Source organism: Channa argus, chromosome 9, assembly GCF_033026475.1.
Source record: "Channa argus isolate prfri chromosome 9, Channa argus male v1.0, whole genome shotgun sequence".
NCBI lineage: Eukaryota > Metazoa > Chordata > Actinopteri > Anabantiformes > Channidae > Channa > Channa argus.
Genome location: NC_090205.1, coordinates 203,631 through 260,097, shown reverse-complemented (window position 1 = coordinate 260,097; position 56,467 = coordinate 203,631). Strand labels below are relative to the sequence as shown.

Below are 56,467 nucleotides of genomic sequence, written 5' to 3'. Positions count from 1 at the left end.
AAGAAAGCAGTGTGTTCTGTACATACAGCACCTGCTGCAGTATTTCACTCAGTAGAATCAGCTGTAGAAGTTAATCATATTTACTCATCTTACTGCTGCAGCAAGGGAGTTTTTGTGTAATTGTACGTAATCTTTGCATTGTAATTGTACTTGTGTTTAAGTTTCCGTTACTTGTTTGCAAGGATTGACTGTTTTACAAACCATATTTACAAAACAATAGGAGTATATCGTGGTGCTAGCTATCCATGAGAACAAAATTTGGAGAGAAAGTGCAAAATTTGTGTTTACTGTTCACCATGTTGTGACGATCCCCTACGTCTTTCTTGGTGGTAGGTCAGTATGTTACCATTAAACACAGTAGTAGTGGTTAGTACCATTGGGTAGAAGTGAATGTGAATGTGAAGGTGGACACGCTGTGTTAACTGTTGGGGGACGGGATGCCATCTTGTGAGGTATGTATTCAGTGTGCTGCGGTGGTTACAATAGATTAATGTTTTGTTTCGATGCAGATGGGGCCAACAAAAATCAGTACTCCTCTACTGACCATCTGTAGAGATGCTTTTCAAACTCATGAAAGGAAGTCAGGGAGTAGGAGTAATAAGACAGTAGCAGTAACATACTGAGGTAGTGTGTCAGCTTTCAAACGCTTACATTAGCATCTATCCAATGCTGTTTATTAGCATTACAAAGAGAAAAAAGGTTTTTTGTTCAGCCTGAAACATCGGACAAAGTAAATTAAGTTGCAACCTTTTTGAGCACTAGCAGCAGCAGCAATGCTAAATGAGAAAGCCTTATAAGAAGAATAACACAGCTTTATTAAAATTTAATTTGGCTACATTTATTCGAGCATGGTCATTTGCAAGAGAAATTCAAAATTCAATAATAATACTTCAGATATTTCAGGAATTCCTTCAATCATCATCAGTCCTCCGTCACCTCTTCAGTGGGATGAATAAAGTGGATTATTTTAAGTCTAAAAAATACAGTGTTTTCACAATAATCATTGTATCAAAAGTTCCCCAAATTTAGAATTTCCAGTAGTTTCAAAGAAAAAAAAAACAAAAAGAAAATATAGTGAAAATTTTCAAATACCACAGACCCTCTTCATATTTTTTGCTCCAATACTCAATGACAAAATCAGTCTTACTAAAATATATCTATTTGTGAGGAACTATAATACTGTACACTACAGTATGAAATAAATAAAATTAGGAAATATAAAATGAGTCACATAAATAAAGTGGTAAATTCTCAAAAAAAATTGTGTTGGAAAATTCAACAAAAACAAAGTAATACTGACAATAATAATGTTGTGGATCAAAAAAAAACACAATTGCACAAACATATGTAAACTAACAAACTTCTGTCTATCTATGCTAATACTGACAAATCAAAACAAGATGAAATATTTATTTTAATACTGAAGCAGAGCCAAGAGGACACAGGTGATGTACACTGTACAGGGATGGCACTTTGCAGACAGGTGAAAAGGTTTGCATATAATAAGGCTTTCTCTGGAGAAAAACACAAAAAAAGGCTCTTTCCTTTTTTATTTTGATCTTTTTGAGCCCTTTCATTTTCCGCTTCTTCCTGTCCTTTTTTAAGACTTACATCAACATTTTATTTTTAAAATCACACAGGTTTAATTGTTCCTTCACATAAAGAAAAAAAACTGAGGCCCAAAATTGTGTGGTTAGTTGGCAAAAATAAACAGGATAAAAAACAAAAGTCACAGTAAATAAAAGGAGACAAAAGTACAACAACAACACTGACAGAAAGTGTTTGAGGCTTTCCCCCTCTTTTTTTAATCATTTTTTTTATTTTGTAGTGATTCAGGGATTTGAGTGCAATTTCCTGATGTGGGATTTTGAGCACGAGACACAGGAAGTTAAAAATATTATAGCACCACACAGCTTTTAGGCCTTTATAATACTGTACATTAAAAACAGCTTTACTTTATTTCAATTTCATTATAGTGATAATCATTATTACTTCCTTTATTTAATTTTTTTGCATAATGTGGATTTTTAAACAATCCAACCCAGCTTCATGACATGGATGTCTAAGACATCGTGTTGGAGCTCCTGTCAGAGGCTGTACGACAATGATCTGGGAGTGAAGAGACAAAAGTGACCCCCCTCAGGCGTGGGAATAATCACATGTGTAATGTGACCATGGATTTCTCTGGTTCTCACTGTGATCTCATGGATAGTAAACATGAATACTTTACATATCTTTGTGAACAACACTGGTCCCATTTATTAACGGGAAAACCATGAGGTCCTGAGTGGTGGCAGACTGGATGACTGATCCAAATAAAGGTTTCAGTTCTAGCTTATTAATGCATATTGAAAACTTAGACTGGTTCCAGATCTGCTCTGTTCCAAATGATAAAGTCAATAAAAGCTTAAAGGACAATTGGGTCTTTGTATTTGGCCATTTCCACTGAACTTTAGCTTTTGCTCCACATCCAAAACCTTTCTGAGATAATTTGAGTAATTTGTACTAGTCTAAAATTTGGACATTTTAGACTTTCTGATGTTTTAATGCAGACTGAAAAAGTGTGTTCCCTGTAAATGACTATGCAGGATATGGACTATGGCAGTTAGGCTTATAGCCCCAAGCTACGAATGACTTGAATTGGTTTTATACTAAAGACTTCTTAGAGACCCCACAGACAAAACCCGACACATTAGAGGTCACAGCTCGATGTTTCTGTAGTTTGGATTTTGGCTGTGCAGTCACTCCCTGTAATCCAATAGGAGGAGACTGGAAAGAGTAATGTCCTGACAGAGGTAATATTTCTGTTATCAGGTTAAAAACACTTATGGCCCTTTTAAAGTAACTATTTGCACTGTTTAGACTTTTTTTTGGCAATCAATAAACCAATAATTTTCCAATAGATCCTTCCCCAGGCTGACAACCCCCCAGCTCTGATTGCCCCGACGCCCTGATAACTTCTGTACAGTCCTTTAAACAGGAGATCCCGAATTGAACCAATGTGTCCAATGTTCCAAAGCTTTTTCTTATTTTCTGGATCAGTCCCCCTGGTCCGACTTGGCTTCTGTCTTTCTTTCATGTGAAATTTCTTCCATCATCACGTCCTTATCCTCCTTGTCCCTTGTCAATTCCATCTGGCTCCTGCTGTCACGTTCCTCCTCTTCCTCTGCCTCCTCTCCTTCCCTGAAACTTGCCTCCTTTCTGTCTGTCACCTCCTCGTACGTCTTATTATCTAATCTCCTCTTCTCCTGTCCTCCTCCCTCGCTGCTGTCCTTTAGGATTGTACCCCCACCCTCCTGCTGGTCCCCGGGGTTGGAATATTCGATTGGCCCTAGACCCTGCAGGTAGGCCCTCCTCATCAGCAGCTCGGTGGGCTCCAGACCTCCCAAGACCACCCCTCCTCCCCCTCCCTTGTCCCGTGCCTCCCTCTCAGCTGCCTCACGCTCCTCTGCCTCTCTCTTGCAGTAGGAGTAGCGGTGGTTCATGTGCTGCGAATAGGAGCCCGAGTGTGAGAAGCGTTTGCCGCACTTGTCGCACTGGTAGGGCTTCTCTCCAGAGTGTAGTCGCGAGTGTTCGATTAGGTGGTGTTTGTGTTTGAAGGCCTTCTTACAGATCTGACACTGGTGAGGACGTTTCCCTGCAGAGACAACACACAGGAGAGACGGGCAGTCAGAACAAGAACAGGGAGAAATTATTAGGTACAAACAACGTGCATGATCAGTATAAACCAGATCCTGTTGTTCCAGAAGGGGAAATGGACTGAACAGGAAGTTTACAGGGAGCTTCATGTGTTATAAAAGATCCTTCTCTATATGTAGAGAACAGCACTACCTACAACAGTTTTTCTCTCATTTCTATAGACAACTGAAGGACACTGGTTTGTTAAAGATTATAACAGATTATAATAGATTATAATTTATCAAGATGATCTTCTAGTCTGTTGGAGAATTCCCAGTTAGGCAGTGTTGGTCTAACATCGTGTCTGCATTTGTTTCCACTCTGGAAGCCTTTACTATACAGAGAGTACAGAAAGGAGATAAAAAGGAAACATGCTTCAAAAAAGTGAGCGAACATAGGAAACACTGGTTATTATTTGATTTCTGCAGAAAAACCAAGTGAAAAACTGCACCCCCTTAGTTAAGTTCCATCACCGGGTTTATACAGGTTATGGTAAATAATGACAATTATGCAAAGTTTGTGTCCCCCTTTATAAAAAGTTCTCTAATGCTTCGTTTGTCCTCTCTTTGCCTTTATTACCTCCTCTAGTCTCTTTGGGTTCCCTCTGAGCAGCATTTGTTTCCTTTTTAATTTGAGCCTATTCTTCATGGAACAATGGTTCTAAGTCTACTAGATTGGTGGTTGCCTGCCATGTACAACCTTCTTTAAATATATCCACAGGATTTTAGTGATGTTTTAGTCTGAAGATTGGGAAGGTCAAAGAAAAACCTTCAGTTTATTCTTTTTAACCCTTAGGACTCAATAATCACACCAGTGAGATTGAGTCACATGGTTAGTTTAATGGGAAACATTTTTTGATGTGGTACAAATTGTAAAATCAACCATTTTCAAAAACAAATGCAGACTCCTAAGGGTTAAACCATTCTGAGTAGACTTTTCTTTGTGCTTTGGATCATTGTCTTGTTAAAGGATCCATGTCTCTTCATTTTTAGCTTTTTGATTGATGGTATTCACTCCTCCTACAGATAATGGATGGCTTTAACTGTTCTCATAGAACCTTGTACCTTGTTTTGTGGCTCTGACTGGAGAGTTGTTGTGTGTAGACCCCCCTAAAAAAGCTTTGATGTGTTTGGGTTTGTGGGTTTTTTGGGTTACGTTTATACATGTGTCTAGCAGGAGTATTATAGCTGGACTAATAAAAAGACAGACAGAGCTGTAAAGTTAGATCCTGGTTCAATACCGTACCCTGGCATCTGGTTGGGATAGGTGAAAAATAGTGCTTGCCCCTCCCTCATCAACACCATGGTGCCTTTACCAAAGCTCCAGTGTGAATGTGATCAGGATGTTCCTTAATGACTATACATGTGAATGGTTCCTGTTGAACCTGGACCATGTTTGAGGAGAGACGAGTTTTCTAACATTACCAACACATCTAACCTGTACAAAAATCCTTCTCTGTCTTGTCTTGTTACGTAACTGTGTGTGTCAAAATTAGAAATAACTCTGTGGTCAGTGATAATAATACCAGATCCCCCTCCCTCCTGACACACAGTAACTCACTAATACACAATCACACTAACACACTGTTGTGGATTTACTATGACACGTACGAGCAGACATTTCTTCCATCTGACTGAACAGGATGCTCCAGTCTGCTGCCAGCAGGCCGACTGAAAGCCATCCAAATGCATCCCACGCACACATGAACCAAAAACACCATGACCATGCCAACATAAACACACATATAAATGCACACGTCCTCACTAACACACATGCAGGCAGATCGTAGCCACAAATAGACCTGGAATGGCTGTAACATCCACCACAGCTGGCATACTTTGCTGCAACGCACACAAGCACACGAGTGGTGTGGCAAAAATAACAGAGACGGAGAATCCCTGCTCTGAGTGGGGGGATGGACATGAACGAGGGATGATGCAACTGAATGAAAGAGATGAAGGTAGAACAGGTCAAAGCTTTAAAAAAGATGGTGCTCAGGTAGCATTTGTGGTTCCTGCCATACTCCATGTAAAAACACAAAACAAAAACATAACATAGGTTTAACATTTAAAGCTCCTTTACGTAGATCATACCAGTTGTTTTGTTTCATGGACAGAATAAAGGAGACATGCTGCAAAATGATTAAACTGCAGGAGGACCAAAAAATCCAGACAAAAAAAGAAGTCTGATTTCTAGTGAACCTGGGTGAAAGATACAAATGGTTTTAAAGACTGAACAACAGTTTTTTAAATGATGCTGCAAAAACCAGACCTACAAAGGACAAAATAGACTTTTTCATTTTGATAAATATCTCATAAAGATTTTGTGTGGATTCATTGTGATGGACCGTATCACATATATCTGACGTGTGATTATTTTATTCATCAACATTCATGACAACTCAGTTTTATGTTGATCTGAGCACAATATGTCCTCTTTAAAATCTTTGGTATGTTCATACCAAACGTCAGAGGAAAACAAAACAGATTTCAGCTTTAGTGGTGCCCAGACAGATCAGAAGAGACAAGTGTATTAGAGCCTTTGACAGAAACCTTAAATCTATGTTGTTAACATGTTTATTACACCACATGATCATCCTGGTATGGTGCTTACTCTGAGGTCCCCAAAGTCAGCTTGATCTCTCTCTAAAACAATAGATGTCAGTTGTAAACTCAAATACACCTGTGTGATGACAGGTCAGAATGTCTCTGCAGGTCTGTAAAAACCCTACAGACTAACTACAAATTCATAAGGAAGATATGGCTTATATTCCATTTTCCCAAGTTTCATCCTGATGTTTAAAATCTAGAATAAAAATAGAATAAAACCAAAAAATAAAAACCTCTGTTTAGACAGACTTACTGCTTGTGGGACAGTGTTATAATTACTATGCGTTATTGTCCATTAAATGTTTTTATGGCGCATTTCTATCAGCTGCTGTGACATAATCCCATTTACAATTTTTTTCTAGTGAAGAAGAAATATTTCTGGACAAACACCAACATGCACACACCTTCACCTTCTTACTTCTATACAAACATCACAGCATGAAAATGTTGCTTATGTTTCTGATATAAGCAACATTAAGTAAGCCTCTCCATTTGAAATGATCCCTACCCCCTCCTGAAAAGAAAGGAACATGTTAACGGATTACAGAGAACATCAGAACATAACGGAAGAGAAAAAGAAAAAGCCGGGGAGCTACGTGACTAAAATCAAGGGGAGAAAATGAAAATCTGAGGACATCATTTATAAAGGAGAGGGCAAAAAGCATCGGGGTGGGGTGAGAAAGAAGTGTCCAAGTGATGTATATACCTGTGTGCTCATATTTGTGTCTTAGGAGGGAACTGGTCTTCTGGAATGTTTTGTCGCACAAGTCACACGCGTACATACCACTTTCAGTCTTCTTAATCTTCTTCCTGGAGAGAACCGGATCGTTGTCTGCCAGGTCATCCAGGCCTGACAGATAGTCTGCCGTCCCGTCCAGCAGCTCCCCCTGGGACACAAAGACACATCGTTTCAGCACGTCTCATAATCCCACACCTGTCGCCTTTACAATTAGAGACACCTTCTGCTCCACCCCCCCCCCCCCCCCCCCCCCCCCCCCCCGCCTCCATGATCCCAAGTCTGGACAGAGCTTAGCAACCCGACCTGGGTAAGTCCCATTCATCCAGGGGACACTTACAAAAGAGGGGGACATATGGGAAGGGGAGGCTTGGTAATGAAGGGACAATGTTGACAGATAAAGACACTAAGTGAACTGAAGTGAAACAGTTTTCTTGATACCAAATTAAACTCAGAGAAAGATTTTCACCTTTTATCAGCACAAACTGGGACAAAATTGTTAATTGACCGGCTTTTTATAACAAAAACTGAAGTAACCGTTGAAAATAAGAACTATGATAAAATGTTTTGAAAAATTTTTCATCAACAAATAAAAATATTAAAATGCTCATATGAAAGTCAGACGTCTTAAAGTAAAGTTGTCCCAATCAACCTTCAGCATGTGTGGATTCAAACTAAATCTGCTCAACTGTTAACAAGAAGCTTCTTACATTCAGTAACGTTCTGTCAAGGTTTATGAACTAAATTTATGTACAATCTATATAGAGTTATAAAAAAGAAGGACAAAGATGTTTCTGAAAAGACCATTTAAAATGAAGAAATGTTAACGTTAGTTATAGTTGGATCTGTTCAGGAAGTTCAGGATTATGGTGACTAAGAGCGTAGTCACACTAGGCAGGGATACCTTGTTCCCTGCCCGAGTACCGTTGTCCCCCCTCCCCTCTCTCCTGCTGGGTGGCACTCAGACTGGGTTATAGCAATCCCAGCATGCTTACATGCCTGCCATGAGACTCTGTGTTTTGTAAAGAAGTGCTACCTCTCATAATCACAGACTTGGAGTTCTGTTTTACGATAACAGTAGTGATATATACCAAGATGACAGCAGCCCTAGCTGGTCCACCTCTGCCGCTCCCAACCAACACAGTATTTTGCACGCGACTCCCAACTGGACTCCCAGGGAGCTCTGCGAACTCTGTTTTGTGGATTTGGATATTTCTGTAAAGAATTGTAAATATAACTCACTGTACAATATTGAGCAACAGGTAGCCACAGTAGGAGTGAGAAGCCCTTTTTTTTGTTACTACCTTTTCACCTGTTTTGGGTTAGGAGTTCAGGTTAGGCACCCTGTCATTTGTTTTGTATTCATTTGGTTGTTTAGGTAAGACAGGGATGGTGTTAGAGTTTTTGTTTGTTGTTTTGGGCACTGCTCACGTCCGAAGTAAATAAAGTAGCTACCGTTTACAACACTTGGTCTGGTTTTGCTTGGGAATGGAAGCAGTGGTGGGGCACATCATGTTATGTCTAGGTTCGCCTAGACAAGGGGCATAACAGTACTGTGGCCAAGTCCAATGAACCATGCTTTCAATAGTCAAATGAACTGGGGTCAAGCGTGTTCGGGCATGGTATAGACTGCCTTAAATCTACTTCTACACGTTAACTAAAGAAATGTTACTGTCACATTTGACTGATTCAAACTACATCAGTCACTGGCAGAATAGATCACAGAAAAAATCATCAGCCTTATTAACTCTGCGGGTTCTACTCCTAATCTTAAGCTTCCAGTCATATCACACTATCTTTTTCAGTACAAGGACGGGGCTGACTGTCATAGTTTTATCTGTGCTCAAAGTTTCTCTGAGCACTCGACTGACCTCCTGTCTATGCTGGCTTTCTATTTTTAAAGAAGTCATCGAGGTGAATCCAGTATGTGCTACAGTCATTGAATGTTAAGAGGAAGAACCAAACCTGACCAAACACTGACCCGACTCCAGTTTGATACCATTAAAAATATTGTCTCGCTCTCAGCTCCACAAGTGTCTGTATATTCATTAGCTGACTCTAACAGATTTTTGAATTTCTTTGACAGTAAAGTACAGGAAATTAGAGACAATATTTCTTCCTCACACACCTATACTAGAGGTTCTCCTCTCCACACTTGGTACTGTTTTTCCCTGTCAGCCTCGGGACAAAAAAGATGAAACCTTCTTCTAGCCCTGTTGGCACGGTACCAACCACTTCACTATTAAACGCTATTGATTCACTTGGTCTGGTAAATATGATAAATTTGTCTCTTTCTACTGGCACGGTCCCCTCCTTTTTTAAACAAGCTATAGTGAATCCCATTCGTAAAAAGCCAATCCTGAATGCTTCTGACCCTATAAACTACAGGCCCATATCTAAACTGCCTTTCATGTCCAAAATTTTAGAAAAAGTGATAGCCCAACAACTTTCCACTTATCTGCATCATCATCATCAAATCTTGGACAAGTTTCAATCAGGTTTCCGCAAAATGCCCTCATCAAAGACAGCCCTCCTTAAAGTGTCAAGTGACATTCTGATGGCGGTGGACTGAGGCCAGTAAACAGTGTTGGTTTTAATGGTTCTAACCTCAGCATTTGATATAGTTGACCATAAAATTTTGCTAAATTGTCTCCAAAATGTTATTGGTTTGTCTGGCTCTATACTTTCTTCATATCTTACTGATAGAACTTTTTCTGTTGCGATAAACCAGATCATGTTTGACTCTATGCCTTTTCCATGTGGAGTACCACAGGGATCAGTTTTAGGTCCCTTGCTGTTTTCATTGTATATAACACCTCTAGCTCGGATATTTTTTAGAGATGATCATACATGATTTAATCTCAACTCGCTTGGATTATTGTAATTCACTCTTCACTTGTCGTAACAAAAGTGTTATAAATCGTCTTCAGATTGTTCACAACTCAGCAGCAAGGCTTTTAACAGGAATAAGAGTAGAAGATCCCACATCACACTGGTTTTATATTCTCTTCACTGGTTACCAATCTAGGCTCCTAGGCTGTGGAACACTCTCTCTGCGTGTGGCTAATTCTGCTGATTCAGAATCAGAAGACACTCTTCTTCAGACGAGCTTTTAGCTGACTTGGCTCTTATGGTTGCATCTTTGTTGTAGTTGTGTTTTAATTTATATTTAATGTTTTATTGTCTGTATTATTTTCTCTTTTTTACATTTTGTAAAGCACTTTGTGATTTTATATATGAAAGCTGCTATACCAATAAACTCTTACTAAAACTCTATGTTGGTTTATTTTGACAATTATGAACCATTAAACTGCAAAAATCAGGCTTGTCCAACCATCAGCCATGGAGTACAGACAGATTTTTATTCCAAACATTTGCAAAATGTACATCATTAACTTGCCCATATTATTCAATATTCTTACCTGGAAACCTGTTTTCTGCTGGTACTTTCTCCTCTGCTGCATTTCAGCAAATGTTGTTGCTCCGGTGGCAAAGGTGTAGGCCATGTGAGGGAGGAAGCTCATGGGATCGAGACCTGGGTAAGGTCTGAGGCCTGGGATGGTGGCCTGGGCAGGAGACATAAAGGTGGGTGGAGGAAAGGCTCCGTGAGGTGGCAGGGAAGTGTAGACAGGTCCTCCAGCAAAGTGATTAATGCCAAAGAGAGGACTGTGGCTTTTCTCTAGGTTGTAAACAGACTTTCCTCCACTTTCAGAACCCAGGATCTCCTTCTTGATGTTGACCAAGTCTAAAGGTCCAGACCCCTGCTGTTGTCCTTGCAGCTCTCCATTGTGCTCAACGATAAAACCATTAGGTCTCAGTCGCTTCTCTCCTACAGAGACCTGCTTCTGTGCCATGTCTTTGGGCAGTGACAGATCCAGTGGTATATCCCCATGGGCATCCTCAGAAGCTAGGCTGTTTGGAGTATAAGAGCTACTCATAGAGTTTTTGGAGGAAGTAGAGGAAAGGTTGAGGGGGGATGGAGTGTTGCTCCTTAAGTGGTCCAAGGGGTCTAGTGGTTTGTCCCCTGTTGTCTGCCTACTGGCTGTAAACTGATTGGCTTTTGTGAGTCTGTGGGAGGCATCACCATTAGTGATGGTGCCTTGTAAATCTATGGCATGAAGTGAATTCGGTGACCGGCTCAAACTGTCCGGTGCACCATGTTCATGAGAAGGTGACTTTTTTCTCATACTGCCTCTGTGGTTGTTTTGGCTCTTCCACTGGGCAAACCACTCCTTGACAAACTCTTGTGGAAGGCCTACTGCTATTGAAATCTTAAGTAGTTCTTCAGAATTTGGCTCAGTGTTCATGGCAAAGTAGGTCTTAAGCACTGACATATGGTATTTAAAAGTGTTGGTGGGGCTACTGGCACCCTCATTGCTGGGAAGCTCAGAGGGCATGACCCCCTTGTGGCTGACAGGACTACTCTCAGCTGGCTGCAGGACCGCTTTGATCTCCTCATTCATTTTGCACATGTAGCGCTCATGTTGGTGTAGCGGGATGGGCCCAGGGAAAGTCTCCTTGCAGTACTGGCAGGAATATGGCAGGAATTGGTTCTGGCCACTTAGATCCACTGAGGGGTTTGGCTTTTCATCATTCACTTTGATCTGTCTCTTGGAGTCATCGATCAGGCTCTTCGCCTCATTGACTTTCTCCAGCGTGTAGTCAATGATGCTCTTTGTGGGGCTGCTTGAGCTCACTACCTGAAAGTCAGCCTGACCCAGCTTCTGTTCCTCCATCTGAGCACCCAGCTCCTTCATGTAGGCCCTAAGCTTGGAGACCTCTTCTGGGTTCTCATCCATCTTCTGCCTGTACACCGTGTTGTCCACAATCTGAAGTACCTTCTGCACTTCACTCAGGTTGTTTCCTAGAGGTCCTGTAAAGCCCATCAAGGGGATGTCTAGCCCCATACCTCCCAGGTGTTGAAGGGGGCTCTGGGAGGAGCTGTGAAGGCCTAGGGGGCTTCCACCATGGCCGTTTAGATAAATCCCAGTTCCCCCAAACCCGGGCTGAGAGGCCAATAGCAGTCGGAAATCATTGAAGTCAATGGGCTCAGGCTTGATGTTGAGGTGACCCTGTGGGTCTTGAGCGCCAAGTAGTCGCCCATTCTGCCCATTCTCGAGTTTGTGTCGGAGCTGGGCGAGGGCAGGGCTTCCCGGCGATGAGGTTGTGGAGTTGGGGGAAGAACCAGGCTTGCTGTTGTTTCCATTGCGTACTCGTCCGTTGACAGCGATCAGACCGATGCATTTCTTGCTGCTGATGTGGGAGCTGTAGGAGCCAGAGTGGGAAAACCTCTTCTTACAGTTGGAGCACTCGTATGGCTTCTCACCTGCAACACAACATTAAAACATATGGATTGTTATTTTTTAAAATATTTTCTATTCTTTCGACAGATTTGAGATAGTACTGACACTTTAAAAAAAAAATCTGCGTTCCAATTTGGTATCTGCTCATGTTATTGTTGTTTGATACAAAGCAGAGTGATACACATGTTAGAATAATTGGTGACAGTAAATTGCCTGTAGGTGTGAGTGTGAGTGTGAGTAGTTGTCTGTCTGTGTTGGCCCTAAGACAGACTGGAGTCCTGTTCAGAATGGACCTAGCCTCTCGCCCAATGACAGCTGAGATAGGCTCCAGCCCACCCATGACCCTAAACAGAATGAGCTGGTGTAGATAATGGATGGATGGATGAATTTGATTGTATTATTAGCCAGTAATAAAGTTTCTGGGCAGAAGGTGGTACATTTTTGTACCATGCAGGCAGTTTACAATGATTTGAAAACTACATTTTAGAAGATCGGCCCTAAATTACTACATTTAGTGACCACAGTTTGGTTTTCTTGGACCAAATAGTTTTGTTGTTTTATTTTGTATGTTCATTATTGTTGGTGACATTTTATTAATGCAGATTTTTAAAAAACTTTTTTCTGAAATTCCACCAAAAGGTCAAGTTAGTGACAAAGAGGGAAAACACCCTGACGTTTCAGCAAAGGTATTGCTGCTATTCTGAAAGTTTATTCTCTGATTTTATGACCAAATACCTTTTGTATTGTTCAGTATTCATATTTAATCATTATACAGTTGAATGCAACAGTTTTCAATGAAATGCCACATCACATGCATGTTCAAGATAGTGTCCTACACATATGTGTAAGGTTTAATTTAAGTCAGTCATTGGATTAGCTTAAAAAAAAATCGGAAAAGTTGCAGTTCCGCGAATGTCGCGCGTGGAAGGATTAAATGCATTGAACGATATAGAAGTGAAAAAGTTACAAAAATTACAAAATGAGTTCTACAATTGGCCACATGGTGGTGTTCACATACCGTAATATGTGACACATTTCATCATGGGGCAGCTGTACACAAAGTGTCCTAACACTATCACGTGATATGCAAGGAGACTTTTCAAGATATAGCTGTGTGAAAATAGCTCCCGTAGGAGGCCATGCAAAAAAAAAAAATTCATACAACTATTCATAACAAGTATTGTACATTAGCTGTCATCACACAAACTAATAGCTCACCTCTCCTAACTGTACTTAACATGTTAGAGTTGGAACCATGTTTCTAGCTGTCAGCATGTAGGAGTAGTAGCATGTGAAAAAACGTCTATAGGACTGCTTAATACTGGCCAGGTGGTGGCACTATAGAGCCCACGCCGTAACATGTGAAGCACTTCACAAAGTTTCATCATGCTACCACGTGTAGTTTTTGAGATATTGCAGTTTAAACATTTCTCCTATAGACTTTCCATTAAAAACAAATAATTATATTAATATTCATAACAATTATGGTACATTAGCTGTCAGCACACAAAGATTTCATCAATCACACTAATAAATACTGGAAACAACAAATGTGTAGCTGAAAGCAATCACATTAATTAAAGTTAATTTGCAATTAATTTAAGAGCGGGAAAACTTTTGCACCAATCTAATTGTGATTATTCAATTCATTTTTATTTATATAGTGCAAATCAAAACAAAGTCATCTCAAGGCATTTTATAGAATAAAGTCAGGGGCAGCATAGTTGTGACTGTAACCTAACCTAAGTTATTTTACTGTAACTTTTATTTACACCCTCCTTGACCATTTGTGTTAGTTCTGATGATGAAGCAACATTTATACAAGCTGAATGTGGACTGTTGTTATATTAGGTTTAGGTTCATATCAGATTTGCTTCACCTTACATTAAAATGGCATGTAGAGGGATGCATATATACCTAATATCCATACTTAAAATACTTATTCAGCAGGATGCACAAGTTCTTTCTTTTATGTGTGCTGAGATAAAAAAATAAAACCCCTCGATGTCAACTGTGTTCAAATAAAAGTCTGCAGCTGTGTTTAGCTTCGATGTGGTCCTTGTGGGAAATTAGTCAGATATGAATGTGGTCGAATAACTTCAGAAAACCTGACTCATCAAAGCTGAAGATGATCAAATGTAAGCTATAAATCAAATAGGGTGTTGGGCTGAGGGAGACTCACCGCTGTGGATACGAAGATGCTCCTTCAGGTGATGTTTGTATTTGAAGGCTTTTCCGCACTCGGTGCATTTGAATTTGCGGTTTCCAGCTCCTTCGTTGAGCAGCGGTGGCTGCAGAGAGAAAAAACACAGTTTTCATGTGATGGAGGAAGAGTAGGAGTTGGTGAGTAGATTACAAAGCTGTGGAACCAAAGCTAACAGGGGAATTTAATAGTATTTAGTAAAGCAGATCTGATAGTGACAGATTCTCTTTTTATGTGAAGCCATTCTGAGAAACAGTGTGGGCTGACTTTGTTCAGAGGTAACAGTTTCTTGTGTAGGTGCATTCCCACCATGCCAAATGTAAATGCAGAGATAAACAAACATAAACACATTCGATGGGAGTTTTCATTCCCCTCGGCATAAGCAGTAACAAGTTGATGTCGGAGCTGAAATCCAGATGTTAGTTGAAGAGAACTCCACAGATCGAGTGATGAGGAGTCATTTAGTCCTGTTTGGTTTGAGCTAATAGATGAAATCAAATGCATCATACAAACAACAAGAACGGAAATGGATGAAGAAAAGTGTCAGAAAGCGCTGATTTGATATTCTACCTAAAACTACAGTGCTACAGCATCATACTGAGTCATACTGAACGTCTGAGTTTGACAGAAAATAAAATGTGAACTGATCAATGTACGTAAAGCTATGGGGGGGTTATTAATCCACATTAATGCATTTAGGTATCTTTAAGGTGGATGAACCTTTGAGCTATTCCCATGTAAGGACATCATCCAAAACTCTAAAGTTATTAAAACTGTTCCACAGGACCAGACTGCGGCTTCAGATAAGATATGGAGGCCTAGGCAGTGAAGCAAATTAAAGCCATGGACCATGCTGAAACAGCAGACATCCAGAGCCCATGAACAAAAATATTTTAGACTGTGCTTGGTTAATTATTGAAACTCTAATTAGCTCTTTTGGAAATTCACCAAAGGATACTGTGACAGATTTTAGCTTTAAATTCTCATAATACTGTTATTTTTTACTAACTTAAAGATTATATAAATATTAATATTATATAAATATTAAATATTATATTAGAATGAGTATTTTAAGTGTTTTTGTGCATGTAGAAAAACAAGATCATAGTTAAATAAACTATATTTTTATATTCCCATGTCTAAAACACAGTGACCATGAAAAAAGCAATAAAAGTTCAAATGAGTTGGTTGAAACATCTGAACTGAGCTGTTCTGTGGTGCTTCTCGTTCGTAATGACTTTTATTGAACTGAAAAGCCTAATTATACCAGGATTCTTCATGTAGGAAAAACTGACTGTAACATGATAATAAAATAGGCAGAATATAGAATACATACTGTTACATCACATACCACATACAGTTATATGTTATGTTATACAGCTATTAGGTATTATCAGTATTACTGTTATTACTCAAGCTTGTTGAAACGACGAGTTTCCCTCAGTGTGACTAATGTGTTCTCTTACTGTAAATATGATGTGAGAAAAAGTAACTTAAACACACTCTGACACTATCATTACTGTGTGTCACATACAACATACAACTGGTTTAAAAACTACTTATTTCTGTGATTGTTTTAACAGATTCACTAACTTTTTCCTGACAGATTAAAGTTTGTTACCAGCCTCTCTTTAATAGTTTAACTCTGAGGAAGTACTCAAATAAACAAGCACTTAAAGTCATTTCAGGATTATGGTTCTTTAAAGCAGCAGGAAAAACCATCTGCTCCTGGTTAGGGTGGACAGGGGGATCAGACCTGTCGAGGAGGGAGGGGGGCAGGTATACAGAGAGAGTTTCTGAGAAGAAGACGAGGGCTGAAGCTGAAGTTAACCCAGGAAATCTCATTAGCTTCATGGTGTAATTAGAAAATGGAATGATTGACTCCTTAGTTATCGACCCTAATGTGAGTTTTGAATCATGATGGGCAGCAAATAGGCGTGTACAGGAAGCATTTAACACCAGCCTGTTAATAGGTTAATGCCGTAATACCCTGAACTATATTTGCACTCTGCAGAAAATGACAAAGTCAGATATTTACAGTTACAGAAGAAGCAAGCCACATTCAATTATTAATGCTAATTTTTAATCAAATCAGTTACACTCTGTTCCAGCAACAGCTGATGCAAAAATTCAGATGGCCCGGGGAAGTCAAAATGCTTGCCCATCCCAATCATGCGGCACTGCAGGTGGCAACTAAACCTGGTTTTCTTAAAGAGCAACACATGAATACAGATCTTTCAACAAATCACTAAACCTCAAAATCCATCAGATCATCAATGAAAGGGTTTAGTTCACCTCATGTTCCTAGACTAAAGAGCAGAGGGCCACACACGTGTAGTTTACCTGGTCTCTGGCGAGTTTATGCGTGGTCATGTGACGCTCCAGCTGTGTGCGGTGGCTAAAGGTGTCGGCACACAGCGGGCAGATGAAGCTTTCCTCGTTCTTCTCGTGCCGATATTTGATGTGTTCTTTCAGAGACGTGAGGCGTTTGTACCCGCGATCACAGTACGGACACGTGAGAAGCTGGGCGAAGTCATCGGGAGTGCCAGGCGGGAGGTCTGCAGGAGAGGCAGAGGGCAAATAATAGAGGCTCGTGGAGAAGCAGCTTAATTTTACTGCCTCATTACACATGGTAATAATATAAAATTTCAATAGGAAATCAGAATGTTCCCAGTTGGGCCCAGTTACCTTTGAAGAGGGTTCTGGCTATTTAAAGAAAGGATACATAAATAAATAAGATGCAGAGATTTATTCTCGTACCGTGCTCATTTTCATCCTGACCGACGCCCTCAGGGGTGCTCAGTCGTGTCACCTCCTCCGGAGCTTCAGGGTAGATGATGGCGGTGTCGCTGCGCTGCAGGTATTCAGCGATGGTGGCAGGGTGACCGTCCCCCTCCACCAGGTTACGTTTCAAAAAGTACTCGTCCAGCTCGGAGACGCCCCCCAGTCGCCTCTCTGAGCACAGGAAACACAATGGGACGAGTTCATGGTCATATAACTATGAAAAGAGATAATTCAAAGCAAGACTCAAAAGCCTTTTTCACCTATGAACTCCGGACAATGTTAGGAGAATTCAGCCTCGGATTCCCTCGGGAATCGCATTTCAGACATATAACTTACAGCAGATCACCTGAGTGAGAACCATCCTCGGGTGTGAAAATACACTAAATTTCCGTGCGTGATCAGCGCTCACAGTAGGCACAACCTGATATGAATTTTTTAATTTTTGAAAAAGTTTTTATACCGTACATTGAAACCATTAATCTAATTTTAAAAAAGTCAGGATTCTAGTGCATGTCTGAAAGGGACTTGTAATAATAAACATAATAATAAACATAATCATGTGTATGAAAATGTACAAATGTGTATAAAAATGTACGTTAGCAGTGAACCAGAGGACCCTGAATCAAGCCTTGTGGGAAAACTTTGTAAACGTTCTGAAAAAGTTCTGAAAGGGCTTCTGATCATTCTATTTCAAAACAGGAAAATGTGAAGAGTCCATAATATGTGTTTTATGAGTTGTATGGTGTTGGGTTTCAGTTACACACATAGTTAGAGGCTTGGCTCTGATCAGTTGGAGCTGCAATATAAGTAAAATAGATCAAACAATAATCAAATTTATTTACGCATAATATGAGTGGTTCAGTTGGTTGAGCAGCCAGCTCTTCCCGACCACATGTCTAAGTGTCTCTGAGCAAGATAGTGAACTTCCAGCAGGCCATCCCCATCCCCCGCTGTGCAGTGCCAATCCCAAGCCGGTTGCATCAGGAAGGGCATCCGGCGTAAAAACTGTGCCAAATCAACATGCGGACAAATGATCCTCTTTGGCGACCATGAACTCACAGCATAAGTTGAAAGGACAAAATAATGACCTCTCAAACAGGTCATCATTGGTGATTTATTTTATTTCTGTTCTTGGTTACAAATCTGAGGTACTAGAGCTTTCCACAAGGAGTCTCTATAGTAACACTGGCCTTTGTCAGTGTATTTAATTTTATTAAGTTTATTTAGAGTTTCTTTAAAAGTTTGTTTGCCGTTTGTGACATGTGACATGAGGTGACAAATATTTTCTCTGCTGTGTTTCCTCCAACCTTTGCGGTTTTATTGCTGACATTCAATGGGTCAGTCAGTGAACAGAGGAAGTGAATGTTGATGATTTTGTGTTGTTTGTGAAGTAGCTCTCTTCTTGAATCTGTACATGAATTAAACCTGAAACTTTGGATTTCTGCTGAATCTTTATTAATGTGGAAAAAATCTGGATCAGACTTGTACATTCATGTTATCATCAAGTTCAGTGGTGTTTAAATACTTTGTTTTTATCAGGAACGTTTTTAATACACTACTGCTAGTTTGTGATGTACATTTTGTTGGTTAAGGCAAATACTAGCACTTGAGTTTGTGTACTTCTCCTGGAGGTGATGGGGGTTTGGTACATCATCTTGTAGGTTATTGTACACAGTACAGAGTACTGTATTTTTGTTACCTGCTCCATTTCCCTCAGCCGGTGGAGAAGCCTCTGGACGGAGAGGTTCGTACTCATCCTTCCTGTCATCTGTGAAATTAAAGGACAGAAAACACAGAGATATTTATTCACGCTGTCCTCAGCTGTCTGATGGGGGATTTGTGGATAATCAGAGGTCTGAGCCCTGCAGGCAGGTCAGCTGGAGCCCTTCCTGACAGAACCACAGTCAGAATCTGAATCCTTTCCACAGACTGAGTGAAGCTACAACTGTGGCCTATTGTGTTTTTTCCTCCTGGGCCTCCTCATGTGACTCTTCAACAGGAGTCACAAGTATCATAAGCTTCATTCAGCCCTTCAAAGAAGGGATACAGCTCCCCCTTCTCCCTCATCCTCCTCCCACACAACAACAGGGAAGGGGACAGGGGCAGTGCCTCAGCTCACCCGGGGCAGAAAAAAACATGTGAAAGCAATGGTGTGGACTTTATTCAAGTTGAACATGAAGTAAGAAGTGTATCAGTGTAAAGTCTGAATAAGATTTTTAACTGAAAAGAGAAGTCAAGGTATGAGGTGTCAGTGAATCAGGCTCTTCAGTATTTGGTGCAAGTAGTTGTTGGACAGTAAGCTGCAAAAGGCAGTTCTGTACCATGTGATTATATTTACATTCACAATAATGCAGAATGACTAACAAGCGAGCGACAAAACCTTACAGTACAGAGCAGAAATGTGTGTATAGATTTAAAATAGAAGCTTTATTGTTGTCATTAAGCACATTTAAATGTTACAATCACTCTGTGCATTTCACTTTCTTCTGCTGTACTACAGTACGGCATATTTATTTGTACTACTTACACATGTGCACTGAGCAGTTTTGATAAACTCTTAACTAAATAATTTCACTAATGCAAATTACCCATTGTGCCCATTATGATGAGTGTTGGAATGTGGATAGACCTGCTAGAATATTAAACCAATGATGCTTTTAATGAGCAGTCTATTGATTATTTCCTGTAATTTGACAAATGACTGCTGTCAGAAGACCCAGAGCTGAAGGAGCTTTTTTGAAAAGCTGGAATCCCCTCACTGAAGGACCATTAAACAAAAAAGACTGATTATTGTTGTTATTAGCTGCTGTGGGCCCGGGACTGATGTTCATGGATGAACAGATTTAAAGGCTTGTATGAAGCAGTGTCCTCTGATGACAAGCTCGCCTCCTCCTCCTGTCGTGGTTGTACAGAGGAAAATGGAGGGTTTTCATTCCTCTTTTTTTCTGTCTTCCAGAAACAAAATGGAGTTGATGGCAAAATGAGCTTTTCACTTCTTTGTCAGTTCTTAGTTCAGTCTTAGTTCTTCTTACTTCCACATTTTTTCTCAGGTTTCTACTGTTTCCTTCCTGTCTCTGTGTGACGATTTGAGGAAAGATCAGTCAGTCTGGACCCGGGGATTGCTTCAGATGATGCTGTAGTAGCAGCTTCTGTCTTTACTGTCAGATCAGTGAGTTTCTTCACCCGAAGGTGTTGTTTGTACTCAACACCATTGCAAGGAGATGCCATCTGCCCCAACAATCATCCACATATTCATCAACAGATCATGCTTCTTGTGTTTAGATACTAGCCACCATCAAAGGCAGCCCAGACCTGTCGTCCTACTCTTTGTCCACACAAAAAAAGTTATTTACTGTCTTTTTGTCGGGCTGTTTCAGAGCTTGTTAGGAGCCACTTCAGAGCTGGATAAACCTGCAAACCTGTCAGCTTTTTGGTTTGCTTATCCACAGGCTGGAGAGCCACTGTAGAGCCATCATGACGTTGTGCCACACAAGGCACATTACTCCTGCATCTCTTTACACATGTTGCTCCTGGTTTTGTGAGCTCACATTTACATCCAACACTACCGTTCAAAGACATTAGTGGGGCCTGTTGTAATTGCCATATGTTGCCATTGTGTTTCATACAAACTGTAATTAACACTGAACTGACAATGGTAATGTTAACCTTTATTAGCCTTTATTACCAATGTTAGTCATTATTATTATTTATTTACCTTTACTAACATTTATTAGCTTTTTATTAACCTTTATTACACTTTACCTTTAATTACAGCATTACCCTTTATAAGACTTTAATAACATTTATTAGGCTTTACCCTTTATTAGATTCTACGATCCTTTTTTAACTGATGATTTATTAGTCTTTACTAGCTTTTAATAATCTGTTAGCCTTTATTAGCTTTTGTTAGCGTTTATTAGACTTTACTAGCTTACTTTACTAGCTGAAACTAAAACGAGGACGGTAAGCTAAACAACCCTAAACACGTGGATGATCAAAAAGAAAAACTAGCAACACAAGGACAAACCAAGAATCTAATAATTTCTCACTGTATCATGTTTAGCTCTAGCTAACAAATACAACCCAGTCTAATACTTACTCTTTATCTTCACACTAAGCAGTAACTAAAGTACACCATAGTATAAAAAAATTCAAGTACAAATACTGTACCTCAGGATTCCACTGATGTATAGGTTTTGAGTAAATGTTCACCACTGAGTTGTACAAACAAATGTGAAGAAAAATGAGGTCTCACGCTCTGATAGGAAACACTTTAAAATGACAAGCACAGCCGCTACTGCAGTTACTGTTTATTCCTCTGGTGATGTCTCTGTCCCTTCTCTACTTGGACACTGTTTCACATTTTGAACAGGATGAGGTTTACTGGGTTCTCTCGGTCCTGATGGATGCTGACGTTGCCCTGCTGGCCTCATTATACATGTAAATGTCTGCCACGAGGCTCCACATTTGATTTAGCTCCGTTAACAAGCACAACATGCCCTAAAGAGCCTATTGGAATCCTAATGTATTTGTCTTTGTTGCTCCCTGACACCAACTGTCCTGTCAGCAGATGATCACAATTCATCTTCGCAGCAATGTGTTGGTTTTCTACCGACTAAACTGACCCAATTTACTTAAAGATTTCATTTCATTTGGAGGCAGTTTGTAGATGCAGAATAAGTCAGTAGAAAATGTATCAACTTCCAATAACTTATTAAGACAATAAATGTGAGCCAGAGTCGACCATCAGAACAGAGTCTGAGGATACATCCTCCCCCTTACAGAGACCACACTGCAGTCATAGTTAATTGGATTAACCAAATGTTTCTGGTTGGTTTAGATGTGTCAGATTCTGTTTAAATATATTTAAAATGTATTTGGATCTTAGATATGCTGAAATAACCTCATGTGATTGCAGATTATTCCACTTGCAACACACCTTTGAAGCCCAATAAAGACAGAACGAAGTTTTATTGTCCAACTAAAATTCTGACATTTACCATGAAATCGAATTTAAACAGTCACACAAGGTCCACCAAGTAAAGGCCTGAAAGTGCTGACAGAAATCTACATTACCACAAAACACGATCTCCATGTGCTAAGGCAGATCATGTGATATGACAGAAAGCTGCAAATAGGACCTGAGGGTGGGACATGGAAGTCGACTTAAAAGACTGAAATGATCAGTCCTAAAATTAATGTCCCATGTTACCTTCAGGCCCCTTCTTTTAACGTGTCATCTACACAATTTTGAAAAGTACTCTATAGCCACAAAACCATTAAGAGTCCACCTGGATTCTAGACTTAGTCCTGGGGAACCTGTGTCTTGAGATAACTCACCACTGCAGTCAAGGCGTCCCTCTTCCAGCCTCCAGCTGTGGAGGGGGTTCTGCGATCCCTCCTGGACCTCTGGCTCCTCCTGCCCCCAGTACGACAGCAGGGCGTGGGCAACCCGTGGTGACGCCTCCAGAGCAGGCACGCCGCCCGGGCTGCCCACCTCATCGTCCTCTCCTCCTCCTCCATTCGTGAGGCTGTTGTCCTCAGAGACCAGCAACCTGTCGTCCTCATCTGTCTCAGAGGCTGTCTCCAACACATTGTCATAGTTCACCACTGCAACACAAACACAACAGCAGCCACATTAGGTTTCAACACAACATCCGGACTAAGTTCTGGACCAGGAGGAGGAAGTCACATTCTTGAACTTGGAGGCTTTTCTGTCAGGCAAAGAATCCGTGGGGACTAAAGGCTCTAAAGGTTACATGAGTAAACGTAAACCTGGTTCAGACAGGGGACAGAAAAGGAAACTGATCCTCAAGTACTAATATTACATGTAGACATTCTACAGGGCAGTGAATATGATTCATCTGAACATGAAAAGTGTCTTTAACTTTAGTGTTAAAGAAACATGTGCATTTTGTCCAGGTTGAGGAAAATGTCCACAGTGTTATCAATAGTATATCAAATACAGTGAGTTAGCATTACCACATTAGTATCACCAGTTTCCAGAATTCTTAAGCCTACCCATGACAAGGAAAGTGTAAAAAATTTGCAGGCATCAGAAAGCTGATATTATGATGCAGGAGGCTGATGGACCAGGAGAGGTCTGCAACCAGACCCTCCTGAGAGTTAGTGAGTCTGTCAGGTAATGACGTTCATCAACTACAAGCGCCTGGGAGATGGGTGAAAGTCAGGAACCATGACCGTGACGCTACTGCATCCAGACGGTGAGTTAGATTAACACAGCAGGTTAGTGTTTGCTTTACAGACTGTGTGTTACACCCAGAGCAGAGTGGTGTGTTCTCACTGGAACATTGCCTTTAATTTTACCGCACCAAGTGACTAAAAACCATCACACCTCACTCATACAGTATTTAGGAGAACCTGTTGCTGAAACTGAACTAGGTTTCTGGTCCACACTGACTGTTGTTTCCACCTTTGTTTTCTCAGCTAAACTGAGAATCTTTATGACAAACACCTTTTAAAGAATGCAGAATATTTCTCATACTGAAATCTGTGAAAGGAAGGGGGTCCATGGTAAACCTGCCTTTACATTGGGACAGAGGTGAAGTGAGGAGGGGGGGCGGGGTGAGGACAAGACGAGGAAGAATACCAGGGGATAGCAAAGCACCATGACATCATGGGAACCAGCGAGCAGGGCCTGCTGTCGGCCAGAAAAGGACAATTTTCAGCTTCATTTTCACTTCAGCGTATGCCTAATAAAGCAATATTTCCACAGGCTCTCATGCGTCTTATCTGCTGAGGCTGCCAGCTCAGGAGCGAGTGGGAAGTGGCTCAAGCTTTCACTCCTCCGGGGATATTATCGACTGCCAGTTTCCAAACTGTAAACCTTTACATCCGAGCTCTGTGCAGGTTCCCAGGGAAGGGAAAAGAAAATACAGCCTCCCAGTTTTTTCCCCTTCCCCTTCGGGTACGTGGAGATTAGTCTGTGCATATCTGTTCATAATATGATCTTTGTCTGCCCGCGAGCTACGGTGCTCGCCTCCCGGACAACTGCGCAACAGGTGCAAATTAAAAAGGGGAGCCACGGTGGGCCGGGCTGAAATCTGCTGACCTGGGCTGAATACCAAGAGCAGGGGCGGGGGTGGAGGGCGTGGGACAAAACCGGCTTTAATAAGAGGTGTGACCAGCAGGATTTAGGGGGAGTTCAGACAGGGTAATGCCCTCTGTGATCAAAAAAAGAGGAGAGAAAGAAAAGAAAGAGCTGAAAAGTGAGATGTGAATGCTCACTGTGTGGTCTAAGGTATATGTTGGGATATAATATGATCTCACTCAACGACTTAACCCCCCCGCCGAATCCCCCAAGCCCCCTCTACACCCACTGCTATTGTGGCTTTTGCCTTTTGACTGAAAGAATTTCTGACCTGCTGCAGCAGGAGAAATGCCCCCCTCACTCAGTTTACCAACGGCATTCAGACCATTCTATTAAGCAGACATAAGTCCTGGAAGAGCTGTGTTTGTTTCACTCCCACACCTCTAAAACAGATAGAACACAAACATAAAACTAATGTGAACCATGAACGTGAAAATATAAAAGCACAAACAGCAAAGATTTCAACTTGAACACGGTGAGAACCTGTGAGCATCTGCTCTCCACATTTCAGCCAGATTATCAGCATTAGAAATCATTAAACTGCAGAGTCAATGTCTTCTGGTAAACTATTATAAATACATATCCTATCAATGCACAGGGTCCAAATATCCTAGAACATAGCTTTAGTCGTACTGGTCATGGTTTTATTATTCTGTGTTTTCACAGGGCTGTGGTTACGATGATACAATGTGTGTTAGTAACAAATAAAATATTTCCATTTTAAGTGTAGTACAAGAAACTACTGTGAACATGGGTTTGTTTTTTGTTGGACTCCTGTGCACAGTGCGCTTCTTACATACTGCAACTCAACCACAACTTGATTAGACACAGAACAAAGGACCAGTCTAACCCAGCTATAGTCCACAGGCATAATTCCACCTTAAATCTGCAGGCTGGATGGTGTTTCTTTGCTTAATGCAGCAGGTTGTGCATGCACGTCTCTGCACAGTGATTGGTCGGTCGGTGTGACCTCCCAAACAAAAGCCATTCACAGCGCTGTTTGCTTGCTGGGTCACATGACTATTGTAGAGTGGCAGATGTCAGTGGGGGCAAAGCAACCGGCTCACATCACATGAAAACACGTCTGTCCACCATTTTCTCTCTCACCCGCACACACACCTTTAGCTCAAAGCTAAAGCTTTGGCTCAAACCAAAGCTTCTAGAAAAAAAAAATGTGTTTTTTTTTTTTTGATAACGTGCTCTCGACAACTTGCCGCGAGCTGCTAATCTCACAGAGCTCCATTGTGTGCAGCCGTCACCTCTGCAGCCGCCCATCCTTTGTGTCCTTTCAGGGGCTTAAGGACAAAGCAGCAACGACACATCGCAGGGCAATACTCCCCGAACCCCCCCAACTGGGGCGTTTTACAAAGACACATTAATCTTCCCCTCTCTCCTACCCCTTGTAAGTTTCGTCATCCTCTGCTCAAACATTTTCTCTCAGGCTCAGAGGGAAGAACAGACTCATTTTTTATGCAAACAAATGCTTCCAGCTGTTTCTGAGGGGGAGCAGGGGAGAGGATGGAGTTTCCGGGCAGGTGGCAATGAGAAGGTATGTTATTTGGATCAGCCTGAACACTGGCTCGTGTGTCCTGACAGTTTTTTTTAAAGCTTGGAGGCTCGAGTGCAGGTGCTGCAGCCAAGAAAGAAAGAGACACTCGTCTTTCTCCTCTCTCCTCCAGTTTAGCTCTGAGCAAACATCAGATGTGTCCTAATGCACACGGACAAACTAAACCTGACAGAAGACAGACAGAAACTGGGGAAAGACACACAGGGGAACATTAACATGAAACTAAATATACGGATTAAAATACATTCAAATTGTAAAGAAATAAGTTTGCACATGGACATGAAAACACAGCGGAACATGAACACAAATCCAAATGTGAAAAAACAACAAATCAACACAAATGCATGAGCAAGAAACCACACAGACAAAAACAATTGACAACATGCACAAGAGCAGGTTTAAAAAGGAGAAACAGGAAGACTGTTAAATACCAGACTAACGCGGCGACAGAGTAATCAGCACAATTAATGACAGACAGGCTTCTCCTGTTCACACAGCTTCACAAACTGATGCCGATCCCAAAGCTGGGGGTGAAATACTCAAAGTGCTTGTGTCGTTGGGCCAATAGTCGAAAAGCTGAACATGTTGAATGTGCAGTAAAATGGTCACATTCAGAACCTGCAAACATTTGGCCTTATAAATGTTTGAATCAACCACTGTACAGAACATCTGATCACCCAGCTCCAAAGCTTCTCAGGAGGCTCAGACACAGCAGCCAATCAACATTCTCCATTTTTTGACACCCAGTGACCACTGCGACAAGCGTGGCGTCACATTACCAGTCACTGCTGCAGGTTTTTAGGACCTTCCATCAGTGTTTGGACAGTACCTGAGATGTCCTCTTTGTTTCATCTCCACATCAGGTCATGACTCCTCTGTTTCACATAAAACATGATACTCCTCTGATAATCATCCAGGCGTCGTCGGTTTCCTCCTGCAAGTAAAATACTTCTGTCTGTATTTCCACAAGATCAGACAGCCCTCGTCCAGGTGCTGCGTCCACATCCTGCTGCTCACTGCAAGGTAATGAGAGATGAAACCAGCTCACTCTCTTTTTCTCCCTTCTCTCTCTCTCTTTCTCTCTCTCTCTCCCTCTGCCTGTCTCGCCTGAGAGCACATCACCTGAACGAACAACTGGAGGGGGAGGAGGGGGTGAGTAGGTAGGACAGGAGCTGCTGCTTTGAAAAATCAGGTCGCTGCCTAGTGGCTACAAACTGGAAATGATTCCCCACTCCTCTACATGCCTTAGTGCAGACCACAGAATGTCCACAAGTTTTTGGCCACGTAGTGAATACATGGAGATACATACATAGCTTGATATTAAGGCTAGCTTATCTGAAATGGTTAATTCAAAGACAGACAAGACAAAAAGTATATTTATATAAAATACAGACGGTTTTGTTAGAATAATACACATAGTGCCTGAAGGTATATGGACAGGTGGAGAGGTGGTCACACCCTTAGCCACTTTATGAGGTACCTGTTCCTAGGACTGGGTTGGCCTCCTATTTACTTTTATGGATCCATGCTTTCATCTTGTTTACACCAAATTCTGACCCGACCATCTGAATGTTGCAGCAGAAATCGAGACTTATCATACCAGGATACTTTGGTCCTGACTGCTGTCCAGTTTTAGTGAGCCCCTGTGAATTGTAGCCTTGGTTTCCTGTTGTTAGCTGCCAGGAGTCAGGAGACACCTGCTGCAATCTTCTCATTCTGCAGCCCATCTGCTACAACTTTTAAAGTGTACAGAGGTTGTCTTCTTCATACCCTTTGCTGTAATCAGTTATCTGAGTTTGTGTTGGCTTTGTCCTCTGGCATTAACAGTACAATTTTACCCAGAGACTGCTGACTGGATATTTCCCTGGGAACCCTAGATATATCTCTAAATCCGCAGGCTCTGAAATACTCAGGCTGGCACTTCTGGCACCAACATGCACATTTAAAGTCACTTAAATCCACTGGACCCTGTCTAAATTAGTTGGTGCCATGTCATTGGCTGAATAGAAACTTGTGTTAACGAGCAGTTAAACAGGCGTACCTAATTAAGTAGCTGCCATACACATTTAGGCCTTCTGCAACCACCTCATAAAATGCATGGCCAAAAGTATGTTGACAACCAAAACTTCTGATAGACTAGGGCCTAATTGATGTAAGTATCCACATACTTTTGACAGGATTAACCTGGTGTCTGTAAAACAATACAGTTGAAATAACTCCATTATAGTTATATACAGTTAATGATGATCTCTGAGTCTTTCCACATCCGACTGAGAGAAGCTTTTCCTTACTTAGTTTTGTCGTCCAAAACACCATGAAATGGGAAGGAAACAAACACAAACTGTTGATACAGAGCTGTAGGGACACTATTGTCTAAAATGTCACTGTGTGCGGCAGCAGTAAGACATCAGCTTACAAGTCCAGTCTCAGACTGAGGGGCGTCCACAAGCCTTGGGACACACAGGCTGGACCTGTGCTATGGGAAACATTTAGATTTTACTGACAATAAGTTGCTGCTGCTGTCTGCCACCTAAAGGTCTTTAATTGGCCCTGAAGCAAATGTGAATAATCCAACCAGTCCAGGAAGAACAGTAACATTTTGTTCCCATTATCAAAATTATGTGCAGTCTGTTCTGGATTATGGATTCCCAGGAGACATGCAGACTCTCAGGGCCCACAGTGTAAATGTGACAATATGTAAAGATCATAATCATAGCACCATTATTTGGTTAAGATATAATGGTCTCATTTATTTATAACATTCTCTTGATTTTTTTTAACTGATGTTTCCAAGAACGTGACACAGGATCTGATGCCCAGAACTCACATTACAAACTAGTCCATTTTGTTTTTGTTGTAGGTTTTGGTGACAGAATTCTGATGAAAACAAAACCTGAGACATTTTCTTAGACAGTTTAGTGTTTTTTCTGTAATACAATGCTACCTATTTTAGGGTTTGATGAAGCATGGGTGTCCCTTACCATCAGTTAGCAAGGCTGTTTCCACCCACTGACAGTAGTATGTGTGCTAAGCTAGGCTAACCCCGTTATAAATCAGTGGAGACAGAATATAAACATGCAACTGTTCCTTTAAGTCATGTATTTTCACTCTAGCGCTCAAGGTCTAACTAGGTGCGTCTTTGTAACAGGAAGTGGTGACTCCACAGGGTGGTGTTTGCGGTGGTTTTGGTGGTGATGGTTGCGTGTGTGCATGTGTGTGGGTGGGGTCTGTTGTTAGGCGTCACCATTGCTGGGCCCCTAATTGAATTAAAGTCCCATTTATCTGCAGGATCCCAGTGCAACAGGCTGGAAACTCCAGCAGAGAGAAGAGAAGGAGCCCAGAGTCTCTGGCAGCCAAAACCCCCACCCCACCCTCGGTCTACTCTAATATGAAGTCACCATCTGTGCCTGGCCTGCACACATGGTACTGCTCTCAACAAATGCTCATGGTGAGAGCCCACAGTCAGACACAGTAGCCACACTTCATTAAGGTGACATTGGACTGATGTTTGTTTAAGTCAGAGTGAGCGGCACTGAGCTGCTGCTCCAGTTTGACATCAGAATGACACCGATAGAGGATTTCTGTTGGCTGTAGAGCTACACTTCATCTGTGACCGACTGCACTGTGAAGCCGTCCTTACTTAGAGACATGACGTGACTTTAGAAAAAGGACAACACCAAAAAACATAGAATGGAAAAATCATAATTGTCAGTTCAATGAATCAGCTTGTTTTTTTCTGACCTTCCTGTTTTCTCCTCAACATTTTCTAAGCACCTTGTTTCCTTCCTTGCCTCCTCATGGTTGGACTGAGGTATTAAGGTTTCTCCTTGGTCCTATCTTGTGTCCCTTACTTTCTCCTGTTTCCTTTCCTCCAAAATTGAACAGAGCTTCATCAAACTGAAGTCATCGATAATAAATACAACAGGATGATCACACACATAGTAAAACTTCCTGCAGGTCGTTTATGAGCTGAGCCACAGTAAATATTTGACTCTCTATTGTTTCTACTGTTTCCTCTGAGGCCTCGCCTGCTCCCTGGGGGCCATCACATGACTGACCCCCCCTCCAAGAGGGAAATCTCCACATTTATACTGTGGCTCCTGTTATTCAGGATTTCTGGCCTCTGACTCGTTACAGCTACTGAAAAAGATTTTACTAACTGATACCATCAATTATGCAGATTTGTCAAGACAAACCTCACCAACAATATTCAACAGCATGACGGCAGGACTTAAAAAGGACAAAAGACAAAGCAAATTCTGCTGATTCTCAGTCTGAATGTGTCTGACAGGGTTCGGCCTTTAGACAGAGTCCTGGCAGCACAAACCTGATCATTTCTCTGGTATGTACTGTAGACGAAGGATCTAAGAATGGAGAGAAAAATCCCTAAAAGACAGCGGTGATGGGGGAGGATGGGTGAGGAGGGTGAGGCCCTCTGAGTGAGAGTTTCCATGGCCAACCTGTTGGCAGGCTGCTATGTAATTACAGCCACCACATCCCAGCCTTTTCCCCCATGTGGTCACCCATTTAGAAAACAAAAAAGGAGAGTTGCTCTGTAATTCACCCCTCACAGGGGGGAGGAGACTTGTCTTTGGCAAAAAAAAAAATTAAAAAACAACCCAAAGAGTTTGAGGATATTTCACCCTCCAACAAAGCCAAGAAAAACGGTTGAGAGAGAGAGTGGGGTGTCATTTATTCTACATGTCGCTCCCCCATCACTGAGGGAGCAGAAAACAAGACACCAACATCTGATGCCTCCCAAAACTAATCAGACGCATCCAGTCAAAAGTAACATGCACACCCTGTCCCCAGGCTGTCTGCCCCCCCACCCCCGCTGATCTTCTGATCAAGGAGAATATAGAATAACCATGGAAGTAAGGGAAAGACAGGAGAGGTGAGCTAAAGGAGGAAACATAGATGCCCTCGGCGAAAAGAAAGATTATTATGTGCTGAAAAAGTGTGACCAATAAAAAGGGGTGTTGCACCATAAATAGTCACGGAGTGTTTCACAGTGGAGTGTGTTATCAGTAAAAGGTGTGACAGTAGCAGTTCCTCTTTGAATGGCTGCAGTCATGCCGGCCAGCCTTCAGGACCTATGTCCTTAATCACGTTTTAACACCTTGACATCTGCAGGTCGGTTACAGAATGTTAACACCACCCAAAAAAACTACCACTCTCTGACACCTACCCCCACACCCAACACGTCCACGCCAGACTCCATTCACATTTCAACACATTTTAAACTCGTCACCACAGTTCAGATGAGGGCCTGACATACAGTACACTTACAGTACTGTGGTATTTTACTGTTTCACTCACAATACATGGTGGTACTTTTAGTTACAGAACCATCTGAAAGCAGGACATGTTTCTTGTAATTAGGACTGTAGCTGCCACTGGAGACACTGTCCTCATTGTTTCCCATCATTTGGGGTTTTGACAACGTGACAAGGTTTGCATTCTACAGATTCCTACGAAGTACATGTTAAGAAATGCTTGTTGTATTTCTGCACCACAGCTATAATTCAGACACTGAGGAGAGCAACGAAAGTCAATAAAAAAGCATAGTCTCGGTGGAGGCAAGAGGACATTTTACGCTCCGAATGCTTCTTTTATTACTGATATTAATGTAAAATGTAAATAAAGGTCGGTTTCTGCCATAGCAAACACACACACACTTCCCTTAGACAGCATTGACACAAAAGTAAATGAATGGAAGCCCTAAGTGTGTCCAAAATATCCTAGAATCAAAGCTAAATGACTTCTGGTTTAGAAAATCTCTGACTGACATTTTCACTTTTTCTAAAAAAAACAAAACAACTCATGCTGCTCTGTAACTTGCAGGAGAGCTGCTTGTTTTCGACGTCTAAATATTAAAGTGTGCCTTTGTTATGCATTGTAATTCATCTGGGTTTGCTTCTGTGAAGTTGCAGTTGATGTATTCACTTTGACAACATGGAGGTGTTGTGAAGGTGTAAGGCTAACCCTATCAGCAGCCGAGCGTGACCGTTGCGGCCCAGCCCATCTCACCTCGCTCACTGTGTTTGGTCCTCTGATTAGAGGAAAACGAGAGAGAAGAGAGCTGCTGCTGCACACTGATAAGACTTGGCACACTGATACAACACACACCACCAGAGAAGAAGAAGAAGGACAGACGTGTGAACAAGTCATCTCTGTTGTGAGTGCAACAGGAAGCTGCTGCCACAGATGCACTCATGGTGAACACTGTGGTTTTCTGGTGAACACTGTGTTTTCCTGGTGAACACCGTTTTCCCGGTGAATACCATGTTCTTTCTGTTGACCACTGTGTTTTTCTGGTGAATACTGTGTTTTCCTGGTGAAAACTGTGTTTTCTGGTGAACACTGTTTTGCAGCTGAACACTATTTTCCCTAGTGAACACTGTGTTTTCTTAGTGAAGACTGTTTTCCTGGAGAACACTGTGTTGTCTTGGTGAATACAGTGTTTTAATAGTGAACACTGTTTTCCTAGTGAACACTGGTGCATACTTCCTGGTGAACAGTGTGCGAGCTGCTGCAATGTAAAGTGTGAATGAGTTGTTGATAAATAAGTAAATTATACCCCATCAAACACTTACATCTTTCTGTGTAAGCGTTCAATTAATTAACACCTGCTGTGCATGGCAGGGAGGGGGGCTGGGGGGGTGCATGTAGAGGGTACCACCCCCCAATAAAAATGTAGGTTGCCTTAAGACGAAGTAAGATGTGTATGTGAATAATGAATACAGACACTCAGACGTGTGCAATGATGAGGTAGTTTGAGGGTTTACAGCCTACCAGCCTGAGGATGTGTGTGTGTGTGTGTGTGCGCACACGTATTATTCATCCGTCCTAGGTGAAAGACGAGGAAGAGGACAGTTATTAAATACCTCTAATGAAGGCAGAGGCACCCAACCCTCCACATTATTACTGACTGTAGGTGTTTTAAACTTACAGTAAGCCTAAGATGAGGTTCTACTTTTGTGCAAACACAGGTGGACAACAGAGCATTTGAACTGATAAGAACTCCTCACACGGGTCCTGACTTAGGCAAAATCCTCTGTGATGCTACAGACTGTTGTACTATTGCTTCACTGAGGCTGAGCAGCCTGTGGATCTGTTCCTGGAACCGTTTGCAGTAGTGAAACTGCTGATGGAGACACTTCACCGCTTACTCACAAGACCTCTGTCCACCACAACCTGCAGCTGGACACAAGAAGAAGCAGGAAAGTGCAGCTGTCATCAGTTTCTCCTCACACATTTACCCTTATTACTGGGAAGTCAACACCTTTTTTTAACTGACAGTAAAAACTGTAAAAACCTGTAAAGTGGCATGAGATTTTTACATCACTAGTAACTGAAGCAGACTTCAGCTCACTGTCGACCCTCCTACACAGGAGCAACAGTCACACCGTGTCCTTTTGTCTGTTGTGGCTTTGCATGTTTTTGTGTTTTTACTCATCTGTGTCATTTTGTGTTCTTTTTTAGGCCCAGTGGCCAAGTTTAAGAAACTTCTTTCTGTAAGTTTTATATAAAGTTCTTGTCAGTAAAACCCTTATTAAGCCAACACCTAGTCAGATTGTCCTCATAAAAACATCAAATTCAACTGGAAATTGAAAGGGCACCTTGAGTGGACAGTTGGCTTCAGGTTGATGAAGAAACATGACTAGATTCAAACAGAAACCACCTAACAGCAGCGCAACAGCACACAAACAAACCTGACTTAGCGGTGTTGAAGCACACGAGCACCATGTCAGCATAACACTAAACTCAGCTACAACCACAAAGGAGATAAACACATTACATAAGCAGACGTCTTCATTCTGTCAGTCGAGCTGTAAACTGCAGAGGAACCATGTCTGCTTTCTGAATATCTAATGGAAAAAACTCGACTTTGTGTCACAGAACAGCTGCAGAAACCAGGAATCTATTTTTACTTCAAACAAAACGCAAAATGAGTCTTTAATCAGTGCAACATTTACACTCTTAGCAAAGTCATTACCTCCACATTTATGAAGTGATCAAGTTCAGAAATGACGCTCACTAGTTTCTTTCCTTACTTTTGTTTTTACACGCTATGGGGTTGTCCATATTTTTTTTCCATGAATGTTTCCAAAAATTGACAATTACCAGTGAAAACATCAACAATGGGTGTTATTAAATATTAATAACTAATGTCTGAGCGCAAATTGAACAAGACATGGACAAAAATAATTGATCCTACACGTTTAAATCATTTAATCACATCAGGTCCCAAAATATGGTGAATTATATAAAGTAAATAAAAGTGAAGTATTAAACAAAGTACAATGGATAACCTTGGTGTTTAGTTGTTATGGTTTAAGATGCAGCCAGCCAAACAGAGAGCAGGCTTTGGTGTCACAGACTAGTGGAATTCACACTGTGAGGACCAGGGTCTGCATGGCCACTGTGAGCCCTATTCACAGCAACATGGGGTGGTACAGGTACACAAACTCAGAACTCAGGTACTAAGTACAAAAGTAAAAGTACTGCACTAAGAAAACACTGTATTTGAAATGAGGGTCAAAGGTCACTGTTGTGAAAGCTGGGACTGATATTAACACTTGACGTGCTGACAGGTGAGCGTTATTTATCAAAGCTGCTGACTGTGCAAAGTGACGTTCAGCAGCATCTCTCCCCCATCACTATGCTTCCCACGCATTTCTCCACACAGTGAAACAAACAGGCCCAAACATCTTTTAATGGTCTAGGTACCCTGTCACATCAGAGACTCTCTCTTTTCCATCCTGGATTCGATATTTAACTAAAGAAATGTGATGCTACTGAAAACATGATTGTACAAACCTTTATCCGAAAACAGAGCCCTAACATAATATGTAAGGGTCAAGGAATTGTCCCCCTACTAAAACTAGTAAGGCAGTTGGTCCAGTCATAAGTCTGACCTGGATCAGCTGAAAACAGCTGAGACGCTGAGACGATGAAGCTTCTGCCTCTCTAGTGCTTACTGTCTGACATTTGAATGTCTGTGTCTTGATAAATGACACTGGACTAATGCATCCAATCAAACCAACACATTGTCATTAATGTATTTTCACTACACTCACATAACACACTGCGTCCATTTCCTTCCCCATCACGTGTGTGTGTTTTAACGTGTTCGGAGCGGCTGAAACAAGACAGGACACTGAGTGCAGCTAAATGAACCATTTGCGGTTCTTAACATGAAATATGGATGTGATGCATTAGAAAGTGGATCAGCAGCCTGCAGACATGGAGGTGACGTTCAGGATGAGTCACCTGTCGCTGTCACCTGTTGTTGTTTTCATCATCAGGAGCGAAGAAAGTTGCTGCTTGGCCACCAGCCCTGAACACAAGCAACTAAACCACGTTAAGACACAATCAAACCTCTCCCCAAGTTATCAGTACAACGTGAGTGTAGACAAACCACCACAATCACTACAAGGCTGGAAACAAAACATTTCATACCAAGATTCTCTCTTTACAACTGTTTACATGATTCAGGAGAAGCTTCTTAAATGTCAAACATTTAGTTTTTAATTAATTGTGTTCAAAACTGTCGTGTCAAACTCTTCAGTATGAAACAGTGACGGCAGGACCTGACGGGAACGTTTGCTGCAGTTTGTCTCAACCACAAATCACTTAACGAGCAGCAATGCATTACACAACAGCTCCACACTTTATCACTTGACGAAAACTCAAACACTTTTGTGATCTGAATGAACCCTGCGGGGGGGGGGGCTTCCTTCAGCACAGCAGGACTTGGTCATAAATGCTGGTCCTTTTGTTGGTACACAGTTGGCAGCAGGAGCTCAGACCGAAAAACGGGTCGAGAAAATATTTATGAATTAATGCACAGCAGCTATAGATTATGACTTTATCGGGGCTGAAATTATTATTGTGATTATTCAGTTTTTGCTTGGACCAGCTTCAAAGTAAACTAAACTTTGATGCTTGGTGTAAGAGATGTTAGTTCCTAAGTCCTGATTGTAGTAACATGACCAACCAGTGCTCTGTAGCGTCCGTTCTCGTTAACATGGATGGGGAGGGACTGACCTGGGGGTGGGGGGGTAGATCCTCTCCAGCCACACTCTCACCACTCTTCAAAATAAAAGCCCCTTTATCAGCACTCTCTTCACCAATTAAAGCCTTGGAGCAAAGTAATTGTCTCCAGAGTTGGTCCTCTGACATCGAGGGGGTGAGAAATTGAAGGACGAGGAGGATTACCACGATGGAGACAAGCTTTTGTTGCTCAAAACAAGTGAAGAGGCTCTGAGGGCTTTTCACAAACGAAGGCAAAACACCACAAAACAAAGGCTCCAAACCACCTCAGTTTTGTCCCTGAGCGACGTGAAACTGGATACAAAATGTGTCCGCTGATTTCTCCTCTAAAAAGACTGCTCCTGTTTCACTTTCAGTACAACCTTCTAAAACTGGAACTTTTTTTGTATTTTAGCTGGATGTATTCTGGTTTGAATAAAACTCTCTCATTCATATCTGCGCAGAAGCCTCTGCTTTGGTCTGTCTGTCCCGTCTCATGACACACACCAAGTAGAAGTCAGAGTGAAATGGGGCCTGCAACTGTAACACAAATACCTTCAAGTTTTAACTATTCTCATGATGCCAGAATATAACATATTAACACCTCAGTGAATGGACAGGGACATCCTGCCCTAACAGCTTGTGGTGACTGGTGCCAACAGCCACGCTTGTGCTGATGTCTTGCTCCACAATAAAATTGTAATGTATGTAGACACATATTTCTCACAGTACTGGTTAGATCTGACACCCACTGTTTGGAAAGACATGCAGAGAACATTTTACTGTTTGATCAGTGCGGCGGCGTCTGCTAAGGCCACATTGATACAGCAGACACAGAGGGGGGACAGTTCATCTAGTTCACACCGATGGTTTGTGCAGTAGTTACACACATTGAGTTTTATTTTAACTTAGAGCTGACGAAGCTCAAAAAAAGGGAAGTGACAGAAAGGGAGCTGATGGCCTTTACGTGAAACTCAGACCGATGTTTTCCAAAACAGCTGTGATTAATTTGGCACCTCTTGTATTTTTTACTCATATCTTTTTACTTTACCAGGGGCTTTTACTTCTTCTGTTCACCTGCATGTTAAACTAGTCTGTTCACTTCTGGCTTTCTGTGAACTCCAGAAGCTTGTAAGCAACAATGGACACATTTATTTAACTTCCCATGCGTCTCACTGTGTATTTTGACCTGACTGCAGGGATTTGAACATCGGGGTAAACTGAGCTTGTGTTGGGGTCAGGACTCAGTCAGCCTACTGAGAGAAAGTCTGTGTTGTGCACAGTGACACTGTGACATTGACACAGGAAAGAAACCAACACAAACTGTTGACAAAGGAACACTATGGCAAGAGTGTCCGGAGAGACAGAGGCTTTAAGTGTCTCTACATTGAAAAAAACGGAAAATTACTGCATGTAAAGAGACAGAAAAAAGTACATGTGATCCCAAACATGAAGTTAAACTAGATTTGTGAACCAATTAATCAAAAGCTGCACAACTGGTTTGTTATACTGTGTGAAGGTGGAGCTGCTACGTGTCCATACTCAAATGCCTCACATACAACTTTTGTCCTGAGCACCAGTTTCTTTTGAACTTGGTCTCCATCTTTTAGTCCCTCTGAATTCTGCCCGGCCTTAATTTAAATCATTGTAAAAACCTCATAACAAAGGCAGGGAGTTGTCTTTAGACTCAGGCTCTTTATGTTTGCTGTAATAACTCCAATCTTTAATATTTCATGTTTTAAATGATCTAACACTAACACAGTTGTACAATTGTAGAAGCTTACTTTTGTTCTTCCCTTTCTCTGGCACACACTCTGCAAACTGAAAGTGTCTGGGTATATTAATTTACATAATGTGCACAGGCCCGTCTTCTTCTACCTGCTGTTGCTGAGACACTTCAAGTTCCCCTTATGGAAAGTTGATCTGAGGTTATTAATGAATGTACAGATTATTAATGCAGTTTAAAGAATATTTGTTTTGACTACAAAACATCGGAACGGAGCCAAAAAAGCCCAAAGACCAAGGTGATATCTTCAAATGTCCTGCTTTCATTTTTCTGTTATACAACAGATCATCACACACAAGCTGCAAGGATTCTGCATTTTTACTGTAAAATGTTGCACATAAATTCTCTGTTGATTGCAAAGTTGACCCCCACCCCCAGCCCCTAGCAGTCATACTTTATTCATTGTTCTGCAGAAGCAACCTTACAACAGAGCTCTGGTTGATGAAAACCTTTCGAAACAACTCAGCAGAGCACTCTCCAAGAAGGAAACTGTGTACTTCCTGAACAACAGCCAGCAGACACGACAACACACCAAACCAAAGAATAAAGAGTGAAGAAAGTAAAGACAGAATTGGGAAGTGTGAGAGAAGTGAATGAAATGAAGAATGTGTGCTGGGAAGGTGTGTGTTCTGAGAAATGGAAGAAGAAGAAGCAGCGGCGGCAGCGTGCTGTCAAGGTCACCAAAAGCCCGTGAAACAACGTGTCAGCACATTACAGCAAAGGGAACTCAAGGACAGTCGAGTGTCGACACAGAAAAGAGGAAGCTGAGTGTTTTCTTCCTTACCTGCTTTTCACACGTTGGGGCGAAGCAGAAGAGCCGCACCGGGGGAGGAGGAGAAGAAGAAAAAGGAGAATTAGAGCGAGCCAACAAAGATTTTATCAGTAGAGTAAAAAAAAATTTGCATCACTGAAGGTCTTCGGTTTAGTGCACCCACAAAGAAAACCTGCAACTACTAATTAGTTAAAAGTCAGAAACTTTTTCATTTGAGCCTTTGGACTATTGGTTGCACAAAACGACTGCATCTGAAAACTGCCATGCACATTTTTTTGTTTTCTCATGTCTCAAATGATAAGCAGCTTAATCAATAATAAAAACACTGTGTGTAGGACAGGAACTTTAATGAGATTATTCAGATGGAAGATCATACAGAACTGTACCCTCATATAAAAAAAAGACATCCTGATAGACGACAGTGAGACTTTACAGCCACTTACATGTCCACTACACACATAAGTGGTGTATGCACAATGTGAGCTTTATTTGAGGATCAAGATCAAGACCGGAGGACAATTACACCATAGTAACAATACAACACACAACCATCCCACACACCTGTCAGCCACAAAATTAACACCAGGTGAATACTGTCATGGAGGACAAGGGTCAGCTTGGACACTGAGCAGTCTGCAGCTACACAGCAAGTACTTAGGAAACCAATATAGTAATAACAATGCGTGTGTTTGCTTATGCACATCCAACATTAAAGTAGTTAATATGATGTTCTGTTTCGCGCTGGGTTTTCTCAGGTTATGCGGCTAGTTTGCACTGAATAAAACAAAAGAAAGCTTTTTAATTAGTGATTTCACTATGGCTAAAAAAAAAGAAATCACAATTAATTTATTTTCCTAAATGTCTGCCTGTATAGCGCTTTTAAGTGGAGCAACTTGGGGTTTGGAGTCTTGCCTAAGGACATTCAGACACGTAGCTTGGACTGGGGATAGAACAACTGACCCTGTGGTCTGCGGACTACTGTCTTACCAACTGAGCTACAGCCGGCCCTGTTTTTGTGTCAGTTTCGGGTTTACCGCTGTACTCGATGGGCCAGATGTTGATTCAAAACCCTCACCCTACTAACTGTCAAATGGGACACTAAGGGCTTCCCCTGTCTTCATAGGTCCAACAGTCTGTATATGAATCTATAATAATCTGATCATTACAGGTACATATTTTACAAGCTCAGAAACAAGTATTGAACTTGCTTGTCTGTTGGTTTAACACTAGTAACATTTATCTAAAAAGGTAGATTTAAAACGTACTGTTGGACGTTCTGGCTGAACATGGACAGAGCCCCGAGTGGTTTACAGTTACTCATCCTGACTCACTCTTCTATGAGTCCCACTCCATGGGGATGGTCATTTTGAGGTTAAAGGACCACAAGTTCGTGTGTCTTCTTTGTGCCGTTGTTGGCTGTCCTTGAATACAGGTCTTATTGAATTCTCTTCTGGTCTGCTGCACGTACACATAAGTCGGATGGTAATTATTGTCTGCTATGGCTTGGATCAATTTGCATTTAACCCAGATTTTGGGAGCAAAGAGGATTTTGGCGGTTCAAGCTGAGATGGCAGAGAAATGGGGACAAGAGGCCGTCTTATCTGATCTGCTGCTTTAGTCCTGAATCTTCGCTCGGAAATGAACTGAGGTTTTTATTTCAGCTAAGCAAAGCCATAAATCATTGTCTTTATGTTTTAAAACTACTAGACGTCCAGGTCAAAAGGGCCTCCTAAAAACACATGAACATGCCCCCCCCCACACACACACACACACAAAGCCCCCCACCACCATCTAACTGACACCCCAGGGCAGGCTGTGTCCACTGGGTCACCTAGTTCTGCCCCAAAGGGGGATGGGGGGTCTTTTCCCAGGCTCATAGAAGTCTGGAGAAGGGATGGCGGGGGCCGGTGGGGCCATTACTTTCAGGTGAACTGGTTTGCTGTACACAAGAACTGATCTGACTCACACTCCTCACAGTAGAACATTTGACAGCTACACCTCTAAGATATCCCAATGTCATCACGGTTAGCTTATTATAAAGACAAGAAGCAGAGAAAAACTCTTAGCTTAGCTTAACCCTAGCCTGTTAGCACAAAGCTTGTTAGCAGTCTACATGATTCTATCCAACCTGAACATACTATTCACACGACAATTACTCAACAAAGGGTAGGTCCATGCTAAATTCTTAGCATGTACGCTACAACTAATCAACACCTTTAAGCGTAAACATGATAGCAATAGAATGCAAATTTTCATAAGTTACTAAAATCAGGACCTGCATCATTAAAGCTGTTAATATTGATGCTTCGTATTTCTTAATACCGTATGCTAAAATGGAGCCAGCATGACCACAACACTTTTTAGTGAAGGCACTGTGCTTAAGTCAAAATGTTTTTTGTATTGGTTTGTATTTTTTTTATCTGTGAGAGTAAGTATTGTGATTGTGCTGTTTTCGTGTATGGTGCCAAATATTATTTTCCACAACATGGACAACCAAGTTTGTGACCCCAACCTAACATGGGACCCGATATCAGAAAAGCTCTTGGCAACAAACCTCGACTGGGACATGTCAGAAGCCCATCAGCAAGTTTTAATGCTGCAGCCCTGTAACCTACATATTTGACAGGATTTAGACTTTATTGCAGCGTCTCATCGATTGACCTGTTTACGCCTGTTTTCCTGTCACTGCTGTATATGAATGCACGTGTGAACGGATCCAGACTGTGACAAGCCACGTCCGTGTCAGACCCATCACAACATGGCCGCCACAAACACTGATAGGACTCATTAGGCGAGAGAAGAAGAGAAAAGAAAGAACCACACACATCAATGACCTCTATTGAATCTGGTCCCTTTGAGCGTGACACAAACAGCCAATGAGAGCATACAAAGCCGGCCTTTCAAGTTCATCTGGACTGATGTAATAAAATTGACACATGGAGTCGGCTCAAATCTGGGGCGCCTGTTACCTAAACTCTCGTTTCCAAAGCTCTGTCACCTCCCCTCACTGCAAATGAATCAATTACAGAGAAGTATAATCCTGTTAGGGGGGACATGAATGCATACCTCCCTGTTGGCAGGTGCTGGCAGGCTGAAGGGGCTTACTGGAGCAGGCCGTGTCAAAGCTGGGGGTTTGAACCACTGCGAAGCACTCGCTTGCTGCCTTACCCGACACAATGACACACTATTCAGTTTGGTATGACACAAACAAGGAGCGAGCACTTCGGCATCTCCGTCTGTCCCAGGGCTGCTCAAAGACATATTTCCACTATGTCAAAGGTCCAGGAAGAATGCAATGAGCAAATATTGATGTTCGAACAGCCCCAGAACATTTGGGTTAATCTGGGGTGAGCTGGGAAAAGATCACTGTGGTGTTTCCATGATTTCAGCTTAGTGTGTGTTAAGACAGGAAGTGATGCGAGCAGCTTGTAAAACTTCATGTACTATCAGGTACAAGTCTTACAGCGGGGGCGCACAGAGAAGCAGAAGGCTGAGGGCGGAGGGAGGGTCAGTGGGAACGACAATCCAGCTCATTGTTTCAGAGGCGGCGCTCCTGGGCGCGCTCAGCTCCGACACATTCACAAGGCCCAATGTGTCTGGCAGCGGCGGGCAACATTCTAAAGCACCTTGTCAGATAACCGCAAGGAGCAGCAAGAAACAGTTCGTTTATGTGTGTGTGGAGGGGGGGCAACAATGCTCGGGTAGGGGGGCAGAAACAACAAGATGGAGTAATAGAAAGAGAGTGGGAGAAAAGAAAAGGGAGGGGGGACAATTAAGGCCCTGCTTAAAGGCACCCCAACTCCCCTGTCCTCCCCCCTCCATCAACTGGCTACCCCCAGTCATTGTGGACCCAGGGAGAATCAGGAGATAAATGGCCACATGCTAACCCAATTTGACAGGGTGACACCTCGGGTCCCATTATGCAACTATTACAACCCCCCCAGAAGAAACTTCTGATTTTCATTCTTACGTAGTGATGCACCTCAGTGTCTGTTTATTCACCTTTTGTCACTTTTCCTACGACAACACCCTTTTTTACCTGACACACATCCATCAGTCAGTCCTCACGTTGTTCTCAGGATGCAGTTCTCAATACAGCAGCCGCATTGACTCACATTCTACCTTCTGGACGTAGGCGTAACACAATGACAAAGCATACTTGTGTGTTTTCTTTAGGTGACACATTACTTAGATGGTGACGGGGCGTTTCCCAGGAACGAGGTGGATTCGGACCACTGTGGCCAATGTGCATTTCTCACAGCTCTGTGTGAAACTGTCTTCAGCTGTAATAAACCGGACACGAAGGAGGCATCTGTCAGCCACAGGCTAGGAGGGTATCTGGGGGGTTAGTTTTGGATGGGAGGGGGGGATTATTCTCTGGTATCCTTTTCAGTGCTGTCTCTTCTTTGATGGCTGACAAGACTCACAAAGGCACCTGCCCCATCCCCAAGTGTCCCCCCACCTCCCCCCACTCCCCTCCCCTGACCTGACCGGCATTCCAGGCCTACAGGGGGTCCTCCCCATGGCTACCTTTACACAGCTGCCCCCCCCCAAAACCAAAGTCTGGTAATCTCACAGCAAACAAGGTTGGTGATGCACGAGACTTTTCACAGCCGCTCAGGGATGGGGTCAGTCACCGTGGGAACAGCAGTGAAATGTATTATGGGATGGATCTAAAGGTGAAGATGTGGCCCCTAGTGAAAAATCTCATCTGGACTCACTCTCCAAAATTCTGACAATGTTTTCCAGAAAGGAGAAGACTTATACCTTTAGTAGTCATTGAACATTTACAGAAAATTAGCCTTTGTGTTTTCTTCTTACCGTTGCACATTACAGACTGACTCTGAATTTACACTTTGTGCTAACTTTTTTGTGCTTGACATAGTTTTGTCTGTTCTGATCAAAAACTGCGTTTTATAAGATTTTTGACCCAGATCACATTTTTTAAATGTTTTATCAGTATCCAAGATTAATCCATAAATTCACCAAATTAGGCCAATTATGGGAGCAGCATAGGAGAGAATAAGTGACCCTTGAGTCCAGAATATTATCTTACAGAACCTCGATGGTAAGTTATATTTGCACCATGTGAGAAGTTAGGACTTTTCAGGAAGCCTCTTGTTGTTGGATCAGGACGTCCCTCTCTGCCTTGGCAGCTCATGCTCGCAGTGTCACAGTGATGCTGCAGCTCGGCAGACTTACAAGGCTTCAGAGGTGGAGAAGTTTCCTTCAGACCGGACTGTGCAGAACAGCTTTGACAGGAGTGTCAGCTCAGATACCTCAGACTCAGGGGTCAGTTGAGTGGGACTCCCCCGGGGCTCGGAGCAGCGCTCCCCAGCCTTATTACTGTAATTGGTAGATCTGTGAAATCGAGGGGTGTCCTGAAAGCCGGCTGATCTGATCTGCCTTGAGAGGATAGAGAGTCCGAGTGGATGGAGGTGGACGCGACAGAGATCGGACATTGGAGAAAGTTAAAAACTTTTTGCAGGAAGCCTGAGGTCTCTCTCAGTCAACATCACAGAAAAGCAAAGTGTTGTGGCAGCCGCTTAAAAGGTGGCCCTGGTTTAAAATTATAATTAATCTCAGAACTAGAGTTGTTTTATTATTTAAAACACATTCTTCTATTTATTACAATAACGATAATTATTTTTTAAAGAGTACACTCAGTACAATTTTGATGAAAACAGTGTTTCAGCAGCAGACGACCAAATAAGTGGTCTGTATTTTTCTAATGCGTTCATGTAGTTAAAGATGCATTTTAACTCAACAAGCTTTCTACATTGACACACCTCTAATGATAACAACGATACATCTATAAGACAATGTTCACAGGCCCCCCATGCAGTGTAACATTTTTGCTTCTATCATGCCAACACTTTTCAGTCTGAAGCCGTTTTAACATCTTTATTTGATAACAACAATAAAATTAACACTGCATTCTGGGGAGTGGTTTTGTATCAACACCTGTATCGCAGTGGTTGGGCACATTCAAGTCACTTTTCACACTCATATTACATTTTTAAACAAACTGATATTTTTGTTTTTTTCAGCTGGAGCTGACATTGTTCACCTTTACCTAGTTTCACAGCTTGTTGACAGATTTTAGTTGAGAACTGGTACTGATGACCAAGTCTACACATTCACTTTCATTCTGACTCAAACATGTTTTGAGATTTCTGTCTTCGAACAGAAGATGAAGAGGAGTCTTCTCAGGTAGTTCACACCTGTCCCTGCAGCCAAGTGAGGTTCACTGACCACTGGGACAATGCAATGCTGATGCTAACGAGTAGCAGCAACAAACAAAGAGCGTGTCGGATCAAACCAGATAAACTCTGACATGATTGATCTGAAACAGACAGAGGTGGGGGGGCTGCAGCTTTCGGACAGAGGTATGTATGGGGGTCTTCAGGGGGTCGAGTCATTCAGCCGCATGCATGCGGTCTGGACACACAGATGTCATGATACCTTAATCCAGCCATCCGTTATTGATTCTTCCATGTGTGTGACCTTGCCGCAGGAGCTCGGCCAATCAAACAAACTGTTCCTGTTTGGGATGGGAGGGCAATCAGAACAAGACTGATAGCAGCTGAGTCAGACTGGACCTGAACCAGGTTTATTCCCCTAATCTAACCCTGCAACTGTTATAGTGATGAATCTATGCCTGGTTGTTTATGGTATAAAAACTTTACGTGACGGTTCTAAAGGTGAATAACATTTTATTTAATATAAACAAAAATACATAAAGCTTTAGTAAAAACTAAGATATTTAATTCTTTATGGTGGTATTTGAAAAGTAAAGTCAGCTCTTTAGAATGGTTGGATAAATCAAAATAAATATAAAATGAATTAAAATGTCCAGATCACAGCCATAAATCCATTCTATGGAGATTCTGAGGTCAAACGTTTTAAGTTACTACCAAACTCCTTTCACACTGTGCTGCGTTGTTATGTAATTATTCGAGCCACCCTGATAGTTTGTCTTCATAGTTTTTGTTGTAAATGTTTTTCTAACAGTGTTTATAAAAGTGTTATCAGCTGCTGCTGGTCTATCAGCACCCCCATGTCTCTGCAGTGACGTACCTCCGCTCTGACCTTGGTGAAACTGCACTGTTTAGGCTGTCGGCGACAAAATGTCACCGGTCGGCTCTGAGCTCACTCATGAAGAAAATGTGCACATGGCAACATGAAGCATGACAAACCGGGAGGGGGGGGGCACAATACACTCGTGTCAGTCACCTTCAAACATCCCTAAACACCAGAGGAGTTTTAAACCAACACTGCGCAGATGCATGATGGGAGGCGTAGGAGACATGTGAGGAGTTTTTGTTATTGGCGGCACAGAGATGAGCCTTGTGAGAGAAGAAGAAGTCCCCCCTTCCTCAGTGACAGATGTTATCAGAGGAGGAATAAAGCTGTAGATGTGGAGGAGGCTGACAGACAGGTTGGGAGGGGGGTTACGGTTTAATGCACAACAGCTTATAGAGGCAGGTCTGGCGGGTAACAGGCTGGTCTATTACAAATCTATAGCTCATAGACACACAGGACAGAGACAAGTCTTCAGCCTATGGGACAATTTCTTTCCCCCTATGTTTTAGTTTTTAGAACCTTCTGTAAAACACACTACAATCAAAGACAAATCTATAAAAAACTACTAAAATCTAAAAACTAATAAGGTTAAATTAAATTTTTTTTCAAAATATCAGAATGACAAAGACAAACAACAGGACACTATATATCAATATGAAACAAAAAAAACAATTATTTAAAAGAAAATATCTGAAACTACTACAGATGAATGCAGTCAAAAGCTGGAAAAATCTTAAAATCTCTGGAATCAAGAAAATGAAGAATTCAGTCAAGAAAATTTCATCCAGACTTTCATCTATGACGTGTCTTGAAACCACCAGTCAAAAATAGAAATGAGACGAAACAAAACAAGTGGAACATTTTGAAACCACTACTTAAAACAAACAAAAAAAATTAAATGAACTTAAATCACTCAAATGAAGAAAACATCTAGAACCAAGGAAACAAACCTCCAAAGCGCTGCAGGCCACAACACCCGACAACCATGAAACCACTTCATCAAAATAAAACGACATTAAGACCTCAGCACCAAAGACAACAAAAAGCTGGTAAACTCTATTTTGGTCATGTGATGTGACTCGCTAGTGTCTTGATGTGTTTTATTTTGGCAGGGTGGTGAGGGGTGCATTAACCAAACTTCCTGCCTGTGCCTGCCTCCCTTCCTGAACAAAGGGACCCTTCTTCAGTGAGCGGGGCCCCGGCTTCTCCTCTTGTCCAACCAGAGGTGTTCGGTGAAGTAAATCTGCCTAAATCCTGAAGGGTTGGGGGTGGGGGGCTGAATGTGAATAAAGATAATCTGCTTTTCTTCACAATAAAACAGATCTGGAAAGGGGAGGGGGTGGGGGGGGTGGGGGGGAATTAGGAATTCATATCACATGCTGCATTTTAAACTTGATTCCTGACCTGACACAAAGCTGCAGCAGTGAGTGGCCCCAGGGCCCCAAGGAGCCCCCTTGGGGCTAGCTATGTAACAACACTGCAGATCTTAATATGACACTAAAAAACGCAGCACAGACTTTAATCTTTCAGATTTAGAAAAAAATAAAAAATCTAAACGACAAATCTCCACAAAAAACAAATTCTCTGAATTTGTCCTAAACTTCTTCCACAAATGATTCTAAAAATGAAGCTACAATCACTGGAAATTTAGAAGCTGAGAAAACAAAGTCCCAGAATATTTAGAGTCAGGAAAAAATTGAAAATATGGAAGTAGATAGATATGGATATGAAATGAGTCATGGGTAGAAAATAGAAAAAGCAACGTCAAAACAAGAAAACTGCATGAAATTAATAATGATAATGAAACATCTTCAAACCTCTAGAACTGACAACACTAAACTAAACACACACATACAAAATGTCCTCAGAGTGGTTTTGTCTTAATTTGTCTCTAAAGATTTATTTTAGAAATTATTATTATTGGAGAAAAAAAAATTAGTACATTGCTATAGTTTCTTCATTCTAAATAAAAATCTCAAAAAAAAATTCTAAAGACATTTTAAAAGGAAATGTAAATTTTTACAGAGGAAAGGAGTAAATAAATGCAGAATCTAAATGTTGTCTATTTAAAATAGATTTAAATGTCTCCCACTATCTGTCCTGTAATTCTGCTGTGTCCAGGCCTGTGTTCAATGTAGGGGGGGTAATAGAGTGTACACACACCTTAAGTCCACCTCACCTCCTTCTTTCTTTTATTATCCCCACTCTTGTTCCCTGCTCCTTCCTCACTTTTCTCTGTCCTCTGTCTTTTTTTGTGAGTACTTTCATCAGGGACAGTGCAAAGCCGAGCAGCCCCGGCGGCGCTGAGAGGGTCTGAATTGTGATTAAAAACGAGAAGAGAGGAGCTGCCTTACTTTGTTCTGCCCTGGGGGGGGGGGGGCATTGCAGAGCTGATATGAAAGACATTCAGGTCAGTGAGAATGAGAGTGATGGAATGAGAGAATAGTGTTTGTGTTCGTCCCTTATGGGAAAATAAAACCTGATCCTACACTGCCTTATGGGGACATACGATGTAGGGACACTGCTTTCATTTGGGTAAAGATGGGACCACTGCTGTTCCTGAAAACACAGACACACACTGCTGAGTTGTTATCTGAAAACCTAGAAGAAAACCATTAAAGACTTCAGGACTCTGGCAGCAAAACCTGCTCCGTCTTATAGAATAGGAAAAAAAGATCAGAGCAAGAAGAGACTCGATCAGATCTGACTAATATCAGCAAGAGAAAAAACATAAGTCAAAGTTAATGGAAGGAAAAGTGTGGGTCACATTCAGAGTCAATGAAACAAAAGTGCAGCACGTTGACTCACACCAAGCTTTGTTTTGCGTCTAAATGTGTCTCCACCAGATTTAAGGCTAGACAGAAACAAAACAACACACGCATGACGTCCGACACACAGCGGCTGCCAAATGTGTGAAAACACCACCAATATCACAAGGAGGTGAAAGGACAAGATAGACACAAACAAGTCCCGAAAGTCTGTAAACTGTCTAATCTGCTTCCAGAGTCCAGGCATTCGTTCCTAAGGAATTGCTGAATATTTGTGCATCTGAAGACCCGATCAGAAACATTTTAGGGCCTAGACCACGTGCTGTAACACCCTCCGTTCCGTCCTGTCGGGTCCTTTTATTATTTGTCATCACCAGTTAAAAATTGAAGCAGACATTCACCTTTTCCTGTTTCATTAAACACAGGTCCAAATGCCAGAAACCAACGTTAAAAATAAATTTGACCCAAAAACATCTCGACTCTGGACATTTCATCTAAATGGGGATTTTGTATGTTATCTCCAAACAAACGCTCTTTTCCACATCACAGGCTGATAAAAGTCTCAAAAAACACACTGAATTACGTCCAACAAGCATCATCCTGCGTTATTTATTTTTGTACTTTCCTGTCCTGTCGACTCAGTTTGAGTCCAGCCCATGTCTCTCCCGGCCTCTCATTATGTCCCTCATATCATCCTATTATCAAATAAATAAATGTCGCTCTGCACACTTGGACTGCACGGGGACATCTGTCATCAAACTCTGTGCCCAATTAAAGAAAATTAATGCCATAACAATATGTTAAAACCTAACATTTCTAATTAGTCGACACACACACACACATTTCTAAAATCACCACCTTAATTATGGGAGATCAGAACCAGCACATATTGCATGTTGACACTGTCCAATTCGAAGCCCACATTTTCAAACCCACGGAAATGTTCAGACGTATGCTCTAAAATTCAAAAAGGAGGCGGTGGTGCCGTCCCAGATTATAAAAGTAGGAACGGTCGACCTGGTTCCCAAGAGGACTTAGAGAGTCACTGCTTTAAATCAGGGAATTAAAGCCAACATTAAACCTCAGCAGCCACCGACGTGTTACATTCACTGTCGCTCAGCTGTGAGACATGTGGCACGGACGGTGAAGAGACCAGCACCAGTAACACCGCCTGCCGCCTGCAGTAGCAAACATCCCCGCACATCCCTAACCTCTGATCCAACACAACCTGAACCTGACAATGGACCGTCCTAGTCTTTGTTGGAGGCTTTAATCATTAGAACGTCCACAATAATTCAGAAATGACAGAAATGCTTAAATGTCCATTCTTTTCCTGCCTGTTTGTGTGAGCACAAACAGGTGCCACATGAATGTCAGGAAGATTCAACTGGGTTCCTACAACTCTGAAGTGAAAATGTGAATTTAATTAAGCAGACAGAGCCTCGCACGACCCTGTCTGTGACTGCAGCCTTGGCTCAAATACTTAGAAATATAACTACGAGCCAGAGTTTTCTCTCAGTCCAACCACACTGATCTGAAGTCACAATAACTCTGAATAAAATGTCTGGGCCAAACCCGGTGAGGACAGAGGCCCCGAAGTCAAACGCTGACCCAAACTTCATGCAATACACAGACTATTTAAAAGTATTTCAACAGAAAACAGCTGCAGCCGCACAGCTGGATATGAGGGACAGACACCCAGAGGTTGGGGGGCAGTTCATTCTGCAGAGATCCCCTTACACCAGGCCCTAATCTGACCCCCCTCCTCACCCCCTTCGACAACCCCCGGGAGTTGCATCTAGAGGCTCCATGAAAATGTGTCACCAAAGCTTGTGTGGAAAATTTTGTTTTTTATATCAAATATCACGGGAAACTTTTGAAACTGGTCACATTTAAATTATTTTCACCGTTTTAAGAGAGACGTTCACAAAAAACAAAAATATTTATTTCTGTCAAACCTGTTTGCCTTTTTTAAAAATCTGTATTTATTGATTCACGTTATTGTTTTCTGTTTTCTGTTTTTTCTTACAACAGCAGAAAATAATTCAAATTTAGTTCCTGTCTGTCGTCCTGCTGATTTAATTTGTATTGGTGACGGTTTGTATCACCGAGGCCCGGGCTTCTTCTGAAAAACAAGAATTACTGAGCTGATAATTAATACTAAAATTTAGTGACCGAGGCGGAAAAACACGGAGTTCATAACGGGGATTTAGTGCGTTCATGGACAAAGTGTGAAGGAAAAGCAGGAAACAAAAACACAAACAGGTGTGAAAGCGATTCCACTTTAAATTAAAGTGGAAAGACGCTAAACGTCCGGGTTGAGCACACGGAGATCACTCTAAACCCGGTTCGGAGCCAAAGGTTCCACGTGCAGCCGCGGCTCGGAAATAACGGTTTTTCCTGCCCTGAGACCCACTCCACCCGACCGGTCCCGGCTCCGCTCCATCACTCTCCGACCCCCGCGGGCTTCACAAGCTCACCCAGGCACCCCCCCACACACACACACACAGAAACACACCCCAACCACTACAACCTCCACAGTCCCCGTTAGAAAACTTTTAGTAGCGGACCGGGACATACGGGGAGCTCTGGACGGGCGGGTGGCGGGGCTGGGACGCCGCAGACTTGTGGCGTTCTCGGTGTGTGGTGTGCGGGCTGTCTTACCGTTCTTCCTCCGAGGGTTGGCCTGTTTTCGCCTCTTGCAGCGGGGACCCTCCGCCATGATGTCCTGCTTCATTGATAAGTCAGTCCCGTCCACATGGGCTCCTCGATTCGGCTCCGCTGCTCCTCCCCGCTCCCAGACAAGCAGTACACACAGTAAATCCCAGACCCAGATCCTAAACCCGGACCCGTCTTGACTTCAGGGGAACTTCTGAAAAATAAAATCCACTTTGATAAAAACTCTGCGGACTTTTATTTATTTGTTTATTTATTTATTTATTTAGTACGTTTGTTTTGTTGGAGAGCGTGCACCGAGCGCACCCGCCGCCCCGCGTCCCCGTCCTCCTGGTCTCTGCTGAGAAGCGTCTCTACTGGTCTGACAGAGGCGGAGGAGGGCGTACACACACACAAACACAGACACACACACATCCTATGCTGCCCTCTCGTCTCCACATTAAACTCTGACACTAAACCAACTTTCTACTCCCTGTCCGTCCCCGCACATCGAAAGTGCGTTTGTGTGCGCCTGAAAACACCTGGGAGGCCTAATGACATTGATCACCGATCTATCACAGATCGATAACTGTTCACAGCGCTTATGCGGTTGTGTAATGTGCGGGGTCAAAAACAAGCAGCGTGAAAATTTTCCTTTTTCTCTGCTCACGTCACTCTGAATCAGCAGGTGGAAACAGACCCGGCTCTGACCCGCACCCGCTGAACGTCTGAGCGGTAAGCGGCAGCAGTGGGACTCGGGGACAGACATCGTCCCTCCCGGGCTGCCTGCATCTTTCTACACTATGCATCCTTGTGTCTCTGCACACCTGGCGGGGCGGGAGCGCGCCTCTCTCCTCTCACCTGTCTGCAGGTAGCGCGGCGCAGGTGAATGGCGCGCGCTGATTGGCTCCTGAGAGGGCCCGAGCACAGAAGCGCTGATACCTACCGGAGAGCGGAGACAGTTCGTGGTTCCTCCCGCTGAAGCTGAGAACCAGCGAGGAAAAAAGTACCGCTGCAGCGCGCGCGCCCTCCCCCTTTAGGGAATAGCTGTGGATGGTTTTTGATGAGTCCTGGTGAGTCCCTTTGGAGTGGCCGGGAGGGGGGCGAGGGGGGTGGGGGGGTTCAGCGTCGGTCGGCGGCAGGTCGGGACTGCTCCGTTGTCCAAGCGGTTTGTGTGGCGTCTCCCACTGGAGACCGTCACTGGGTTTCTGCAACATAAACAGGCGCGAGACCACCGAGCAGCACGCGCCACCTATCTTCCTGCTGTGGAATAGATGACCGCCCTCCCCAATCTCGATCACCCATTCTTTAATTGCAGCTTGGGCCCAGCACCCGATACAGGTAGACCCACCTGGGCAGGTGAAGCCTGGAGCAGCGGCACGTGGAGGAGCGTGCCTAAACAACTTTCTGAGAACAGGTGATACACGTTTGAACTGTGACGTGCTTGATTGAAAAGTAACAAATAAGGACATTTAAAACAAATATTTGTAAGAAGAATCATGTTTACTAAAATTTAAAAAAAATGAAAATGTATTTATTTAAAAATTAATTTGACACATTTAACTGTGAGCAATAAAACAACTACAAAGCAATTATGTGTGAATTAATCATTCTGGAGAATGACTAAATGTGTGAATATTTTCATTGAAAAAAATAATTCCAATGGCAAAAAAAGTTCAATAAAATAAAAAAAGGCATTTTGAAATGTCGGAAATATGTATTCGGTTTATTTAAACTGTTATAAAATCACAAGTAATTTACAACTAATAGACAGATACAGAAATAAAAGCTATGGGTTAAGTAACTGCTCAGGTGTTACTGACATCAGGTGCTTTTACCTGCAGGTAATCTGAATACATTCAGAGATGAGCATTCAGACCATTTAAAGTTTCAACCTTCAAATAAAGGTTTGTCTGTAAAACTAATTGCAGTGTTTGTCAAAATAAAAGCTGTCATATGTCAGGCCTCGCTTAGGTTAAGTTAGACTTCAAAATAAAGGAAAGCAAGTGTAGAGACATTTCAGGTTTTAGTTTCTCTTCACACCACAGTGAAACACTTAAAAAGCAGAAGTGAAAATAAACGAGTCATAAACCTGCAGAAGGTTTGTCATCCCATCATCATGTGACCACACATGTCTGTCTATAGCTGTGAGGACATTCCATGACATAATGCATCCCCTGTAGCCTGTCCTCACAGGGTGAAACTGTCCTCATGGCATCAAAAAATGTCCCCACAGTGGTAGAATGTCCTCACTGTGTCAAAATGACCTCAATGTGTAAAATGTGCTCCCAGTTTAGAAAAGTCCTCAGGTTAGAATGTCCTCATAGTGTAAAATTTCCTCACTGTGTTGTCCCCGCACTGTTTAAAATGCCCTCCTAGTGTAGAGTAAAGAAGTTCACATTTCACTATTATCATCGTCCAACTCATGAACTGTTAATGCTTTTCTTTTTATCATGTGTTTGATACTTCCTGATGATGAGTATTAATAACATAGTGTTATCATGGTAATTACCACAGTAATAACCAGGTTGAGCTTGGTATGAACAGTGAATATGGTGAATTCTGGGTAAAAATGTAAAATTTGCCTGTTTGAGTTTTATGGTGATAACAGAATAAACACTGACATTCGGACAATCATTTTCTGGACTTTAATGAAGCTTGTTCTTGACATATTTGAACAATGGAGGAGAGCTGTTAATCAGTTTTTTACATTATAACAATTGTGATTGTTCAAATGTATTTATTAAATTAAAATCAAGATAATTTTGCAGAAATATTAAATAACATGCCATAAAAATAACAATACTCTTCAAATGTTGTATTTTTATGTTGGTCACATAAAAATAAAAGCCACACAGTGATATGATCTACAGTCTGTCAACAGAAACGGTAATGTGCGGCTTCAATCTGTGTAATACTGCTCTCTGTTACACAGACAGGGGTGGAGAAATCAAATTCTTTGTGTCCGTGTGTGTGTGGGGGGGACATATCTATGAAAATAATTGAGACGATAGAGATGGTAAAGGTGTGACCACCTGCAGAGGAACTCACCAGGTGACCTGTTACATTTTCACCCAGTTTCAGTTCCGAATTCAGTGTATGTTACAAACAGACGTCCTTATTTAAAAACACACGAAGAAACAGCAGGATTCACAGGAAGGAGTTTCTGCACCTCCACTCATCTGTCAGCAGTTTGAGTGCAAACACTCTGAAATATTATTGTTTGATATAAAAAAAAGTATTTCCTATGGTGGTGGCTGTAGCTCAGTTGGTAAAGGCAGTCATCTCTGGCCAAGACACTGAACCCCCAACCGCTCTTTCCCATCCCCAGCTGTGGAGTGCAGGTCCAAGCCCGCATCCTGCTTAAAAACTGCCAAATCAACATGCAGACAATGCTCTGCTGTGGTGACCCTGAACTCACAGGATAACCTGAAAGGACAAAAAAACAAAAAACAAAAGTATTTCCTATGTGGTACAATTTACTAAGCAAAACAATCAAACACATTACGAATAACAGCAAAGTGTGTTTTTCTAAACTGTGACGTGAAAATTTAAAAAATCCAATAGAAATGTGTTTAGATAGAAACAAACATAAAAACATGATATTTTAAGTACTGAGCCCATTCATTCGTTTAGTCACATGATTATTAAATTCTGTCATTCCTGGTCACATGACCACAGGTGGATGATAATCTGTGATGGAGACATCTGGATTACCTTAATCTGTGTTTTGGGTTGGGGGTGTTGGGGGGCTTAAAGGGGTATTACATTAATCACAGTATAAGTGTCCCCATTAAGCGTAGAGCAGCAGGGGTCCACATCTGTCTTCATTTCCTGTCTGAACCCTGTTTCTGGCTAATCCACACACAAATGTTTTTAAATCTGAATTGGGGTACAAGTTGTACACTTAACCATTGTTACCTTATGTGCAGGCTTTCATTTAGATTTTCCCTTATTTTGTTATTTGCTGTATTGTTTCCTTGTTTTACCCTTGACATTCTTATAACAACATCAGGCTCTTGAGTCCTCTGTTCTTCTTGTTGCTGGGGGGGAGAGGGCTTGATTAAGATGACTGCTATTTTTACTATCATACACACATTAATATAGACAGAGAAGGAGCTGGGAGGCATCCAGGGTTTTGGGATCATTTGTCCAGTTTGGATCCAGTGTCCGAGAGATCTCTAAACGGTCAGCTCTCAGTGTGAAAATTTGCCCACTTCCTGAGGTTTCAGATCCAGGGCTAGGGTTCAGGGAAACATATGTCCCCAGTGACCCCCAATGCCCCTGAAGACAACTAGGGATTAATTAGTTTGACAGAAATTGACCTGGCAGTTATTGTAATAATGTGTAATAATTTTTCACTTGTGAATATTTAAGTATCCGAAACTGCAGAGAACAAAAGAATAAATGAAAACATCAACGAGAATTCTTCAAAATAAAAGCCCTTAGTCTTCCAGCTGTCGACAGTGAAACTGAGAAAACTGATGCTGAGTCAGTTTGTGATGATTTTCCTGCGTGGGAACAAAAAAGTTTATCAAATAATTTAACAACAGTTCAGTTCTGAGTCAGACCTGAGATCAGTGTGTGGGACACGTTCAGCAGTTCCATCATCATCTAAGAACTTTTATTGACAACAGGATGTTTGAGAGCAACTTCATAAGAAACTTTCAACATGGTCAGATTGTAAGGCCATGCCCCCCCTCATCAGTTTGTGTGAGTGTGGTCCTTTTGTGCCTTTTAACTGAGGAAGAAGTAGAAACATGAAGAGTAATGAAACCAGTTCAGTGCGGTTTAAACTGATGAATTGTAATGACAGAAAAAGGTTTTAATTAGAGAATCTGAACAGTTTGTGTGTTTTAAAGTCACTGGACAGTGTAAATCGATTGTCAGCATTTGTCAGCAACACTGAATAAACATAAACTGAAACACTCAATTTAAATTTTTTCTTTTAAATTCAGAAGCACTTTAAAACCCATTGACCACAATGTCTAGAAAAGTGTATAAGAGAATTAAAAGCCCACACATGTTAAAAAAAGACCAGATACAATCTTCAAACTGGTCCCAGTCCAGCCTGTCCCAGGAGAGGAACAGGGGGAGGAAGACATAAAGGAGGACGTGTTGTGGAGATACCTGAGGAGGAAACAGGAGGACGCGAGTGTGGCCAGATTACAGTGTCACAGTGTCAGTGATGTGTGACAGGAGGAAGTGACTTATCATAAAGAGGACGTCTTCAGCTGTCACAGCAGACCAACTGTAGTCCACAGTTTTGTTTGTTTTGTATGTCTTTGTTATCACCTGGAGTTTTGACATCAGTTGCTGGACAAGTCCCCACTTAACGTCCCGTCACTGTTGGATGCCACAAACCAGAAGC

The 56,467-nt window shown here is 42.0% G+C and overlaps 1 protein-coding gene across 3 annotated transcripts; it reads right to left on the bottom strand.

Moving 5' to 3' along the window:
• Window positions 1-791: 791 nt before the first annotated feature.
• zeb2a (zinc finger E-box binding homeobox 2a) lies at window positions 792-52,390 on the bottom strand. Of its 3 annotated transcripts, none has more exons than XM_067515404.1 (10): window positions 52,043-52,390; window positions 51,106-51,313; window positions 22,654-22,923; window positions 19,013-19,081; window positions 17,290-17,484; window positions 16,873-17,087; window positions 14,509-14,617; window positions 10,446-12,349; window positions 6,994-7,174; window positions 792-3,637 (listed from the first exon to the last, which is right to left on the bottom strand). In XM_067515404.1, exons 2-10 carry the CDS (start codon window positions 51,176-51,178, stop codon window positions 3,039-3,041), a joined length of 3,615 nt encoding a protein of 1,204 aa, XP_067371505.1. In that variant the 5' UTR covers window positions 51,179-51,313; window positions 52,043-52,390; the 3' UTR covers window positions 792-3,038. The 3 variants fall into 3 exon arrangements, with proteins under 3 accessions (XP_067371505.1, XP_067371504.1, XP_067371506.1); XM_067515403.1 differs by lacking the exon at window positions 52,043-52,390 and adding an exon at window positions 51,390-51,742; XM_067515405.1 differs by lacking the exon at window positions 52,043-52,390 and adding an exon at window positions 51,390-51,742 and having other exon boundaries at window positions 7,072-7,174.
• Window positions 52,391-56,467: the final 4,077 nt, after the last annotated feature.

Coding starts and splice junctions, on each gene's coding strand:
- zeb2a (XM_067515404.1), bottom strand. CDS start 51,178: ATGAAGCAGGACATCATGGCGGAGGGTCCCCGCTGCAAGAGGCGAAAA. Junction 19,082..22,653: donor GGGACGCCTTGACTGCAGTG/GTGAGTTATCTC, acceptor TTAATTTCACAG/ATGACAGGAAGGATGAGTAC. Junction 17,088..17,289: donor TCAGGATGAAAATGAGCACG/GTACGAGAATAA, acceptor CCTCTCCTGCAG/ACCTCCCGCCTGGCACTCCC.